The following is a 57,067-nucleotide window of genomic DNA, read 5'->3' as shown; positions in this document are numbered from 1 at the left end:
AGGAAAAAAAAAATTGTATTACTTAAAGCTATTGAACTCATTTTATTCATCATAAAATTCATACATCTCCTTTTCACCATCAAAATTCCCATCCATTAGCTCATCCTTATCTGTGTTTGATGACAAATCAGTGTCTCTGGAGAGTCTCTGACTGCTCTCCTGTCTGCACTCTGCTCTGAGGTTGACCAGAAGCACTCCCTGGGCAAGTCTGGTGCATGGATGCATGCTTGGTCCATTCCCTTTCATGAACCTGAAGCAGCAGTCATGTCCTCCTTTGAAATCAGAGCTTCTTTTCATTAGCAATTCTTCTGGCCTCCTGCTAAACAATCTTTGTGGACACAAGAATTCCCACTTGCCCTTTGCTCTTCAATCTATCTCATCAATCTCCTCTCTAACTCAGGTCATTTTGAGGCCTTGCCTCTCATGGCCTTCTTCTGCCATGGTGTTTTCAGTAGGTATTATTCTTCCTGTAGTCAGTGTTGGATTGTTTTCTCAGTTGGAGGACCAGGAGCATGATTTCCATTCACTTTTGTAGACTGGATCACTTTGAACTTGAATTCAGCACTAGAAAATCTTTTCTGAGCCATTTCTGGGCAGAACTTGGCAAAATGGTACCTAACATACCTGTAACAAATGAGAAACAATGAGGAGTACCAAGACAATAAGCGAAAAAAAACAGAAAATGCAAGTAAAAAAAAGTCTATAACCACTAAAGACGCTTCCAGTTTTTAGACCCCAAATTTTTTGAAAAAGCGTGAGTCTTATACATGGGGAAATACGGTGTATATGAAAATTTTACAGAAAGGGACTTTTACAAATTTTTCCTTAAATTAAATTTTTCTTATCTTCTAATAAAGCAATAGGTATCTATATTAAATGGATTTCAAAGGTGTAGGCAAAACCAGGAGTAATCCCTAATTATCAAAGTTTCACCTTCCCTTGGCCAAAGCAAGGAGGCTGTTTTCTAAGCCCCAGAAATATACCTAATTACATTATACTTGTTATAACAAAATTTTATCAGACCTTTAAAATTTTACTCTATGTACATATATATTTATTTATCTTCAGCTATATCACTAGAAATAGTCCTACAGATAGTTCATTTGAATTGCACTGACTAATTTGCTATTTATCTTCCATCTTGACTTATAAATATATCCTTAGATGAAACAAGCTTGGCAATTATAATTACACAATTACACCCCCATTTTGTGCAAGGATTTCTGCCAGAATTCTACCACACTGATACTCTTGCAACACGATTAGATTTCTATTACAGTACCCATGGAAAAACACTCAAAAAAATTTCAATAAGTCAGAAAGCAGAGATAAGGTAATTAAGAGAAAGTAGAGGAGGGGCAATAGCTCAACAACTTAATCCTTTTAATCTAGGGCAGGAATCCATGTTTTGTTGATAGGGCTTGCCTTGTGCCTGGGGTCAGTCCTTGACCCAGAGGGGTAAGTACTTTACTAAAAGTTCATAGAGCCTCCTCTTAATACTCTGAAAAAAAATGGAATGGGTAGGGAGATAGTTTGCCTTGAGCAATACAAGATTCATGGTCAGTGCAAATTAATTATAAAACATATATCTCTGTCCAAAATTTCCTCTACTACATCTCCAATAATTCAGTTAGCAATTTCACAATTTTCTTAATAGCCAAATAACCTTATATCAAATTCCTTTCAATAATAGACTTTAGAGAGCTACAGCACATGGTTAATACATTCTTTTTTTAAATTATCAAATCAATTAGCTTAAATTTTAAGCATATCCAGACTTCCTTAGAGAAAAATTGTCTCAAAAACATTGGATTTCCTAATTAAAAAACTATATAAAGAAGGAATTACATTTAATTAAAGGAATAATAAAAAATATAATTTGCCTTATAACAAGCAAGTGTTACAGTATATAATTTAGTGACCTTCACAACCCAAGGAGATGGTTCTCCGTATTTCCTTTTTCAAATCACAGAATTCAGCTAAAAAAATCACTCAACAAATTTCTTAAAACTAAATTTCACTTAAAATGAGATTAAAACAAATTATACCTATTTTCTCAGTACTGATTATTTATTATTATTTTTACACAAGAGGCATTTGAGTGACTATATAGCAAGAGGAAGTTTGAACACTTGGCCACCTCCATTTTGATGCTTTAAAATGTTAAGATCCTTTCTCCATGTGGTGACCTCCATTACTTTAACTTCCCTCATTTGCATTTTTCCCAATATTTTTAAACCATAAAATATTCAGAAATATCTTTTAAATTTTACAGTCATAATTTTAAAATTTCATATAATATGGGAAGAACTCCACAAACCTTTAGAGGCATTGTTTTACTAAATCCCTAATTTTTTCAAATCCAAGAGGATTTTCCTCTCAAAGAATTCCAGATCTTTCATTCTTCCATTTTCAGTAACTATAAAAAATTCTAGGAGAAATACAGTGGCCTATGCTACTTTTGAAAGCAAGATAAGTTAGACCAGACTCTGAGTCCATCCATCACTCATTAGTTATGTATCCTTGAACAAATTAACCACCCCAGAATCTCAGTTTCTTTATTTGTAAAGAGAAAGAGCTGGCTATAGGTGAATTCTAAGATTCTTTACAATTCTGCTGAAAGGTGAGGGCGGGGGGGGGGGGGGGGGGGGGGGGGGGGGGGGGGGAATGGATTTGCAATGAGTTATCACACCTGGTTCCACTTGAGAGATGCTAGGAGTTGGAATGAAATCTTTGAGCTGGGAGCTGGGCAAATTGACCCACTTGGGAATGGAGCTCTCATCCTTGGTTTGTTGACACTGCACTCAAATCCATTTAGCTAATAGCCGAAGAAGCCACAGAGACCATGAAAGGCTCTGTAGACCCTTCCACGTCACTGAAATTGCTACATGGTCCTATGTATCTCCTGCCTCAGCATCATGGAAAGTGTGTGGGGAATTGAAACCCTAACCCAAAATGACTACTCAGAGTCCTTTCCAAGTGGCAGCAAAGAGTTAAAATTTAATTCGGTTCTTGCAAGAAGTGGGGCAGTCCCTAACTCTATGTGAGAGAGAGATCAGGAAAAGCCAAATTACAGAAGCTGATGCAGGGTTAAAAAAAAAAACAAAAACCACAACCCACTCCCCCTCTTCTTTTCTTCTGACCTTTACAATTGGTCAAACTTGATGGTCCGAGGAGAAGGGAGGTGTACCTAAGCTTTCCCAGGAAAGTTAGTCTTTGTTTACATCTTATAAGGTTAGGGTGACACAATTTTTCTAGCAGGAGATCAGGGTTCTCACGCTCGCCTGATTCTTGAGAAATAGAAACTGAGGCCTATCCTACTAATTTAGCACTATATTTCTGAAAAGTCAGCACTTTTGCCCCTCACAAAAGGAAGGGAGGGTCAAGGGATCTTCTTTCTGTTGGATGTGTGGGCAGCTAGATGTCATATTGGGTGCCCTAGAGGTGGGAGGACCTGAGTTCAAATTTGACCTCAGACACTTGACACTTACTAGCTGTATGACCTTGGGCAAGTCATTTAACCCAGGGCCAGCTCTAATCTGATCCATTTCTGGTCACTAGAACCAGATGGCACTGGAGGAGAAAGTGAGGCTTGGGACTTATCAAAGCTCCCCCCTCAACTCAAATTTAATTCACTTGCATGTCTTGGCATCACTTCTCTTATGTTGTGGTCTTCTTTGAGAACAAAGGACAAACATCATCATCATCATCATCAGTTGTGTATCCTTGAATAAGTCACTTAAATTTCCCTCTGGGAGCTGGAAAACACTTAATAAAAGAGCACATTAAGTTCCCCTCTTGTCTTTTTTTTTTTATAGGATTATAGGTTTAGAGCTGAAAGGAACTTAGAATTTAAGTCTAACCCTGTCATTTCTTCATTCATTCATTTATTTATGGAGGCAATCCATGGAGATTAAATGACTTGCCTAGGGTCACACAGCTAGTAAATGTCTGGGGTTGGGTTTGAATTCAGATCCTCCTGACACCAGTGCTGGTGTGTTATCTACTGAATGACCTAACTGCCCCTCTTTGATTTTTACAAATGAGCAAGCAGGATCACAGGGAAATTCACAAAAACTAATTTTTAAGACAATTTAAACTCAGAGTTTAAACTTCCTGATTCTAAGTCCAATGTCCTAGCTATTACATCATACTGCCTCTGTACACTGATGCCACATCATGGAAGGTAACTGAAAGTTCTTGAAGCTATTCCAGAAAAGAGCCAACTCTGGCAGGATCTACCAAGTATTCAAAGGGTTTTTTTTATGGGACTGGTGACATCCTATGTTCTAGAGGTTTCTAGAAAGAGACATGCAGATAGAAGAATGGCCACCAAAAGGATACTCACCAGGTGATCAGGTTTTTTGGGTCACATAACTTGTGAGCACCCAGTGTTCTTTTAAATTATCCAATTTCCAATATGACCTTCCAATCCAGAAGTGGCCAGAGGGGGTTTTTTGTGTAGGATACACTGGAGGTTGTGTTCTGTAAGGGAACATGCATATATTGTCTCCTGGATATCATTTGCCTGCTTTTGGCCATTGGGTTTCTCCAGTGACTCGCTGAACAGCTGTTGGTCTGGTACTGTCCTGGGTTGGGTATGATTTCCTATTCCTGCATTTTATATGTTGGTGACAATTCCCATGGATGGTTCACCAATAGAAGGGAGGTCCTTGATCTTTCTTCACAGATCTGGTTGCTTCCAGGGCTTAGGCTAAGACTCTCAGGTCCAGTAACTATGGCTGAGTAGAGTCCAAAGATATCTTTTCCCAGTACAACAGTACTTCACAGTGGTTAAAGGAAGGACTGACCTAGGTAAGGAGTCAAAGTTTATTTTCCACACCTCCTTTCTCCCTAACTTTCAACAATATTCTTCATCCAGATCCTCTAACCCTGCTGTCCAGGCACTCTGTGTCCTCCTGCTGGACTCTGTGTCCTTTACCCATAACCATTTTCTCTTACTGAGCCCCACTTTACATATTTTCCAACTTATTCCCTTAAGAAAGACTTAACCCTTTTGGATTCTATTTCTTAACCATCTGAGGCTTATAAAAAGAAAAATATTCTTACCTCTTTGCTGACCTTTCTGGTTCTCAGTTCCCCTTTATTATGTCTCCTTCTTCCTTTGCTTCTCTTTGCTTCCAGATCTTACTTTTATTACCAAGGCTTTGAGCTGTCCAAGGAAGCCTCAATTTCTAATTCTGGCAATGAAAACCCTTTTATAATCTGACTCCAATTTATCTTTCCAGACTCATATCATATTCTGTACTCCAGCCAAACTAGACTACCTTCTGTTCCCCATTTTCATCCTCCCTTCTTCTATCTCTGTGGCTTTGTTCGCACTCTCATCCTAGAATGAATTCTTCTCCATCTCTCCTTCCTTTATCCCCATTCCCTGTTCTAGTCTATTGAAATACCTTGTTTCCTTCAACTTAGGTGCCTTTTCCTCTATAAAGCCTTCCCTGATCCTTCCTACTAAAAGGGATTTGTTCCTCCTCAACCTTCCCATAACACAATACCTGAGCCTCAATTTTGTACTTATTTCATTCTCTTTTAAGTTAAGTGCCTCCTCCCAAAATTACCTTGTGTTTATTTCCTATATATCCTGTATCGACATATTTCACATGTATAACTTGTATGTATACACTTTAATTGTTTCTATTACTTATGCATGTAGAACATCGATATGTATATTTTATATATATTTACACACACATATATGTGAATAGAAATATATATGCCCATGTCTCTAGTAATAGAATATAAGTTCCTTGAGGGCAGGGCTGTTTCTATTTTGGTCTTGTATCCCAGTGCTGAGGACACCACTAATAAAGGCTTGTTAATTGAAGAATGTAGCATAATTTCTATTATCTTCATTTTATTGATGAAGAAGCTGAAGTTGAAAGAAACAAGATTAGATCTCTGTTGACTTGGGGATCAGAAATAAGACTCTGTGTCTCCAGCTGAAAATGGTCTTTCCCTCCTCAGTTTCCCACATTCCCACAAGAAGTCTTGTTTCTTTCTTGTGTCCTACCAATTTGAGTTGTTGTCTCCCCCCCAACTTCTGCCCCATTTGATTATAAGCTCCATGAGGTCAAAGGCTTGTTTTTCATCTCTGTGTCCCTAACCCCTTGCATATCATTTGGTTTGTGGAACTGTGGACTATGAGGGTTTCATCATTTAAAATTCTCTAGGTGCCACTAACCAAGCCAGACCTTCTAACCCCCAGCTATATTTGCTCAGTAATCTGAGACATGGCCCTAATTGAAGACCACCAAAAAAAAAAAACCCACAAAAAAATGGGTGAGACCCGGTTGCCTGTGACTCAGTGTGGTCTCAGCTGAGAAGCATAGGATTGAAACTCAGCTTATCTTCACAGCTGGTTCATTCTCAGGGCTTTATCAGGTAAGGGCAGAAAGGCATCAAAGTTTAGGGAATAGGGTTGGAGGTAACCTACCTTGGGACTGAGAGCAGGTGCAAGGGGTGGAGCCAACACAGTTAACCTCCCTGGAAGTCTTCCCTGGCTTGGGTTTAAAAGCTTTGGGCTCTTTCTCTCTACCTCAGACTGAGTTTCCTGAGCAGCTTCACCATGAAGGGGTTGCTGGTACTAAGTGCTGTGTTGTTGTCTGTCTTTGCCAAGGAGGACTTTTCAGGGTAGGTGGCTCAATTGGGGGACAGAAAGGTCATTCCTTCCAGATTTTAGGAGAAGGAAGAGGCTTTCGCTTCCTGCTTAAAGCCTTGAGACTGATGGACCAAAGAAGGGAAGAAGCAGTAGGGAGAGGACCAGTGTACTCTGGAGATACAAAGACCAAAGAGACTGCTGGGCAGGGATAGTCATTTTCTTGAGAACTTTCTCTTTGGGCCTAGAGAAGATATACAGATTGAGGAGGAATCAACAGGAGAGGATTGAGCCGCATTGGGAGGCAGATGTTAGAGACCCAGATTTGGGAAAGTGGACAGGTGTATTCTCAAGACTCAAATAGGAAGAAAAAAGGCTTGGGATCAGAGGGTCCATGCTACCAAGGATCTCTGGAAGCAATGGGAATAGTGGATAGATAGTTGACTGGATTTGGGTTTAGGAAGCCTTGAGTTCAAACCCAACCTCAAATGTTAGTAGTGTGATTTACCTTTCTGTGTCTCAGTTTCCTCTCTAGCACACTAAGGAGATTGGAATTGATGGTCTCTTGAAATCTTTTAGTTTTGAAACTCTAATGTTATCTTAGATACTGAGACTGCCTTTATTCTTTGATGCCTTTGTTTTTACCTTCTCTGACCCCTAATTCTTTACACAGTCTCTCTCTCTCCACACACACACACACAATTTCCTTCTACTTCTGAATCATGAATCACCTCATCTCCCTTTTCTTTTTTATTTGGTTGTTTCAGTCACATCTGTCTCTTGATGATTTCATTTGAAGTTTTCTTGGCAAAGTGTAGTGGCTTGTCATTTCCTTCTCCAGTTCATTTTACAGATGAAGAAACAGAAGCAAACAGCGTTAAGTGCCTGCCCAGGGTCACAAAGCTAGAAAGTGTCTGAGGCCTGATTGGAGTTAGATAGGATGTCCAGATCTGAACTTCCTGCCTCTAGGGTTGGCACACTATCCACTGTGCCACCTAAATGCCTTTCCCTTTCTTTATCTAAAGGGAAATTTAACACCACCATGGGAAGTCTTACTAGTACCAATTTCAACTAATCACCAACTAAGCATAGAGTGGGTGGTAAGAGCCTAAAACCCAGTTGGGAAACTTATTAGACAGGAAGGAGATCCAGGTGATGCCACTCAGTCATCTACTCTGCCCCTGCAGGCACCAAGTGCTCCGAATCACAGCAGCTAATGAAGCTCAGGTAGAGAAGGTGAGGGAGCTGGAAGACCTGGAACATCTTCAGGTAAGAGGGCTGTGGTCCTAGAGTCTCCTTTCTGGGAGAAAAACACTTTCTCCAAGACCTAGTATGACTGAGACAGGACTTGACTCCATCCTTGCTGCCTTCAAAACCTCTGCCCCATCCAGACTCCCATGCCCAACTCCATCAACTTCTTGTTCCTATCTTAGGATTCAGGCTACCCTAAGAAACATTCTGCCTCTTTGGAGATTCTGGGTCTTTAGTGCTGAGTGGTATTGGTGGAATTATTGTTAACTCTCCAGATCAGAAAAATATGGACTGATCCCTCTCAGAAAAATGAACTCTGGAGCCAGTGGGGGGAAGAAGGGCAGTGAAAGGAGCCCTACATAGAGGTCAGGAGTCTTGGTTCTTTCCTCATTAGCTGTGTGTCTTTGGCGAAGTACCTTGATCATTCTGGATTGAAGTTTCCTCTTCCTCAAGAATCAGGGAATTAATTTATGATCTATACGATCCTATTCTGCTCTAACATCCCATCCCTGTGCTTTCTCTTTGTCAACCAGTTAAATTGTTAGGTTTCTTTTCACAAAGCTCTGAAATGTTCTCCAATGTTTTTTTTTTCTCCTATGGGCAAGATGGTGTAGGCTAGATGACAGTAAATTTAAATAGATTCAAGACTGATTGAAAGACTGAACACAAAGAATAGTCATTAATTGATGTTCAAAACATCAGCAGGTCCCTGCCAGAGTTTCCCAGATGCTTGGCTCTGTGAATTTTAACATTTTTATCAAACATTTGGATAAAGGCATAGATATTTGAAGGTGAATTCAAGTTTATCCTTTTCTGACAAAGTCAGGATCCAAAAAGACTTCTACAAACTAGAATAATAAACCAAACCTAATGAGATGAAATTTAATAGAAATAAATATAAATTATAGTTGATTTTGAAAAGTCAACTTTATACATACAAGTTGGGGGCGGGGTTAGCTAGACAGCAATTTGTTTGAAAAAGATCCAAGGATCTTTATAGATCACAAGTTTAATATAGCAATCATGACATAGCCCTAAGAGTCAAGGCAACTTTAGGGTGCATTAAAAGAGGTATATTTTCTTTCTCTCTCTCTCTCTCTCTCTCTCTCTCTTTTTCTTTAGAGGCATTTTCAAGACCTAGGAAGTTGATAGTTCCCAGTGAGACCATGCAAGGTGTATTGTCTATAGTTTTGAAAGTTACATTTTAGGAATCTTGCACCCTGAAGAAGGGTAACCAGAATAGTGAAGAACCATAATAAAGAGCAGTTGAGGAATTAGGGATGTCTCAAGAAGCCAAAGGAGAGCCATGAGAAATATCTTCACATAATTCAAGGGCTGTTATTTGACTATGGAATAAGATTTTTTTTTGTTTGTCCTGGAAGGCTGAACTGGGACCAGTAGGTGGAAGTTGCAGTGAATCCAATCAAGTCAATGGGCTTGGTGCCTTTTAGGAGTCAGACACTGTTAAGTACTAGGGACACAAAAAATGGCAAAGAGTTCAGGCTAATGGGAGACACAATGGGCTTACAACTATACACAAACAAGCCAGATATAGGATAAGTTAGGGATAATCTTGGAAGGCACCAAAGTTGGGGGGAGAGGAGTTCTTGTTGAAGGTGGAATTTTAGCTGGGACTTGAAAGAAGCTAGGAGGTGGAAATGAGGCAGAAGAGAATTCCAGGTGTGGGGGACAGCCAACAAAAAAGCTCTACAGATTTAATCTTGTTGTAATGAAAACCTTCCTAAGCATCAAAGCTACCCCAAATTAGAATGGCTGCTTTCCCCATCACTAGGGATCTTCCTGCACAGTCTGGATGGTCACAGTCAGGGATGCTTCAGAGGAATGGGTTTTTGTTCAGACACATGTTTGACTCAGTAGTTGACCTCTATGATACCTTCTATCTTTCTTACTGAAATTTTATTTCATTTCTCCAATTACAAGCAAAGATAGTTTGTCAACATTCATCCATTTGCAAGTTTATGAGTTCCATATTTTTCTACTACCCTCTCTTCTCTCTCCCCTCCTCATGTTAGCAAACAATTTGGCAAAAGTTGTATATATCTACTTCTATTTTAAAAATGTCTCACTCTTCTGTTCCTTGGCCTTTTTAGTTTTCTTTACAAGGGTCCCAGATACTTGACTCTTTTCTTCAACCCACCATATGCCACCTTCTTCCCACTCTTCTATCCCATTTTCTGGTTTACTCATTCTGTTCTGTAGAACAGGTCACTACTTCACCCATAGATTTTCTTCTGTCTTATCACCTGTGTTTAGACACAATTGTGTTCTAAACCCCAATAAAAGAAATTTTAATATACACCTTCTTCCTCCCCCCTGGCTATTCTCCCTCTCTTGGTTCTGGTGTTCTAGGCAGTACACCTTGAACCCCCTCCCCATGACATATTTGTCCTCTACAGCTGGACTTCTGGCGCGGTCCCTCCCAATTCTCCAACCCCATCGATGTCCGTGTGCCTTTCCCTAGTGTCCAAGCTGTCAAAGTGTTCCTGGAGTCCCATGGCATCAACTATTCCATCATGATTGAAGATGTGCAGGTAACTAAAGAATTAGGTGCCTGTGGGTTGTGGAAGGCAGAGGGGGAATCATCATGGCACTGAAAGACTGAGGACTCTGGTCTCTTTATTAGAAGAGATCTCACTTCCCAATTCCCAATCCCTGAACCCCAAGCAAATGGGTAAAAATAAAAGGAAAATTTTTTATCTTTGGGGTATCTTTTGTCCTTCAAATACCCTCAGTCACTCACTCCCAAATACTCTGTTGTCCTATCCCTGGGCATGCCTTTTTGGTATCCATTGACTTCCTACTCTCAAGCCTACTTTTCTAACAAGTTAATCTGATCAACTAACCCTTACCAAGCAAAAGATCCCTCCCTTTTTCCCCCAAGTCAGATATGGACCATTAAACAAAGGCCTTCTAGAAATACTTGAATTTATTCACCTATATATGACTCCAGGGCTGGGAATGTTTAACAAATCATATTGGATGGAAAGGTGGTACCATGGCAGGCCAGAGGGGATATTTGCATGGCTAGTGGGCATCAAATTCTAGCATTTAGGTGACCAGCAGCTTCACTTATGTGTTGGGTCAATTCAGTTCTTTTGTTTAGCCAGAATTATGTAGTCCTTGCTTTTAGCATCTGTTTCCAAGTAGATAAAAAGGAATGGTGGGGAGAAGGGGAGTAGATTCTTTCTTAACAATTATCCTCTCCCTCAACTTTCTAGATGCTGCTGGACGAGGAACAGGAACAGATGCTTGCCTTCCAGTCAAGGGCTCGATCCACAGAAACCTTCAATTATGCTGTTTACCACACCCTGGAAGAGGTAAGAGCCTCTGAGAGACCACCCCAACCTCTGAGTTTGTGCCACAGATCCCTTGAACACAATAGTACCCTTCAACCATTGCATAAGGCCCCAAGAGTAGCTCTCAGATGACATACTAAACCTGAGAAATGAGACTTCTAACACAGAAGAGAGAATACTAGATTTTATTATCAGAAAAACTTAGGTTTCAAATCCTGTCTTTTACACTTATAAGTGTGCAACCTTGTACAATTAAGGTAATCTTGAACTTTACTTTCCCCATTGGTAAAATGGGGATAACAACACTTGTCTCTGAGGGTTAGAGTAAGGATTCAGTGAGATAGTATGTATGTATGAGCCTGAACATTGCCACTGTTTTTCTCTTTCTGAGAGGGCTGTGTGATTGTGTCTGTGTATATACATGCTTTTACATACATATTCCTCATAGCAAAGACTCAATTCAGAAGGAGGTAAATTAACTCTGTGGAATGCGGTTCATTAATCAAGTCTCTCAAACAGCAAAAATCTAAATTACTAGAATTCAAAATTATAAAACTGTTAAAAGATTTCCAACAAAGATGTTTCCCAAGGATTGAGGTAAAGTTAAGTATCATATGACCCAATTAATCCATGTATACACATGTACATGTAAACATGTATACATATCTGTATATGGCTAGATACATATATGTGTTTGTGTCTGTAATTTAGGGGATCTCTGAATGTTGAGTTTTATGGCTCCCAGAGGATTTGGGAATGATATAACTCTCATCCTTTTTTGGACTCATCTCCTTAACCTCATCCTTTTTTGGACTCATCTCCTTAACACCTAGAACAAAGGGAAGATCCTAAGATGAATAGCATGAAGGAAATGTGTCCTTGGGAACTATGTTGGCTCTCTTTGGACTCTAGTGAAAAGAACATTAGACAGCATAGAAGACTCTAAAACCCCTCACTGCCTGTGGGATCTTGAGTTTCTTTCTGAGCCTCTACTTCCTTTTCAGTAAAATGAGGATAATAATCCAATGTGTACTCTCAACCTCATGTCTGTGCTGGGAGGATCTTGTGAGATAATGTGGCTAAAGTGTCTCAAATCTCAAAAGGGGGATCACTCTCTTTTTTTTTTCTGTTTTTGTTTACAGATTTATGAATTTATGGATCTGCTGGTGGCTGAGAACCCAAATCTTGTCAGCAAAATTCAAATTGGCAACAGCTTTGAGGGGCGCCCCATCAATGTTCTGAAGGTACCAGAAGCCTGGACATGCATGAATCCTTCCTTCTCCTCCCTTTCCCCAGCCCCCACTTCAGCATAGCCACAATCACATGCATGCTCAAGAACATTTATATATTTGTTGTCATATAGACATGCATATGTGTATATATAGCCACACAAATGGACACAGTAGCATGGATGAGGTTGATAGTTTTCTATAGAATATCAGGTTCAAATGAAATATTTTTTCCATACTTCACATGAGATTTAGAAATTACTCAGAGCAATAACAAGAACAGGGCAACCAGAATTTTCTTAGGACACAAAAGTTCAGAGGGTACCAAACAAATGATTTTTAAAGATAGCATTTTGAACATTTCAAGTTGTGGGGGGGGGGGGGGGGGACAGTCAGTACAAAGTCACAAAGTGGAGAAAGAAAATAGAATAGAGGAAACCAGTTTGGCAGAATCTCAGGTTGTAGGAGGAAGAGTAATGTCTTATGAGATGAGAAATATAGTTTGGAGCCAGGTTACATAGGGATTTTTTTTTTTTAAGTTTTTGCAAGGTAATGGGGTTAAGTGGCTTGCCCAAGGCCACACGGCTAGGTAATTAGTAGGTGTCTGAGGTCAGATTTGAACTCGGGTACTCCTGACTCCAAGGCCAGTGCTCTATCCATTGTACCACCTAGCCGCCCGATTACATAGGGATTTAAAAGTGAAAGAATAGAGGTTATCTTTCAGCCTAGAGACAATAAAAAGTCAGTGGATTTGGTTGAGTTTAGAATGTACAAAAACAAACTCACATGGTGAAATTTGCTCTTATTACTTTGGCAGCAATGTATAGAATATATTGGAATGGGGTAGGACTCAAGGCAGAGAAAGCAGTTAGGTTGTTCTGATAATCTAGGGGAAAGCTGTTGATCTGGGACTGATTTTAAAGTTGTAGCTGTGTGAGTGGACAGAAAGTGTCAGATTTGAGAAATTTTGTGAAGTTAGAAATAACACAGGGAGGTCCAAGGTTTTAGTCTGAAACAGCTCCTCCTGAGAAAGGAGCTCTGAATTGGAGAGGAGAGCCCATCTCTTTGGGGGTTGTCTGCACCGGGGATGCTTCCCTTCACCCTCACTGGTATCTAAAGAAAAACCTTCAGAGCTCCTTATCTCCTGGCTTTATTGTTTCATAAGTGATTCTGAGAAAAGGGTCAGATGTCATTTCAAGACTTCTTGCTGGAGACCACTTGGTCCATGAGGCAATAATCATCCTTGCTGGAGACCACTTGGTCCATGAGGCAATAATCATCCTTCCACTACATGAAGATGAAAGGCCTGCAGATTGTGTTAGCAGTGAAGAGATAAGGTGTGATAGCTGACTTCAAGTATTTGGAGGGGCAGCCTGAGGAACAGAGAACTGAGAATTATTTTGTTTGGCTCCAGAAGGCAGAACTAAGAGCCTGTAGAAATGGCAAAGACATAGATTTAGGCTTGTGGTATGGAAAGCCTTACAAACAATCTGAATGGTCCAGGTGAAAGAGGGGCTGCCTGGGTGGAGGTTGGAAAATAACACCATATAGAGGGCTGGGTTGGTCTAGGTTGATGCCTGAGGGTATCTCTAACTTTGAGATTCTGGGACTGTTATCATCAGACTTGGTGCCAAGTGCTAGCTCTTCCTTCAGAATGCCAGGATATATCAAAGAGGAGAGGGTGATTGGCATGGGCTCTGCAAGCAGTTTACTCTGTTGCAAATTTAAGAGAATAGGGCAGGGGAGAGAGAGCAGACTGTGATGAAGTTTCTAGTGTCAGACTTTTCCCCATAGAAAACATAGGTCTTGGAGCTCAGAACACAGACCTACAGAGGAAGGCAATCAATTGGGAGATTGCATTGAATTTTATCCCTCTCCTCTCCAGTTCAGTACTGGGGGAACTAATCGTCCTGCCATCTGGATCGATACTGGTATCCATTCCCGAGAATGGGTCACCCAGGCCAGTGGAGTTTGGTTTGCTAAAAAGGTAAGTTCTAGGGATTGAATTAAGGGGATTGGGGAATTCATTCACCATCTGAACTAGGAGGAAAGAATATGGTCTTGGGGTATCTTGAAAACTTCATGCTTCGAGAGAGCACCTTCAAGACCTTCCTCTGCTCACCCAAGATTCCATTCCTGCTGGGGATATTACTTCTCATGTCTTCCAAGGGGTTGGCAAAATTGGGCGCTATGGGATTCAAAAACCTGGGACTAAGTTACAGGCCAAGGAGTGAAGCTGACTCCTCTGTTTCCCATTTCTCCCTTTATTTGGAGAGGAAAGTTGGGGGAAGCTAACTTTTCTTCCTAGGACACCATTCTCTTTGTGCTCTTCCAACCATGAAACTTATTTTGTTCCTTTTTCCCATAGATCACTGAAGACTATGGTCAAGATGAGAAACTCACTGCCATCCTGAATTCTATGGACATCTTCCTAGAGATTGTCACCAACCCTGATGGTTTTGCCTTTACCCACTCCACGGTATAGTGAATGTTCTTACCTTGCTTCAGGTTACTAGGTCTCTCCTACCAAGCTTTCATGATCCTTGGAGGGGGATAAAAAGAGCCTCAGGAGCCAACAAACTGACTTGTCTACCTAGAGTCCCCCAATCCATGGAGACAAAGGGTGGAATGATGCGTCCTTGACTTCTTTGGACATCTCCTACAGTGGCTAGTCCAATCACAAAAAGCCTAACCCTGAACTCTCTTCATTTTCTGCCCATCAGAAGTTGGCTTGTTCCCTACTACAATCCTATCTCTCAATTAGTGAATATAGATTAACCCATTCCTTTCAACCCTTCTTCCTGCTGTACTAAGTGAGTATTCTCATTTCCCTGATAGAACTCATATTAAAAGTCTCTTTATACTTTCATATCCTACCCAATCTGCTCTTCTTCTTTTCAGAAGTACCAATGCATTAATTTATAGTCTCACATGACTGAAATCTAAATTGTACTTTTGCATTTAATAAATTGTATTTATTTCAGGCAATGGGGTTAAGTGACTTGCCCAAGGTTCCACAATTAGGTCATTATTAAGTGTGAGGTCAGATTTGAACTCTGGTCCTCCTGGCTCCAGGGTCAGTGCTCTAATCACTGCACCACTTAGTTGCCCCACTAAATTATACTCTAATGGTATGACCTATGTTAATTCTGTCTCCCTAGTTAGGTATAAACTCATCAAGATTGAGAATCATTTCTTTTTGTTTTATGCAGCCCAGAATTGGGCACCTTAAGTATGTATATCTTTGGTTAATTTTTTTCTTTCCTTGTTCCAGAATCGCATGTGGCGTAAGACCAGATCCATTACACCTGGATCCAGTTGTATTGGTGTGGACCCCAACAGGAACTGGGATGCTGGCTTTGGAGGTAGATCCAAGAATAAGGCTCCCAGGGTGGGAATCAAAGAATTGATCTATCAATCTACAAGAATTTATTAAGTGCCTACTATGGGCCAGAATGGCATTAGTACTAGTGATACAAATACAAAGAAAATGAAATTATCCCTACTCAGAGAGGACTTAAATTCTAATGGGAGCAACAATAAGGATAAAGTTAATAAAAACATTTGTTGCTATTCAATCATGTCCAACTCTTTGAGACCCCTTTTGGGGGGTTTTCTTGGCAAAGTAGTTTGACATTTTCTTCTCTAGTTCATTTTGTAGTTGAGGAAACCATCTGGGTTAAGTGAACTGCCCATGGGCACTAAGCTAAATAACCGAGTCTGGATTTGAATTCAGGTTTTCCTGACTCCAGGCCTAAAGCTCCATCCATTCACCACCTAGCTTTCCTATACAAATACATTCAAAATACTTTAATACAAGGTAATTTAGGAAGGAGGGGATTGGATGATGGGGAATCTGGAAAGGTTTCAATTAGACGATAGTACTTGAGCCATAATCTTAATGGCAAAGAGAGCCACTTATGAGGCAAGGATAAAGAGCACAGATTTAGGGCTGGAGAAGGCCTTAAAAGCCCCATTCTTGATTTAGTGCTTACTATGTGTTAAACCTGGAGATCCAAATACAAGAAACAATAGGGTCCCTGCCCTCAAGGAGTTTCTATTCTTTTTTTTTTTTTTTTTTTGCAAGGCAATGGGGATAAGTGGCTTGCCCAAGGCCACACAGCTAGGTAACTATTAAGTGTCTGAGACCGGATTTGAACTCAGGTATTCCTGACTCCAGGGCTGGTGCTTTATCTACTGTACCACCTAACCACCCAGGAGTTTCTATTCTAAAGGCAATACATAAAGGGGAAGGAGGGGGGCCTATCCAGTAGTATGGTGAGGAAATGATTGAGGGGGCAGGTTCTGGGCAAGATAAAGCAGAGGCTTACCTATTTGAGTCCAAGGTTCTAGAGAGTGTTCTTAACTTTTGTGTGTGTGTGTGTGTGTGTGTGTGTGTGTGTGTGTGTGTGTGTGACATGAATCCCTTTGGCTACTAGGGGAAGCCTATGGGACTCATGATAATGTTTGTAAATATAAAACATGCAAGATAGTAAAGGACACATATTATATTGAAATACATTTATCAGGGTGGCTAGGTGGCATAAATGGATAAAGCACCGGCCTTGGAATCAGGAGTACCTGGGTTCAAATCCTGTCTCAGACACTTAATAGTTACCTAGCTGTGTGGCCTTGGGCAAGCCACTTAACCTCGTTTGCCTTGCAAAAAAACCTAAAAAAAAATACATTTATCAAGATTTTTTTTTTTTTTTTAAAAGTTGATGGAGAGCTTGTGAGGTGGCGAAATAGAGCACTGATCCTGGAGTCAGGAGGACCTGAGTTCAAATGTGACCTCAGATAGTTGCTAGCTATGTGACCCCAGGCAAGTCATTTAACCCCATAACTTAAAAAAAAAAAAATCATTGATCCCAGGTTAAGAAACCCTGTTCTGGTCCCATCTTTGTTTTTCAAAAGAGGAAGCTGAGGCTCAGTTAAGTAATTTGCCCAAAGTCATAGTGAGTGACAGAGGAAGAACTAGAAACTCTTGACTCCAAATCCATTGCTGACCAAGCCTTCTGCATTGGAATCAGGAGTCTGTTCTTAATGGGGAGGGGGATGGAATGTCCAGCGGACATCCTGAAGTCTGGGATTACTCTTCAATGAGGGCTGTAACTACTTAAGCTGCCTCTCAGTCTGAACAAGGTGAACCAAAGAAATGGAGTGATGATGAGGATGGAATTAGGGCTATTCTAGTTTAGTCCTCAATAAATCCCCTATCCATCTAGAGCATTTATAGGGCACCATCCATGGGCCAAGCATTGTGCTAAAGCTTTACAAATATTGTTTATTACTAATAATATGTACTATTATTATCCTCATTACAGATGAGGAAACTGAGGCAAATAGAAGTTAAAAAATTTGCCTAAACTAGTAAGATCTGAGGGCAGATCTGAATTCAAGTCTTTCTGAAAAAAAAAAAATATATATATATATATATATATATATATATATATATAATAAAACTGTTCTCTCTTCCCTCTCCCTCTCTCTCTTATGTGTGTGTGTATATATATACATATATATATGTGTGTGTGTGTGTATAGAATAGTAAAATTATTTATGTTCCTCCCTTCTTATTTTATGAATTCAAAAAGTTTTATTGATGCTTTTTTTTTTCCAATATCTATCACTGTCCCCTAACCCACTCCCATAACTTCCCAACCTAGCATCATTATTTAGAGAAGATTCATCAATAATCTCCAGGGTCCCTTTCCAGCTTAGATTGTACAGGACCTAGAATTTAAGCATTACAATTTCTACCCTCCTAAAGATTCACATCTGCCACTATGAACCCTCCCTATCTCTTTGGGGTGGTTCCCCATCTCTCTCTTTTCTATTTTGTCCCAGCCCCCCCCCCCCCACTAAGTGAAGAAGCTACTACTCACTGGTTCTGAAGATGCTCAACCTTGTCCTGTTTCCTCCAGAGGCTGGAGCCAGCAACAACCCCTGTTCAGAAACTTACCACGGCAAGTTTGCCAACTCTGAGGTGGAGGTGAAGTCCATCGTCGACTTTGTGAAGAGCCATGGGAACATCAAGGCTTTCATTTCCATCCATAGCTACTCCCAACTTCTTCTCTATCCTTATGGATACACCACTGCCCGGGCTGCCCACCAGGCAGAGCTGGTATGTTTAGCCCTCTGCCTAATTCCCTACACCAGTTCTCACTATCCTATGAAAAGGAATAATTAATTGCCTTCTATATAATCTTGATTTTTACATACCATATATGTCAAAAATAAGGCACATGCATGTGGTACCTTTCCCTCCTATTAATCCATCATTCTTTGCCAGCCTGGTGTAGTATCTCATTTTCTGTTTAGGGATTGAAAGAAGTGGGGTAACTTGGGTTATAAAGCAAGGGGTCAAGGTGGCCCTCACTCAGGGTGAGATAGCTCAACCAGCCTGATGATGGGGAGGAAGGGGCCCAGTTAGTGGAATGTTAAGTGTCTTCTAAAAGATTCTGGTGGGTCTGCCTACAAGAGAACCTGAGCCAAAGGAAACAGATCTGGGAAACCCAAGGGAACTCTGCCTCTGGAGTAGACTGGGGGTCTGGTTCATTCAGATACTTGGTCTTAGTGAGGCTACCCCCCAGCCTAGTCCTACTTTCCTCACTCAATGACACGAGATAATTCTACAGTCATTCTCCTTCTTCCCTGTCTTCAAACCCATAGACCCCATGTGTTTTCAGACTTCTTCCTGCCACGATATGTGTGTGTATGTGTATGTGTGTGTGTGTGTGTTGTGTGTGTGTTGTGTGTATGTGTGTGTATGTAAAAAAAAAAAAAAATCTCTTTTTCCCTCAAGGATGCGCTGGCCAAGGCTGCAGTGGGCAACCTGGCTTCTCTGTATGGGACCAAGTACAAGTATGGCAGTATCATCACTACTATCTGTAAGTGAACCCAATGGCTCCCACCTAGAGAAAGACCAGAGAGGGGAGGTCTTTATCCCAGGCTCTCCCTGCCCTCAGAGTATGTCAGGGGGAAGAAATGATCCATGGAATCAATTGGGCCTGACTACTGGCCACTGGAAAATGGAGAAATGACAAGGGGACTGATCAGATTGACACAGCTACTATAACACGAAGATCAATGGTTATTCCTCATTACTCAAATCATAAACTGATCATTTCAAACTTGAGTCCTAAATCTATAGTCCATAGACTTAAATCCATAACAATTTTAATATTGGCTTCCTTCATAATCCTATTTTACTTTATTAATTTAAAAACATTACTCAGACTCACTATAAGCTTTGCCAGAGCTCCCAAAAGGACCATACCAAAAAGTTAAAATCCTGTTTTAGAAGCATCTAGTCACTGAATTGTCCCTTTGTCACAAGATTATTCCACAGTCACTGTTTTTTCCCCATCTCTGACCCTTCTATCTTTAGATTTCTCCTCTTATGAAGACCATGACCAAGATTTAGAGCTAAGGCTTAAAGATCTTAGTTCAACCCTCCATAGTTAAAGATGAGAGCAACTGAGGCTCAGAGAGGGATTGAAATTTGTCCAAGATCATTCAGATTCTTTGAATTCAGATCTAATGCTGCTTTCATGCATCAGAAGGCTTGTGTCTAGGGTTGGTGAGAGATGTAGTAGATAGTGTGCTGGGCCTAGAGTCAAGAAAATGCATCTTTCTAAGTTCAAAGCTGACCTCAGATACTTTCTAGTTGTATGGCCTTGGGTAAAGTCCTTAACCCTGGTTGCCTCCGTTTCCTCATCTATGGATAAGGAAATGGCAAACCACTCCAGTCTCTTTGCCAATTAAAAACTTCAAATGGGGTTCATGAAGAATCAGAAATGATCAAATAACAAGAAGTCTTGTGAATAAGTAGACTAAGCAGGAGTCTGGGAAACATCAGAAAGTGTTCCTGAAATGTTTTCTCTGGTCTAGAAGATGCTTGAAATTTCACCATAAGAAATTCATTTCACTGAGATAATTCTCCTATTCCAAGAAGAGCAGTACATTGTGATTAACATCTTAGTGCAAATGAGGCTATAGAAGAATCTTTGAGGGAGTGGGAGGCCAAGAAATGAGTGAAAAGTGACAAAAGGAGAGATGGGGGAAGTGAGGTAACAAACTTCACTCCCTTCAGAAAGCAGCAGTCCAACCCTGTTCAATCCATCAACAAACATTTATTAAAAGTGCCTCCTCCAAGGGCCACTTAGAAGAGGCAGAGACTTGGAGTCATGAAAACTGGAATTTAAATCCGGCTTCAAGTCAGTTGTAAGACCCCAAACTAGTCATTTAACCTCTCTTGCCCTCAGTTTCCTCCTCTATAAAATTGAGGACAATAATAGCATCAACCTTGCTGGGTTAATGTGAGGATTAAATGTAATGATATATGTAATGAATTTTGCTAATTGCTAAATGCTAATTGATGCTACCAATGCTCTTGCTACTGCCTGCCAAGCACAGAGGTAAAAGCTGGGATATAAAGACAAAAGTGAAACAGCCCCTGCCCTCAGGATACTTGCATTTTTATAGTGGAAACAATATAAGCCCATGTTAGAGATGTTCATGTTTGAATCATAAGTTAGTCCATTTACCTCCCTGAATCTCAGTTTCCTTATCTGTAAAATGAAGTTGAACCAGCTAATTTCTGAGGATGTTTAGTTTGAACTTTCTTTGTGTTTTCCAAAATCTTTCTGAGTTGGGTTTTGACTTACTGGATCTTACAGTGAAGTTCTAGCAGCCTCCTCTCTCACCTTGTAAAATTCTGAAAAGAGCATTGTTATCCTTTGCTTATTGTGGAATCAGAAGGTCCCTACAGGGACAACTTGGGCAACTTTGAAAGAGATAGGGGCAGCTAGGTAGCACAATGAATAAAGCACCAGCCCTGAAGTCAGGGGGACCTGAGTTCAAATTTGGCCTCAGACACTTAATTGCCTAGCTGTGCTGCCTTGCGCAAGTTGTTTAACCCTATCACCTTAAATAAAATTTAAAAGAAGAATCCTTTCAAATCTTTTTTTTATTTATTTTTTTTTGCAAGGCAAACAGGGTTAAGTGGCTTGCCCAAGGCCACACAGCTAGGTAAATTATTAAGTGTCCAGATGGGATTTGAACCCAGGAACTCCTGACTCCAGGGCTGGTGCTCTATCCACTACGCCACCTAGCTGCCCCTCAAATCATATAAAAAAAAAAAAAAGACAGAATGATGGAGAGATACAGAGAGAGGGTAACTGGTTTGTCTCTAATTGGTTTTTCACAACCTTCTGGCTTTGTCCCATGCTTACCAGAACCCTGTGGGGAATAAGTCTTGGTTCATGCTCATCAAGGAGGAATTCCTTTAAATTTAATAGTCCTAAGTAAAATGGATATGATACAAATACAATATTTAAGCTAATTTTAAAGGTGTTTGAAATTCTCTCAGTATCCCTTAAATAGTAACAGAACCAGTATTTGTTAGTTTTTTGAGAATTCCCTTAGGTTCAGGATCCAATATTTTGAATGGGTTGTTTGGGCAGTCATATTTCTCTTGACTGGTTAAGTCTTTTTTTGAAGTCCTCCCCCCCCCCCATTATCTCTCATTTCCTCTCTCAATGTATATGTAGCAGCAGCAAAAATAACTATCTATCTATATCTATATCTATATATTTGTACATATAAACACCTATATCTTGTATATCTAGGTACTTATGCATTAGGTAGTGCAAGCAGATCTCTAGATTTTCGGCATTGAAAAAACCTGATTTCAAATCCTGCCCGAGACATTTACCAGTTGTGTGATCCTGGGCAAGTTTCTTAACCTTTACTTGACTCAGTTTCCTTATCTGTGAAATAGGGATGATAATAAAAACTCTGAAAGCATATATTAAACAAACCTCACAGTCCTACACAAATGCTAGTTATTATTTATAGGTTGTTTCTATCTGTGGCTAAACATTTGAATGAAACCTGTAGTTAACCTGTGGTTGACTTCTAAGCTGACTTTTTGTTCTCATCCCAGACCAAGCTAGCGGTGGCACCATTGACTGGACCTACAACTCGGGCATCAAGTACTCTTATACCTTTGAGCTCCGAGACACTGGACTCTATGGTTTCCTGCTGCCTGCCAAACAGATAATCCCCACAGCACAGGAGACCTGGCTGGCTCTTATGACCATTATGGATTATACCCGGAACCATCTCTACTGAATCAATCTTTGCACCTCATCTGGGCTTAAGATCTTCTCCACTGTGGACCCTTCCACCAAAGTCAAATAAAGCAACTCAGAATTGAAAGCAAGAGGGATGTGTATATCTGTGGTGTTTTGTTCGGCTACCACTTTCAGAATTGAGAAAAATCAGTTTGTTCCTATAGGTTTCATGGAGAACTTGTAGGAGGCAGGACACAGAAACAGAATTCTCTTCTGAAGTTAAGTATCTGGAAGGGTGGTCTATCTCCTATAACAGCATAGATTAGATTTAGGTCTTGAAGGAACTCTTAGAAACTTGTGATTACACCAACAATCTGAATCTTTCAATGTTTCCGTCTCTTCTGATTCCTAAGAAACCATATTGAGTTGTAGTGTCCAACTTGGAGTCAGGAAGTTATCATTCAGTTGTTTCAGTTTTGTCTGACCTTGTGACCCAATTTGGGGTTTTCTTGGCAAAGATACTAAAATGGTTGGAAATTTCCTTCAGTTTATTTCACAGATGAGGAAGTTTAGGCAAATGGGGTGAAGTGACTTGCCCAGGATCACATAGCCAGCATTTTATCACCTGGCTGGAGGCAGCAGTGCAAATCTCCAGACTAGCTGTATGAGTTTAGGCAGATAATACAATCTCTGTGACTCTCTCTGGCTATGGAGGAAAATAAGATACAAAGGACCAACACTTTGTAGAAAAGATGCATTCCATCCAAACTGATTTTGAAGCAAATTTACACAATTAAATTTCATTCCCCCCTCCAAACTTAATCCACTTTAAAATAGACATTTTCATCAGGAGGTGGGAAATAAACTCACAAATAGGGGAAAAATGTGGTGATAAAGTTAAGAATTTGGGATCAGCCCTGTGGAATGTAGGGAAATGAGTGTTTCAGAAAGATCATGACTTTTAAGCATTATAATTCACTTGCCCTTTGTAGGGAGATCTCATGGCATTGCTCAGGCCACCATATTGCTGATGGCAATCTTTCTAACTTTTTGATTCATAAGACCTAAAGCTGGAAGGGACCTTAAAGGCTATTGCCTGGCAAAAAATAAGCACTTAATGAATTTCTGTTGACTTGAACCTCATTTTAAGAGGAGCAAATGAATATAATCCATGGCAGAGGACATAAGAATGGAGATATGAAGACTTGCTGCTAGAAGAACCACTGTCTTTTGAACCTTCCAGAGTGAGAAGAGATAGAATAATTCTTTGAGAATAATATTCTAAAAACACACATGTAAAAATACATAGTGCTAAAATTTATTCTTTTCAAAACTGTTCTATACTCAAAGGAGCAGCAGCAGGTTAAGGGAAGGTTCGTATTGTCTCACTTGGGTTAGCAATGTCTTGAGGAATGAGAATTTATTTTTACTTTCACATCAGAATAGCTCCATTTTTATATATTATAAACCTTTAATTTGAAATTTAAGGGTTTTTGTTCTTTTAAAAAATTTTTTTAATTTATTCATTTTGAGGTGAGCCAATATCTCCTGGAGCCTGTGGCAGGTGAAAAATTCTGTTACTAAAAAGGGGGATATTAAGAATCTTGTGATACAGAATGGCAAGGAATAGTAATAAAGCTTCATAGTCAATACAAAGCCCAGGGTCCTAGAGAATTCTTCCTATCATACTTTCAGTATCCTTCCCTTCTTCCTTCCCTCAATCCCTTTTTGACAGTTGGCCTCAATCTAACCTTTTTTGACCAATCTGATTCACCCTAATTCTTGTCCTGATGCCAGATCTTGTAATCCTGGAAAATCTCTTTATCCAACCCATTCCCCTAACCCCAAAGAATGATGAAATTTATCTACAATAGCAATTAAACAATTAAAATTTGGGTTGCTGGGTGGTGAAGGGGATAGAGCACCCAACCTAGTCTCAAAAAAATGAGTTCAAGTGTGGCTTCAGATACTTACTAGCTGTATGACCCTGAGTATATCACTTAACCCAGTTGTAAATTTGTAAAATGAGCTGAAGGAAATGGCAATCCATTCTAGTATCTTAGCCAAGGAAACCCCAAAAGGGGTCATGAAGAGTCATGTGACAGAGAACAAGAAATCTTGTATAGAAGCAGACTTATTGGTTTGCTCTCATTCTTTTTAATAGGTCCCTTTTGTGAATTATCTTTCCCCCATTAGTATGTAAGTTCCTTGAAGGCAGGGGCTGTCTCTTTGCTTGTATTCCCAGCACTTAGAACAGTGTCTTAATGATCACTGCTTTGCATTATTTCTTCTTAAACACATTAATAAAAATTTTAAAGAGTTCCTATTTAATTGAATTCATTTGAAGGCAGAAATTTGGGATGGGGAAAGTTTTTCTTTTAATTTTTTCCATATTTTGGATTGTGGAGAATATAATCACTAGGTGGCACTGTGGGAGTGCCTACTGGTCCTTAGAAGCCGTTAGAAAGACTTGGGAGTATACTGTCAATCACTCATTGACTCTCCTTCTTAGGGTACATTCTCTGAGCTCTTGCATAATCTAGAGGAATATATCTCAATCAGTTTCTTGGCTCATGTTCCATCCCACTACCTTGTCCTTCCTTCATGGTGCGTTGTCAATCAAAAACCTCTAAGCAAAGGTCATTATGTTTTAGTAAGCGATTTAACCAGATTAAATAAGAGGGTAGTAAAAACTTGTTCTCATGGAACAAGACTATGGAACATAACATTCCATTTGGTCCCCAGACTCAGCCCCTTCCAAAGGAATAAAACCTTTTTGGCTTTGGTCCATCTTTCTCTTCTCCCAATCTGAAGCCAAGAACTAACCTGGAGAGGAAGTTCAGTGTCTTGTTTTCAATTTGCTAATTTCTAGAACAGGATACAGATCAAATGTTCCCAGAAACTGATGCCCCCCCCCCCCCCCATCCATTTATTGCCAACAGGGTGGTGCAGGGATGGTTGGCCCAGTTGAAACTGCATCCTTACAACTTCCTTGTTCTTTTCTAAAGACTGACAAGCAAGGATGTGTATTCTGTATTACCTTTGCTTCACAGGTCCATCAGCTTTGGCTAACCATCCTGAGGGCATGCAGCCATACTCCTGGCTCCAAGGAGTATTTACAGTCAATAAGACAGACATTTGACTATATGGACTCTGAGTTCCTTCAGTTCTTAGAGTCTGTGACAATGAGAACTGAAAGTGGGCCAGTCATTGTGGATATGGTCATGTTTTCAATTTGGAGATTATAGTTTCTGCTGTCATCCCGTCTCCTCCAATTGCAGCTGCTTTTCACATGAATCTTTTTATAGATCTGATTGCTGAGTTCACTTTAGGTATTCCATGTGCTAATGTTCAGTCTCTGTCTTCCAATCATTTCTTAGCCTCTTATAATGGTTGGGGAAACAGCCTGTAAATGTAAATGATTGGCTACAAGATCTCACCTTTCCCACAGTGGCTATGCAAAAAGAATAATGCAATAAGTTAGTGTTCTTTTTTTTTTAAAGGTTTTCAAAAGGCAATGGGGTTAAGTGGCTCGCCCAAGGTCACACAGCTAGGTTAATTATTAAGTGTCTGAGACCAGATTTGGACCCAGGTACTCCTGACTCCAGGGCTGGTGCTGTATCCACGTTGCTACCTAGTGGCCCCCACTAGTGTTGTTCTTGAAAGTCAAGCTGTCTGGATTCAAAAGCCCATCTCTCTAATTACAAGATTTTTTTACACAATTACTCTAATTACAATATTTACACAACACACACATATACATGAGTACATACATGTGCACACATTTATATGCACATGTACATCATAAATTGTTGTCTCCTCTCCAGAATGTGATCTGCTTGAGGGTAGGATATTTTTACCTTTGTATCTTAGCACTTAATACCTAAATGTTTGCTTACTACTCCAATACTAATTAGCAGAGAGATTGCAGACAAGTTAGTTTCCCTCTCCTGGTCTGAGTTTTCTCATCTCTATAAAAGGATTATTAATAGTTACCTACCTCACAGGATGCTATGAGGAAAGCTCTTAGTAATGTGCAAGAGATAGGAATCATCTTGAAACTACAAGGGCAGGGTAGCTAGGTGGTGTAGTGGATAAAGCACCGGCCTTGGAGTCAGGAGTACCTGGGTCCAAATCCGGTCTCAGACACTTAATACCTAGCTGTGTGGCCTTGGGCGAGCCACTTAACCCCATTTGTCTTGCAAAAAAAAAAAACCTAAAAAAAATTAAACTGAATATAGAAAGATGAAACTACAATGGGATTGCCTTTCCTATCTCCAGAACATCTTTCAATATGGTTGCAGATGGCATAGTTTTCTTTGTAGCATTTGATGAGGACTGTTCTCAAAGAGTGGTTTGCAGACCACACCATGAGCCATTAGGGTCCTCCAGGTGATACACAGACTGGTCTTTTTAGGTAGAAATGTTTTACTGTGTCAATACTTTTGTCTCTGGCAACAATCTATAACATAAGCCTGAAGAAGGGAATGGCCAACTACTTCAGAAGCTCTGCCAAGAAAGAGTTGGATACAACTGAAAAACAAACAACAAAGCAGACAAGACAGCAATGGCCTCTCAACCAAAGCATGTCTTTCCCCTAATTTCTAGGGATCTTTGTACGTATGATATTAAGTGGGGGAGCATGTGGAGTTGTGTCTGTAAGCTCCATGGATTGAAGAAGTTTGATTTTTTTTCCAAGGCAATAGAGTTGTGACTTGTCCGAGGTCACAGAGCTAAGTATTAAGTGTCTGAGGATGGATTTGAACTCAGGTCCTCCTGACTCCAAGGCTGGGGCTCTATCCACTGTGCAACCTAGCTGCCCCTTAAAAAATTTTTTTTTTGGGGGGGATTGAAGAAGTTTGAGAACCATCATTTTGTAAATGGCTAAATGCCAATAAACCTTTGGAATTTAACACTAAAGTTGGCAAAGTACTTTACATGTAACTTCATTTGACTTTCATGACCCTGCATTGCCATTGCTACCCCCATTTTACAAGGGAAGTCTGAAGTCAGGAAAAGGTCATGGCTAATGAACTGGGGTCTTCCTGACCCCAAGCCCAGCTGTGTCCATTGCACCACCAAAGCTCTTAGGGGGCCAAGGAACCCCCAACAGGGCAGGCAATAGGTCCTTCTTCAGAGGGATTTCAAGGGATTATCAATTTGGCAGCTTGTACTGTAGGCTTTGCCTAGATCCATCTCCTCAGGGAAAGAGCCTCCAATTGCAAGCAAATTGAGGGGAGACAAAGTCTTCTGCTTATCACCCATGCTACATCAAATCATGCTCTTGTGGATCATTAATGTTTTTACATGGATACCACTCACAGCAATTTATTTGCCTCTGGCTATCTTCACAGAAACTAAGACCAGCAACTATTTTGTACCCCGAAGGTAAGGACTTAAGGCTACAACACTGATCTTAGAAAAGAGCAAACACAGATGGAGTTGTGAAGGTTTATTGCAGTTTGTCCTATTAAAAAGAATAATATTAATAATTACCTAGTTGTGTGGCCTTAGGCAAGCCGCTTAACCCCATTGCCTTGCAAAAAAAAAAAAACCAAAAAAAAGAACAATTTAATTTTCTTTCCTATTATCTAGTTAAAAGATGGCAATTTTTCATTTTTTAAATTCTCTTTTATTAGGTGAACAACATAACTCTCGTTACTTGGGGCACCTTGTCCTCCGAGACCCTGGTCATCATATACAGTGGGAAAGGGATTTTCTATTATACAAACATTTTGAGATGACATCTGCCTTTCTGTTAAGCCAACAGATGGGCTGGGATTGAGGCCGCTGAGAAGATTGGAGACAAAAGCATGGGGTTGAGGTTTGAAGGCAGGTACCTTCATCAACAATGTGACCAGCTCCATCAAGGGAGGATGAGGTCTCTCTTACCTGGGGATCTTAAAGAAAACCACTTTCTTTCTGGGATGTTTACAGTCTGTGAGGCTCAGAGGAAAACAAAGGGAAACCAGTGACATGGCAGAAGCATGGAAAGAACCACCACATGGAGAACATGATCTTTATCCTAAGTCCAATTGTGTTCACTTGGTCAGTTGTTCAGTCATATATGACTCTTCAAGACCTCATCCTACCAGTACTTTCCTTGGGGTTTTCTTGGCAAAGATACTAGAGTAGTTTGCCATTTTCTTTTCCAGTGAATTAAGGCAAACAGAGGTGAAGCGACTTGTCCGGAGTCACAGAGCTAGTTAAGTATGAGGATGGATTTGAACTTGGGTCTTTCTGACTCAAGTCTGGCATATCCACTGAGCTCCTAGCTGCCTAGATTAGCATTTTTTTAAGTGCGAATGTTTTAAGCAGTAGACTACCACCTGGGGTGGATGGTGGGGCCAAGGAGAGGTATAAAGATAAAGCCTTGTTCAAAATGCTTATGCTCTTAATCCCAAGAGGAAAAAGATGGCTGATTTGACATTATGTTGCTATAAAGTCATAATCATGCCAGTACTATGCAAATTCACATTTGGCATTACAAGCTAAATCAGAGGCAGCTAAGATTTTGCCATCACACATTCATCAGCATGACCAACATACCCTTTTAAGGGCACCACAGTATTTTTCTTGATATTTACTATAACTCCAAGACAGTGTTACAATTCAGATTCATTTCAGTTGATATTTCTGAAGCATAGTGTTATTCTATTGCTTTCATATTAAAAATATATCCATTAAATAAAAGATTAATTGAATTCCATACTACAAGCACTCAAACTGTCCACAAACCTGTTGGTTTGTTAGAATTCACGTTTCTGATGTTTTTTAAAAAAGCAATTAGAGGGGCGGCTAGGTGGTGCAGTGGATAGAGCACCGGCCCTGGAGTCAGGAGTACCTGGGTTCAAATCCGGCCTCAGACACTTAATAATTACCTAGCTGTGTGGCCTTGGGCAAGCCACTTAACCCCATTGCCTTACAAAAAAAAAAGCAATTAGAGCACTTATATCTTTGACAGCATTATGAAGAAAGCAAACACATGTAAACTCTTAGGAACATTTCATTAGGTGAAAAGTCTGTTCTAAACAATTTGAGTTCACAAAATAGGGCAGAGCTTGAAATGGATTTTTTTTTTTTAGGTTTTTGCAAGGCAAATGGGGTTAAGTGGCTTGCCCAAGGCCACACAGCTAGGTAATTATTAAGTGTCTGAGGCCGGATTTGAACCCAGGTACTCCTGACTCCAGGGCCGGTGCTCTATCCACTGCACCACCTAGCCACCCCATGCAATGGATTTTAATCTAGATGAAGAGAGAAGAACCACTCTAAAGAGGTCAAACAATAAAAAGCCACACCTGCCACCCGAAGTGGAAATTATCAGGAGGCAGTAAGAGAAAACCCACCTACATAATTGTTCCTAGTCAAGGGTTGAATGAATTTCCAGTCTGTAAAGAGATGTTCCTCTCAGAGAAATGAAAGGGTAGGGGAAATTTTGAAGTTTTTCCTTCTGGTACCCTAAAAAGACTCAAGAATCTTAGTTTGGTCTAAACTAGCACCATGGAAGCAAACTCTGAGCACGTAATGAATGAAAATATTTGTTCTCTTTTAATTCTGATTTACTCCTCCTTTGATTGTGGCTAATTAGATTTGACATTTTTGTTTTAAAAAAAACTTCAGGTCTAATTTTTGTTAAAAAAACAAAACACAAGGAACAAAACAAAATACAAGCAAAGTACTTTTTTTTGTTTTTGCTTTTTAACCAACTATCTCTAAAATTATTTAACCAGATGGTTGAAACTCTGGCTTTCACTTTTGCTCAGATGGAAATATATTCATGTTAAGTTTATATTGATAAAATACCTTCCATTCATTAAGTTTCAAGCACCCTGCAATGCTAGCTATTAACCATATGGCATATTGAAATACTAAGACAAGTAATAAATTAGTTTAAGGTTGCTTTCATGGAGTGAGTGAGTGAATAAGTGAAGGAGCATATTAAAGAGCCCCAAGTTCAGCTTAGTAGTTGGGGACTTACACTAGGTTAGAATTGATTACATCATTTCATCAGGTTGGATGAGGGAAGCTGGTACATTACAAGAGTTACAAGATATAGCAACATCAAACAACAAATGAAGGACTGTACATTTACTTTAATCTTCAAACAATCAATCACACAGAGTATCACTGATCAATTGAACAATAATACACCACTCCAATAAGCTAATGAGGAAACTATTAAAGGGAAAATGTTAAAAACTGATGGAACATAAAACAAAAACTTATCCAGAATGTCTGACAGTAACATGTAAGGTGCAAAATCAGCACAGATTTTTTGAGGCCCAGTTAATTTAAAAGCCCTACCAAGAGGACCGGAGAACTATTACACCTATGCAAAAATATTTATAAAATACATTCAACTCTGAAAATATCTCTGAAATTTAAAACATGCAGCAAAACTAAGATTCAGTAAACATACTATAAAAATATATACAGATAATAAAGTTTCTAATAATCTAGTGTCATGTGGTCATGGGAGCAAATGGGAACAAAAGGCAAAACTGTGATGGGAGGACACTGATTAATTTTCAAAATGGGGGCAGGAAGGTAAGTAGAAGTCCTGGCTGACCATTCCCAAATGACAGAGAGGGTTTTGTTCTGCAATAAAATTATGTTTTTTCCTTAAAGATTACATCAAATGGCTGAAAATCTTGTCAATGTTGAGATAAGTTGATTTTCTCAAGAGTACATAGGGCTGAAAAAAATGCCTTTTTCTATCTGTGCCTTAAGGAAGAAATAAACACTGTAGAATTTTGGCATCAGCTGGAAGGCTGACCGAAGGTCTCAGGCAACAAGTTTCTAGCAAAAAAATTGGCTGAATTTTAATAAGAAAATTCTTGAACATTTTTTCAAGCAAGACTTGTCCCCCCCTTCTTCGCAATGTCTTGGATTTGTAGCAAAATATTGGCTGAATTTTAATAAAAAAATTCTTGAGCATTTTTTTCAAACATGACTTATTCTCCCTTCTTCACAATGTCTTGGATTTGTCTGATTCCTAAACCCAGGAAAATGCTACATTTAAGAAATTAAAACAAAAGGTTACATTTTAGCATACCCTAATTCAGATAAGCTGTATTCTCACAGGCCTCTCTGAAATACTGTCTAACTTCATTTGATCCTCTTACCCTCGAGTGCTGTGTCCCTGGGGAACTTGACTGTGAAGAGAAAAACAACAGTGGTCAAGGCAAAGCAAGGCAAGGCAGAGAATTTTTTCATTTGGATTTTGAAAGATCATACTGTCATACTGTATCAAAACTATAAATGACAGGCCATAAGCATTTCAGAATACCTTACCTTTACCCACAGTCTTCTTGACAGGTTAAGCAGAATTGATTAGTCAGCTCAATTTGGTTAATATTGAAATTAGAAATACCAGCCTAAGCCACAGCCAATACTCTCATAATTACATTGTCAGAATTCAAGACAGGAATGAGAAATAAGAAAGGAGTTGGACAGATTACACCATTCAACTAATACTGTATATTTGGGGCAGGAAATAGGCTGCAGGGGTACACAGGAGGTAAGCAAGGACCAACAGGAGCTGAGGACTGGACAAAGATTTAAATACAACCTGCCCCTCTTCAGTCAGAAGCTCCAGGACAAGAAAAAGTGGTGATGACTTCAAGTAGCCCTCTTTTCTACTGTACTACCAATAAATAAATCAGGAAGATGATTGCCCTTTAGACCCAATAAACCATTTGGGTTCTCATGCAGTAACAGAACTTCTGAGCTATGATGAGTGAACACTATCACCAATATTTGGTTCAGAAAAATGTAATCAAGAGACAAGTCTTAGGAAGTTCTAGGGGATTATTCTACTACATCCTGAAATGATTGGGCAGATCAATACCCATAGCCACCAGCCCTCAGATTCATGGCAGGACTTGAAACCTTGGTTGGGAAGGTAGCTTGTAAGGAAGTGGGTCAATATCTGTGTGGAGATGGTCGGTAGGATAGACTCAGGATAGACTCTAAGAATCTCCTGGGACAACTCCTAAAGAAGTCATCTTGAAAGCTTGGTTGATAATTCCTTCATAAAATCAAGAGTAGTAAATGGCAAGACGATATTGTTGGGAAACACCAACCAGTGGAACATGAATGAAGTATTTACAACACAAGGGGGAAAACAGGGATACCGATAAACAGACTAGCGCACACTAAGAACAAAAGACACTAAAGATATTTCTTTTCCTATTTGAGTTGATGACTTCAAAACTCTGTAAACAGCAAGGAACAGACTAGAGCCTGTCATACATCTCTATTTTCTGTGAAGGTCATCTGTTAATAATCCTCCCCAAGGAGGTCTCCATTACACATGTCACTGTCTTCTGAAGTTTCTGAAAATTACCAACTTGGGAAGTGCTTAGGGGTTCCCATAAATGGGAAATAACTTATTTGACAAGGTCATCACTTCCAGGGTTTGCTCTGAAGGTAGCCGCCGCTAAGTGAGCGGGGGTTCAGGACGCTGACGGTGTTCCCAGTAGGCAAACTCTGACTGCCACGGACACTTGTAACCTTGGCATCCCTTCCAGAGGAACTGCCACCCGTGACCTTGAGATCCCTCACAGAGGAGTTGCCACGGCTCAGTCGGCCTGGAAAGGAGAAGGAAGAGGCACAGCTGAAAGCTTGATTCTGTGTCCAATGTCCTACAGACACTGTGAGGTCCCACCTGAGGGACCAGTGCTCCTCAGTCATCTTTCACACCCTACTCCTGAAGCAAAGGAGAAAACAGACCAAGAGAAGATGAGACAGGAAACGATTTGTGGAGAGGGCTCCAATGAGGAAGATGAATGGAGTTAAACCCTCCAAAAAAAAAGGGATCATTAGAAGGTCATCATGTCTCTTTTTACCCCCACTCCAGCCCTGCCTGGAGGATATAGGTCAAATGGAGCAGTTGAACTGAATGCCTTCTAGGCCCCTCCCAAAGCTAGGTCATGGACCTAGGAGATACTCTGTCTTGAGGGACACCTGTTATCCCCTTGTCTTTCCTCCTGTGTTTCCTGTCACTGCTCTTTCTGAACCCCACCTCATTCCCACCCCCAGATATTGTAAAAACCTACAGGCTCTGTGAGAGACCTGGCTTTTTCAGTATGAAGTTATAATCAAATATGAAGTACTGTACAGAGCAAAATGAGCAGAATCCTGGTTACTTCTAAAGATCAAGCTGAAAATTAAGGTGATGAATATGATTTGGATTTTTCTTAAAATCATTCCATATCTGTGTGTGTGTGTGTGTGTGTGTGTGTGTGTGTGTGTGTGTTTGTGTGTGTGTGTGTACATGCACATATATTTCTTACCAGGGGTTTCCAGGGGAACTTGTTCTTCTTCCAGATAATATTCTATCTTCTTTAAATCTTCTGGGGTAAATCTCCACTTATTCTCAGCATACAGAGTCTGCGCTTTGGGGCTGGATCGCTTTCGTGCTGACCCAGGAGGTGGTGCTTGCTGGCAGTTCAATGGCAATGACCCAGTAATCAATCCCTCGGGAAATTTCTGGGCTAGGACTTTCAGACCTGAGAAGAGATCATTTAATGGGGCACTATATCAATCCCTAGAAGAACCTTTATGTGTATTACAGAGATGAGGCTGATGTGTTTAGAACTGCAATCTTTCTCAACTGTTTTAGTATCAAATCAAATACCATCAGACAATATGAATTCTTTTTGGCAGTATGAGGAATTCTAATCTCCCCTCCCAGGGCCCCACTTCTTTTGTTTACTGGATTTCAGTAATAAAATGCAATTCTCAGAGTTAGAGACAAAGGGAATATGGAAGGTTTTCAAGGAGGTGTGTACAAAGATTGCTTTTAGGACCTAATAAGAAACAAAACAAAATTAAAAAAAAAACCAATTGGCTCACCTCCAGAGAGCATGAAAAGGTTCTCAAATCCTCGTTCACACATGGTGGTGGCTGCTTGGCTGGCCATCCTCTCATCATCATCATAGAGGATGATAATCTTGCCATGGGCATTTTTCTAAGAGTCAGATTAGTTAAGATTCTTACAGCCTTTAGTGAGTACTTTATAATTTTAAGTGGAAATCAACTGAACTGACCTTCCCAAAACCAGAGAAAACCAGAGGAAATGGTTAACATTTGGACAATGTAAATAATAGGAGATAGCCAGGAGTACCTAGAAAACCTTTATAAGAACCTATTCAGAAAAAAATCTTTCCTTTGAAGGCACATTTGCTGTAGCTATATGATCTACTGAGGCATGGCAATCATTCGGGGGAAGGAGACAAGTTAAAGACCTTGGCTGGTGCTCTGGATCTGCTGTCTACAGTCCAGAGGGCATGATGCAGCCTGAGCAAGTACTGGCCTGGGAACAGAGGGCTCAATCCTTTTCCTGACATGCTTCCTAGTTATTTCTCAAATGAATTAAGTTCACTACCTTAGCACTTAATGATTCTGGGCAGATCAGAGATCTGAGTTTTATAATTCTTTTCTTACCAACTAATCAATCAATAATTATTTATTAAACATCTGTTATAAGATAGGCACTGTTCTAGGCTATGGCAATCTAAGTACATAGAATGAAACAATCCCTCCTCATAAAGGACTAACATTCTAATGGAAGAATATATATCTATGAAATAAGAAAAAAAATGTTTCTGAAGAAAACAACAGGTTGTGAAAGCCAGTCTCTGTCAACACAGCAGTTGGTTTCACCCTTCAAAACATTTGTCTCTGCCTATTGAGGGAAACTGTTGAGAAATGCATTAGGGTTGGCTGCCAATGAAGCAGACATTTCCACCTGATTTTACCCTGAACCCAATCTACAGCGGGGGAAAAATAATTCTGTCTGGTACAGTATAAAATGAAAGTATTTTGGAAATACTTGGTAATCTTGCAGCAGTTGAGACCTGAAATTCTTATGTCAATACCCATCGCAGCCCCTCCAGGCTCCCACAGCAAGTGCTGGGTGTTGATAACATCTGATGTACCACCTGGATCCTCAAGATATTCTGAAGGATACATACTCAAGAATATCATTTGAATAAGGGTTCATGGTTCTAGATAAAGTGGCAATTGGATAACTGTAAGCTGGAATAAAAAGAAGAAAAGATTTAGGAAGTTAGTATTTCTCTGAGCACAGCTTGGACCCAGCTGCCATCCTAGTCAGTTTAAAACTAAAATGAGAAATAGAAAAAAATGCCTGCTCCAAATTAGCAAGTAATGAACCCAAAACACTTCAGGCAAAGGGAAATTATAAGCAAATATTCAAACTTCCTCGGCTGTGCCCTAATCTTTAAAAAGAAAAGAAAAGGCTTCCTGGCCATGAGGCTCCTTTTTAGACCCTATGGAGAAATGAATCATAAATATCCTTATGAACTATTTCCCCCATGTGGTTTTCTCAACTTCTGAGTGAGGGGCATTTGCAGGCTCAACATTAACAAACAGATTGGTCCCTTGGCCCATGTCACTGTGACTTTCTCTTTCCTACCTCCAACAATATGGCACTGATTGTAAGAATCTCTATCTCGGACATCTAGCAGCAGGAAGGGACAATCTGGATAAGGTTTATCTTTAGAGTTGGGCTCTGTTTTCTTCAGTGACTCTTTGTCTAGGTCCAGTTCTCCAACACCACTGATGACGCTGAGAAGAGAAAAAAACAGGCCAGTGACCACCAGGGAGTCATCAGCTCTTTAGCAAGGAGAGAAGCAAATGCTAAATGGCAGCCCATCCTCTCACTACTGCTGGCCTCAATAACACCACAAAGAAGAATGGGCATCTATGTGGCAGCACTTACCTTCAAAGAATGTATGTTATGCACTGAAGGGCACATGCTACCACCAGCAACAAGGGCAGCATTCAGAGAAAGAAAGGGGAACAGTTAATCCAAGGGAACTCTGAAGAGGCAGGAAAAGGGGCAAACAGCAGGGGACTTGAGAGGGCAGGAGTTTTTGTTTTTATGCAATATGATACTGTCTTCTACTAAGGCCTTGCTATGATGCCTCATCTGGTTCTGGAAGGTTTGCCTGTGTGCTCTGGAGGCTCCTGCAAAGCTGGATGACTGCTGGGCAATGGACAAGGCTCTGGGTTTGGTATTCTTATGAGAAGAGCAGCTTCAATTTTGCTTTCATGGAAGGTGGGTCATTGGAAGCAACAGGTGAAATCTCCCTTATAAAGTGGGAGGAATACCTAGCTTCATAAACCCCATATTAAAAACAACAACAAATTATACTAGCTTGATTACATACTTGTGTGGTGGAATCTATATTATTTATGTGTGTCATACTTAAGCACTCAATATCTGTCAAACTAAGTACTCAATATGTGTCAAAAGTATTTCTATTTAAGAGGCAGCTAAGGTGGTGCAGAGGATAGAGCACCAGCCCTGGAGTCAGGAGGACCTGAGTTCAAATCCGGCCTCTGACTCTTAATAAAATTGCCTAGCTGTGTGACCTTAGGCAAGTCACATAATCCCATTGCCTTAAATAAAAATTTAAAAAAAAGTATTTTTACTTAAGAGGCAGCAAGGTGTGACAGTGGATAAAATCCTAGGCCTAGAGTCGAGGAGACCTGAGTTCCAATCCTGCCCTGGGACACTAGTTGTGTGTCCCTGGGTAAGTCACTTAATTGTCAACTTCAATTTGCCCAATTATAAAATGGCAATCCTAAAACTGTAAACTGTGTCTACATCGTAGGGTTGTTGTGAGATATTGTTTGCAAACTACTCTGAGCACAGTTCCTAGCACATGGTACATGTTTAATAAATGGTTACTTTCTTCCTATTTCTTTTCCCGATATAAGAAATAATATCTAGCATTTACATAGTATATTAAGATTTTTTTTAAGGTTTTTGCAAAGGCAAATGGGGTTAAGTGGCTTGCCCAAGGCTACACAGTTAGGTAATTATTAAGTGTCTGAGACCGGATTTGAACCCAGGTACTCCTGACTCCAGGGCCGGTGCTTTATCCACTGCACCATCTAGCTGCCCCCATAGTATATTAAGATTAAAGAATCATTTTGCAAATATTGCAAATATTATCTCATTTAAATTAAAGAATCCCAGAAGAGGTGGAATGAGAATTCAGATATCACCATTTGGTTTTAGGATAAATCACGAAGTCATTATGTCATGGGAAGAAATCTCCTTGAATGGTCTTAAAATCAATCCTGCAGGTAACGTGAATCAATGTTGAAATCAACATTAAACTCCTTGGTAGTCTCTAATTAGATATCCAAGGAAAGGTTAAGTATTGATACACTTCTTTTGAAACAAAAGATAAGGATTATCATTTCTTTAGCAAGGTGGTGGGATGTAGTAGTTAGGGGGGCTGGACTCAGAATCAGGAAGACTTAGATTCAAATTCTATGGGAGAAATCGCTTTACCTCTGTTTGCCTCAGAGTTCTTTCATCTGTAAAATGTTGGGATGTTCTGGACATTAGAGGTACTTTTCAAATTCTAAATCTATTATTCTATGATCCTTGGTAAACTAGTAAGATCAATGTACCCAACTACAGAAATGTCACTATTATCTATATTTCTCTTCTCGTCCTTCTGAACCAAAATTCCCACTAAAACCTAATAAACTGAAAAGATTATAAAGTAGTTATGCCTTTTGTTGAGCCATAAAGGATTAAAAATTCACAGAAAATGAATATTGCCCCTAGAAGTCTGAGGGCTTGTGAATTCTTCAAGACAAAGTCAGTATTTGTAAAGACAGCAGCAGCACCACCAAAAACAGTAACACTAGCTCTCCTCAGCCTAACATTAATCTTTATGGACCTTTCACATATTAAAACAGTGATTTTTGCAATTTGTGAGACACAGATGGGGCAGGAAGTTTTGATCCAAATTTTTCAGAAGAAGAAACTCAAATTTGCAAAAGTTCAAGGTCACACAGCTAGGATATGTTGGAGACAGGATTAGAATGGACGTCTTTGGGCTCTTTCCTACCATAGCACAATATCTCAGATGAAATGAGGACAAGATTATAAGATGACACAAGGAATCCACTCTCATCAGGACTTGAATTTTTGTTGTTTATCTAAAAATAAGGGTGAATTTGCAGACAGGTAGCTATATTCCAATATAAAATGGAGATTCTAAAATTGGATCTATCTCATAGGGTTGTTGTGAGGAACAAATGAGATATTATTTGTAACCAACATCAAACATATTGTGACCTTCATGACACAGATGGCCAGATTTAAGGTTGTTGTGTTATAGGAAGGAAAGAAGGAAGGACATAGGCTTGTATTAAATACTACTATGTGCTGGGCCCTATTCACTTTGCAGCTGAGAAAAATGAGGCAGACAGAGGTCAAATGACTTGCCAGGGTCACCCAGACAGTATCTGAGGCTGGACTGGAACTCGGGTCTTCCTGACCCCAGATTCTGGCATGCCTTAAGGAGCTGCTAGCCTGAATGGAGAATAGGCCAACACAAGATGCCAGCTCTGGAGGATTTTGAGGCTGAAAGCTGCAGGCTGCCTTGATCCATGCTCTGAGCAGGCACCTGGGTGGGGGGGGGGGGAGAAGGGGAAACAGCCAGAGCTGGGGCCCAGCCTGGACAGTGCCTACCATGAGCCATAGGAGGCAGAAGGGCTGGGGGAAAGCTCTGGCCAAGCCAGTGTAGCAGGGGAGCAGGTGGGGATTGGGAAGAGGAAGAGGAGGTTACCTCTGTAGTGTTGACCGGCCAGATTCCCCGGCTCCTGTATTGCTGATGAACTGAATGGGGCTGGGTGGCTTCTCAGTGGGACTGCCTTTCCCATTGGTCTTGTCTTCAGTATTAGGAATAGCAAGGGCAGAATTATGATCTATGGAGAAAGGATGAAGGTGAGTCAATCCACCCCAGGCACCCAAACTGTCCCTTTCACAGGTACACAAAGGACAAGATGAAATGGCACTTCCTGGATTTAGTATTTTTGAAACACTAAACAGTCACACATCATGGTGTCCTAAGACTTCCTAACTGACTGTTCTTACAGACACCTTTATTTCCTAAAAGGAAACAGAGAGTCTCTGATGTTTTTATGCTTTAATTTCAATGCTAAATTGTAGAACCAGACTTGGGATTGCTTACATAGTCCAAGTTAAAATTGGGGATAGACAATATGAGGAGAATCCATCAGTACCTACCTACCTTGTCTATAAAACAGTCTTTATTCCTTTGGAATGACTGAGACCCACCTGCCCAAGATAAATCCTGTCCTTTTAAAAGTCTCTTTAGCCTTTCCCAGGGAAATTACAGTTGCACAAACCTGATGTTTTCAATCAAGCTCCCCAAGAAAGGTGTCTTGCAATCCATTTTCAACTTAAACACTCTCTCCCAATTAAAAACAAACAATCCCTCAAACACTCATTTTATTGAAGGCTACTCCAGGACACAAAGTAGAGGTTTTAATTCTGAGGCCATTTTTATAAGGGCACAACTGATGGATTTTATTCTTTACTTGTCATTTGAGAGAAAATATCTAAAATACATCTAAATATTCTAAGGTTAAAAATCTCAAAAAAGTACAAAGTTATAGAGATTTTAAAAAAGGCATTTAGAAAGAACTGTTAAGTTACCATTCATCACTCTTCTAAGGGTAGGAGAAGATGCTGTTATAAATAAACTTATCCAGTCTCAGAATCCCTATTGGTATTTTTCAACAGGGGATCAGCAAATAATTGTTTTTCATCAAATGTTGCCCTAACAGTTAGTGCCACTGTTTTTACCTTCTAGCCTTTGAATCTCTTCTGCTGTCACTTCTAGTGTTTGATCAGACAAGGAAGCAACTTGGATGACCTAATAGAAGAAGAAGAATAAAACTTTTTAAGTCCATCTGTTTAGACAACTTAAATTTACTTTTTTGGAGCAGGTGGAGAAAAGCTCTGATATTAAAGCCCCTTCCTTAGTTAAAAAAAACTTCTCAGGCTGAAACCAAACTCTAAAGTCCCCAACATAGTGTTTGTGACTCTCTTACAAGGTCCTAGGGATGGTTATTATTTTTCCAATACTTATCCTAGAGTGAATCCACAGGCACAGATCTGACTGTGCCATTTTCCTGATCAATAAGCTCCCATAATCTATTGTTTAACAGGTTCAAATACAGACCACCCACCCACACACACCCACCTTACATCTATCACCTCCAAGTCTTTTCCCAGGATCCTCTGCCATCCTCACCTTGGGACTGATATGCATTTCCTCCCTCATCTTCACCCCTTAAGCTAAGCTATCCTGACTCTACTTCTTAGGCTCAGCTTAAGTGCCACCTCCTACATGAATTATGTCTGATTTCATTCAATATGATCTTGTATTTAGTCAGTATATAGTTAGTATATACTCATATATTTACATGCTATATATAAGCTCCTTATAGGTAGGTATGGTTTTATTAATGCCTTTTTTATCTCCAGGACCCAACACAATGCCTGGCATTGGTATAATTCTTCAAACATTTTAACAATAAACTTGAGAGACGAAGGGAAGGGATTTCATAGAAGCATCACATAAGCAATTTTGAAACTTTGCATTTTGACCCTAACACATTTGCAATGGCATGACAGGACTGCATAGTGTAAAAATAATTTTTCCAATATTATTTATTCTCACATTTAACTTTCATTCAAAGATCACAGATCTGTGCCTGAGGGTTCAATTTTCAGGCCTTAGCTCAATGGAGCTGATAATCCATAAATATGACTCCTGTTTTCTGACTCAGAAGACTCAATTTTGCAGGTACAAAGAGGGTGCCTTTTTAAAATGGCAAAACTTACTCATGGGAGAAGTAAGGACAAAAGGAAAAACGGACACAAAATCAAGTACAACAAAGGAAAGGGCCTTCAGAGATCACCTGACCTATCTCAAGACAAATGTCTCAAACCATAGGTGTTAAAAATGCCAAGCATGACCCAAACCAGGTTAAAATGTAATTGGGAATTTTCATAAAAAATAAATATACAATAAAATATAGATAACATCACATTTTAAAAACTAACTCAATATGCAGTTCACAGGGATCCGTATGTGTAGATTAATGATCCTTGTTCCTATGAATTTGACATCACTGTTTTACATCATCCAGGGCAGATCTAGAGACATGGATTTTAACTAGTAACTCTAATGTACAACAAAAATGAAAACATCAAACTCTAAATAAGGCTACTTTCAAAGTAGAAAGCATGAGATTGTACTTTATAAGATACCGAATGGAAAGATGAAATGACAAATATGAAAAAATGAGCCAGGGAATAAATGCAAGAAACCAGCCATCAAGCATTAGAATCCAAGTCTGAAAATTCATTTCATGACAGTGTACAAAGCAGTGGTTTTAAAATATGACAAAAGGCAACTAAACTCACCAACTGGGCAAAAGTTGTAACTTTCAGCCTCTTGAAAAGCTCATCTTTTTTGTATCTATAATCTGAAAAACAAGAATGAACAAGTATTCTTTTCTGTGTTATTTTGTCCTTTTCTGTTACAGTCAATTCTTTGTAGCTATCAAAGTATACAGAATATTGTTTCTCAATCTTTATTAAATAAAGACAAGCTTATGAAGAGATAATTTAAATTAAATAGCTAAGCTCTTCAGAGTGCAAACTCTGCCCATGAGACAGGGTATTACTTATAAATGGGCACTATTTATAAAGCAGCAATTGGTGCTTTGCCAATATTAGTTTTTCTTTTCTCTAATCCCATTTAAGAACCACAAATGAGGTAGGCATCAATACAAATTTAGAAGTCTCTTGATAGTTTTGAGTTCAGCAAGTCATAACTCAAAGGCTTATGTGTTTGTAGTTTCTTCAAATCAATGGCATCTTTTACAACTGAATTTAAAGGTCCCAAACTCAATCACAGGAACTCTAGTTTACTCCACATGGGTTTAGGTTGGCAGGTGCAAAGCAAATGCCTTCAGGCCTTCTCTGATGATCATGGCCATCCTTACAAGTTTTACATGTTAAACTCTCCCCCTTTTCTTGAATTTTTGCATTTGTCATTATGACCCCTTAGATAAGATTAGAGAATAACTCAAGGTCAATTGAATAATTGCTATTTTTGACTAATTCACAAATGGTACATCAATTCAAGGCATATAGTGATAAAGCAGGATTAAACCTATTACTAATGCTTTCCAGGGATGGTCTGAAAACCTAGCACAGATGTGGCTACTATTTTGTTGGAAGTTAGTTTTGATTTAACAATATGCATAACAGAATATCTAATTAGGACAGAAAGGTATAAGATCAATAGTCAGGAAATGATATTAACAATCAGATTTCTACTAAAATCTCAAAGCTATATTTTCCTGGAAACTAGGATTTCCTGGCTCTCAAACATCCTAAAGGAGCAATTGCTCCTGCAATTTAGTTTCCCATAATAGGCTAAAAAAAATTAAGATATGGGCCCTTCTTGATGCAACAACCAGAATAAAAACAAACTCCTAATTTTTGCCAGAATATAAATTCAAAAGGTTGGGTCTCTTAAAAGAAAGGTCTAAACACTCAGCATCCTACTAATCCATCCTGACTGACTCTTCAAAATCATTGAGGTTAAATGTTGGTATTGAAATCAACCTATAGAGAAAATCAAAGTCACCAGAGCTTTACATCATGTTGCACTGTGACAATAGCAATGGCTCCTTTGGAATGGTCACATAGTGTTGAAATGCTTCCTCCATCATCCTTCACATTCTAAATCCAAAGAACAAAAAACTGAAATTTCCTTTTAAGTGAAATGGTGATTGCTGTCATCAAGAAAACAAATTCTGTCATCCACCCCTCAAATGTTTGGCATAAACCTCAGAAAAAGAGAGAATTAAAACAAACTAGATTTGCACTCTTCTAGTCAAAAGTACTGGAAAAAAAATCATACTAGCGTATTGCATGAACATACCTGGTTCTGGTTTAGAAGGACACCCACCATTTGGACTTTCTGACATTATTATTAAGATATAAGATCGAGCTTAAATATTAACAGTAAATTTAAAAACTAAAAAAATTTATAACTTGGAAAGCCCCAACAGTACGTCCTTCCAAGAGCGAACACAGCTTTAAAAATGGACCAGCTACTAATGTGGCTTCTCTCAAAAACTCTGGGTTGAAGACAGATAATCCCACTTTCAGATAACATATCAAGTTTTGATTTTCCAATAAGTTTGCCTTCTAAGTCTGTTACTCTCAAGTTACTGGAAGCACAGGGAAGGAATTGTCTGAGGTGTTTTAAGCCATATCTAACCCAGTGTCATCTATCCGTGAGAAATCAAGGAGAATCTTTATAAAAAGCCAATAGAAACAGAGTCCTTATTTACCCAGGTACAGTTGAAAGTTTATTCAATGACAAAGTGTTTTCTGTGCTTAAGAGTGTTCAATGTGAGTTGGCTATTAGGAAAGGGAAATTAGACTCAGTGGAAAGTTGAAATCAAAGGAAGTAATAGAACAAGGTTTGTGGTCGAGATAGCAACAGAAAGACACGGCATTTTCAAGTAATCAGAGTCAAAACAGGGTAATATTCTCCTCCCTTTCTACTCAAAAGAAAACCTTCAACTCTAAATGGGGAAAGCGAAGGAAACATCTTCCTGGACTTAGTTCCTAAACCAGATTTTAAAGTAATTCTAGTCAGGTAATCAGGCAGAAGTGGAGTGGAGCAAAGTGATATTTACCTCCTGTCTTGCTAAAAGGAAACCCCATAACTCCAAAGAGGGAAAGTGAAGGAAGTATCTTCATGTACTCAGTTCCAAAGGTATTTCTTTGAGGATATAATTTCCATTTAAAATTTTGTTACTAACGAAACAATGCTGTAACAACACTGACAACTGAAATTTGATTTTTTACAGGGACTTGAGCAATATAGAAAGAAGTAAAAATTTCTATGAAGATAAGATTTTGAAATGGACTTGACTATCTTCTTCACAAAGTCTACAGTGAAGCCCTTCTAATGGAGAATAAGAGACTACCCAGCCAACATAGACACTGCTCAACCTGCTTTAAATGCCATCACTGACTCAGGCACCACCCAAAGGAAATAAGGGTGAGTAAGAGAGCTTTTGAAAGTTTTAATCATTCAAGATGTTCTTATTAAGGCCATTTTTTTAAATGTTCATCTTAACAATAGTCCCTTAAAAAAAAAGTTGACTGTGAATAAAAATGACTGCCCTCTAGGTAGCAAAATAAAAAAATAAAAGCAATCAATATTAAGAAAATACTGAAAAAAAATGGGAAGGGAGAAAAGCAGTGATGACAAAAAATTCTGTACTAAACCCAATAAATTTCAGTGAAGGTACTGGTAAAAAAAATTTTGTGACTATAAGTATGTGTATAAGTATATATATATATATATATATATATATATATATATATATATATATACATACACATATCTTTATATGTGTGTGTGTGTGTGTGTGTGTGTGTGAGAGAGAGAGAGAGACAGAGAGAGAGAACAAGGGGAGATTTTGCCATAAAACCAAAGCGGTTTGTCCTTATTGTTAGTTCTCCTAAGAGTGTATCTACATAGAAGATGGAGCTAGAGCAAGAGGGAACCTCAGAGGTCACAGAGTCCAAGCCCTTCTTTTTACAGAGGAGGACACTGAGGTCCAGAGGAATTCCTTGGGTTAATCTTCAGCAGCAGAGCTTGGATTCTAGTTCTGGTCCTCTGGGGACCCCCCCCCCCCCCAAAGTATACAAACAGAACAGGACTTTTAAATCCAGAGGTTTTTGTCAAGAGAAAAGTATGTCCTGACTGGACAAGTTTCTTTGGAAACAATTCTTTGTTTCTAGTCAGAATGGTCAGGCCCAGGTCTGGGGCTTTTCTTTCAAGGCATCTCTCTGCTTTGTTTTGAGCACTATTCTATGTTATAAATGCTTCAATGTTCCCACCTGGGAATGACTAACCCCATGTTAGGAAGCAACACTACCTCCTGCCCCAGCTTCCATGTTACGTGTGATTGTGGCCTGTCAGGTTTTATAAGAGCTTTATAGCTAGAATGAGAAATTACAATTCGATTCAATAGACAGTATCTTGCTCTTGCCCCAAAATAATAAAAACAGGAAGTGGCCATGTTCTCTGGGGAGAACTAAAAGCAGATAATTATACCTAAAAGGAGTTCAAAGCACTTCAGTCATATTTTATGGTTTGCCATATTAAAAAAAAAAAAAAAAACCTTGGGGGCAGCTAGGTGGCACAGTGGATAGAACACTGCCCTGGAGTCAGGAGGACCTGAGTTCAAATTTGACCTCAGATACTTAATAATTACCTAGCTATGTGACCTTGGGCAAGTCACTTAATCTCACTGCCTTAAATAAAAAAATAAATCTCATAAAGTAAGATTATTCTTCTCTAAAATATGGAAAAACATAGAGTTCAGGAATTTGCTCCAAACTGCTAAGGGAGCCTTTCGCAGGCAGTCCTGTCATCAGCATGCTGTCCTTATGATTCTAGTGCTCAACCATCAGCCCATAACCTACTTTTCAACATTAATTTCCCCTCAAGAATGAAATAAAAAAGGCCAGTGGGCCTTGAGATGGCAAGTCTCAATTTTATAGCCTGACATTTTACTCAAGATAATCAGAGAGGTGTGGCTTGCTCATGGAGCAGTGACTGTGACAGAGGCAGAAGATCAAGTCTCCAAGCTGCCCTTGATCAGACTGATTCCCAGGCTTTGCCTCTTCTCTCTCTCCCTTTTTCTAATCTTCTCTTCTTTCTCCCTCCTTTTCTCTTTTTCACTCTTTCTGTCTGATACCCACCCACCACCAACACCCCCTCTCTCTCTTTCTGTGTGTCTGTCTCACTCTCTCTGTCAGACATCCACCTACCCACCCATCACCACCATCACCCCCATCACCCCTCACCCTCCCCAGTATCTCTATTTGTCTCTCTTTCTCTGTCTCTCTCAGAAATTCACCTACCACCACCATTACCCACAGTACTAAGGATTAAAAAGTAAATGGCATGTATACAACTTCAATTTCTTTAAATCTTCAGTGTTACTTACTTTTTTTAATCTCTTCTAGTTTCTCAGTGTATTTGGTCATACTGCTACCTACAAAAAAAAAAATAAAGGTTTTAAATGTTTTTCTTTTTTTTAGGTTTTGCAAGGCAAACGGGGTTAAGTGGCTTGCCCAAGGCCACATGGCTAGGTAATTATTAAGTGTCTGAGACCGGATTTGAACCCAGGTACTCCTGACTCCAGGGCCGGTACTTTATCCACTATGCCACCTAGCCGCCCCTTAAATGTTTTTTTTTAATGAAAGAAGATGAGATGGAATAGGGGAGCGAGGAACAAAACTATCAACTATCACTAGGATTCTGGACAATGGCTAGGTAAATATTTTTTTTTGTGGACTATTCCATTCATCAAAAGGCAGGGGAATGCTTTGGAGAAATACAGCTTAGGCCACAGGTAACCAGTGAATATTCAGAGCCACAGCACATTAAAGACACTACCTGGTTAACTTTCACCTCTTTTTTTTCCTCGTTTAAAGTTATTTTTTCCCTTTTATCCTACCATGAATAGAGAGCAGGTTTTAAGGTCAGGAAGATCAGGTATCACTGACCCATCCTGGCTATGTGATAGCCCCTTCCCAGGCAAAGTCATTTAAAAGCCTTTTAGTTGCTAAGATTCCAGTTTGAAAAGAAGTTGCAAGCTGCTCAGGCAGAGGAATTTCCTCACCTGAGAGGACTCACACATTAAAGCCCCAGGTCAGTGTTGCCTACTCCACCATAATCATTCTATGTCAAGAAGGGAGTCATTAACTCCCTTGGATGGCCCAGGTTTTGGGTATGTGTCATCCAACCAGCAGTCCCTAAAGCATCCTTTGGGCCTGCATATTCTCTCCTTTTCTCTAGAAGCCAGGCTGGTGTGGTGAGCTGAACCACACACAACCTGGTCAAACCCAGGGAGGACTGGATTTTCTAGGAAATAAGGTTAGCACTATGGTGGATCACATTCAGTTCCCTATAAAGGGTCTTGGGTCTATAATAGGAGAATTCTATCCCAAGTGGTTTGGGAAGTTTTCAAATATTAAAAGCTAGGCCAGTCATGATCACTCAAAAAATGGATGGATCTTTGCTCTCAATCAGATTTTTTTTTTAACTGGGTCTGCTTCAAGTCAATTCAGCAAGTATTTATTGGGCCACTCAGAAAGGAAAAAAAAAACTTTTGATTTTTTTCTTTTATAAAGTTTACCTGTACTCTCATCTTTGGGAGACCAACCAGGTCAAATTTAGAAAAAACAAATATCTTTAAGATGGTAGTAACTAGACTGATGAAGAATTCCTCTAAATTATTTTTCAGGTTTGAGTCAAAGACTGAAATTCAGGACATTCATTAAACACATACATAAAATAATCTACTATTTCAGTTATCATTTACACTTCATATTGTTATTTCCAAAATCCAACCTAAAATCAAGTTTTACTACATGTGTTAACTACATCATATATCCCCTTCCTGGTCCTAGTGCTCAGGCAGGTTTAGTCTATTCCAGGTACATTATAGGGGAGGGATTGGTTGTAGTTGGGAGCAACCTTGGAATATCTGGCCTAGATTCAAATCATTTCTACCCTGAAGGTTCTTTCACAGACCATTAGTTTTCTGAAATGTCCATCCAAGAAGTCTTTTAGTCTTCCCTGGGTTTTTTCACACTAGAAATGTCCTTAAAAATACTCTAGGGGCAGCTAGGTGGCATAGTGGATAAAGCACCAGCCTTGGAGTCAGGAGTACCTGGGTTCAAATCCGGTCTCAGACACTTAATAATTACCTAGCTGTGTGGCCTTGGGCAACCCCATTGCCTTGCAAAAAAAAAACAAACCTAACAAAAATACTCTAAAGGAATTCAGAAGTTGTCCCCAGACAACCTTTTCTCAGCCCCATTCCAAAGGCAAAGGTGAGTGAGATTTACTCCTACAATGGGGGGAAGATAATATATTCCTTATAGGATCATAGATTTTCGGACCTCAGAGATCCAGTTTACCAACCCTCTCACTTTATAAATGAACTGAGGCCCAAAAAGAATAAATGAATTTCCCAGAGTCACAAAAGCTGGCAGTTTAAGAGGCAGGGCCAGGTTTTGAAATCAAGTCTTCTGACTTTACATCTAAGGCTGTCTGCACAGCACCACACACATAGTGATTTTTAGCAATTTGTAATTATAAATCCAGTGTTATTCTGCTGTGAGGTGAAATGTTAGTTTTATGCTTCTTTTATTGAGGAAATAATCATCAATGGGGAAACTGAGGCACCAGAAGGGGAAGGCTTGTTGAGGATCATAAGATGAGGAGCAGTAGGGCTAGGATCAGAACTCAGAGCCTCTGAGTTTCTAATCTGACTCACTAAATTCTCTCCCTAATTGGAAAACACCTTTGAATGAGAGTTCAATGTCATACATACACAATTTTGAAAACATGAACAGTCAGTTTGTGAGGTAGCTTGGACAAATGGAAATCACCTCAGCATCAGTGGGTGAGGGTCAATAGAAAATACAATAGAAAAAAAAAACAACAGTGAATATTGATCACAAAGTTTTTATTATTGAAAATGCTTTCCATGATATGACTTATAAAGTATTTTCTACTTACGAAGTGTTTTACATCCATGGCTATATCGTCTTAAGTTTATTAATTATTTTATTTTAGTCATTGTTAAACAATTATACAGATCATTTATACAGTATTTCAAATTCTACAAAACAGTTTTACAATTGTCTGTAGCAATGTCACAACAACCCTGTGAGTTAGGTTAGTGTGGTCATAGAAGTGGAGTCATTCAAAGTCAATAAAAACCACTGACAAAGCCAAAAGCCAAATCTAGGACAAATGATCAAAACCTGTTTAGTATTACCCTAAGGATTCAGAATCTAATAAAGAGTACTATAGTGAGACACAAAAAGGGAAGATGGTGCATATATGTATTGTTTCAATTGTAGAACTAAGGAAGGAATCTGGTTTTATCCTATTTTATAAGAGAAATAATAGTAATAGCTGATGTTTACATTGCTAAAAGGTTTACAAAATGCCCTATCAAATTTTATCTCTGAGGTATTATATTACTTAATAAGGAAATTAAGGCTCAGTTAAATGCTTTCACTAACATCAACTAAAAGTATAACTCTGGTCTTCCTGAAAAGAAATGAGATGGCATCCTTCTAGCCTCTAGTTCTGCTGATAGCTCTCTATCATACTGTCTCACAGTTCATTCAAGAGTTTGGTGGTCAGTACATTCTATTAATGAAACTGATAGTAGGATCTATTTGATTAAAAAAAAATTATTTTTGCAAGGCAATGGGGATAAGTGACTTGCCCAACATCACACAGTTAAATATGTATTAAGTGTCTGAGGCCAAATTTGAACTCAGGTACTCCTGACTCCAAGGCTGGTGCTCTATCCATTGCGCCACCTAGCTGCCCCTTTACCCTGTACTTTCTTATGAATTTTCTCATAGCTTTACATATCATATCTTTGTTATTAGACTTTAAGCTCTGTGACAATGTCTTATCTAATTCTTGTAGAGTGACCTTTGTGAAATAAGCATTTAACTGAATATCTGTTCATATAATGAGTGTCTGTTCAAAGAATGAAATTTACTACAGAGAGAGACTATATTATAATTCAAAGAGCCCTGAACATGGAGCCAGGAGAAGTAGATCTCAACTAGCTGTGCGGCTGTGGGCAAAATCAATCTCTAAGAGCCAGTTTCCTCATCAGTAAAATGGAGATGGATAAGAATACTTTCACTATCCCACAGGATGTTTATCATTAAAGTACTTTATAAATATAAATTGTTATTGTTAAAGTAAGCCAATAATTCCCTTTGTAATACAAGAAAACAAAAAATAAAAATTCCATACCATAATTTTCAAGGAATTTAAGTTTGAATTTCTCTATATTGGTGATTTTTAAAAGTTGTGTACATATATTAAATTCTGTACTGGGCTTTAAAGTAGCCTAGGAATATATAAAAAAGATTCAGATAATCATAGAATTTTAGAGCTAAGTGGGACCTTAGAAGCCATTTAGTCAACTCTTGCTCAGTCAGAAAGTGAGTTACTGCCAAGGTCAAGACTAATAGGTATCCTGATACTCAGTCCAATGGCCTTTTTGGTGCCCATCATTTAAGAAATCTACAATCTAAGGAGACAATAAGGCAAATATCAAAATTTTAAAATTAAAAGCAATAGAAAAATCTTAACATTGACTCAGCCAAGTGTAGTTTTCATTTATTAGATATATCTAATAGGATTTTTCTATTATTTCCTATAACATGAATTTCATTTGCATTTTGCTAATAAGATAAGGAAATGTTCTAGACAGTGATGTCTAGACTGAGACATAGCTATATTCCCCTACTTCCCTTCTCTGAAAAGAAGTGCTCTTGATTTGGAGGGATAGAAATCATGAAAGGGAGAGCTATTTCTCTTTATCAACATCAGTTAGCAGATATTTAGACAAAGAGAATGTGGAGATAAAAAGTAGAGCAGAATAAGGAAAATAATGGAAAGCAGAAGATTCAAGAGATTGGATATTTTGAAAAGTCAAGAAAATTCTAAATTAGAAAAAGATAAAGGTGGTGACCAAAGATTATATGAGTGAGTGAATAATGAGATTGCAGCTCTGGTCAGAGGAGGAACCATGAAAAATAATTAAGAGAAAACATGAGAACATTGGAAAGGTAATTGAATAATACACAAGAAATCTCACTGGGGACTGAGTCCAATTAATAATGCTCTGAAAACACCCTGTAAAGTCAGTGATATGCTCTTAGACTTATGAAGTACATAGAGAAAAAAAAAAAGAAAAAAATGGAGGTTCAAAATAAATCTGAGATTTCTGGCCTTGTTTACAAATCAGTATTGAAGTTCCAGTGAATTGCAGATTCAGCAATACAGAGAAAAAAATGAATCTTTACCCAGGAGGAAGACTGAGGTCTTTGAAGATTTCAGGAGTAGATTAATTTTGTTGAAGACAGGAAATGATATCACGGAATTCATAACCTCTTGAGTTTAACTCTGAATCGCCCACTGTTTGTAAGAAAAAAATTGAAGATCCATCTATTTAGCCTGGGATTTCCAAATATTCATTAAGCCTTGTGCTTATTTCTACTGCTCTGACTGCAGAGTCCTTTGAAACTAGCAATGAACCTTTTTTTATACTTGGAGGGCCAAATCACTTGGGTGTACTCCAAGCCCACATTTCAGTGGGTCACAAAATTCACAGAGCAATAAAAGAATTCGAAGTAAAGTAAAAAGATTCCAATTTATTTGACTTAAAAAAATCACTAAAAAACAAACCAAACTTGAGCTTTCAACAAATAATTCTATCTGCTTCCCCCAAATCATAATCAAGTCAATTAAAAGGTAGCTTATCAGAAAGATCATCATGTGGAGGGATACAAGGGTCTGAAGTGTGCTGCAAAATTTAACTGTAATCATCTCCTTTATAAAAAATTTAAGAATTGTACAAACATTGTTACAGGGTTAAACTTTTGCCCTGATTTCAGAGGGAGAAAAGGAAATATCCTCCAGGAGAAATCAAAATTATGAGATTTTTTTTCAGAAAAAAGAAAAACTTTGAAATTATATGAACTTGAAATGTAAATGAAAAAGTATCTATTTGAAATTAATCTCAATGTTTAAAATTTTAGGTGCACAGAATTCCATTAAGTTGGCATATCCCAGAGTAAATGAAGTATTCTTTTTTGTTAGATTTTTCAAGGCAGTAGGTTTTTTTTTTTGGTAAGGCAATGGGGTTAAGTGACTTGCCCAAGGCCACACAGCTAGGTAATTATTAAGTGTTCTGAGGCCGGATTTGAACTCAGGTCCTCCTGACTCCAGGGCCGGTGCTCTATCCACTGCGCCACCTAGCTGTCCCCAAATGAAGTATTCTTAATTTGGGTGCATACCTCACAGAAAAGTTTGTTCCAGCTCAATCATATTTCATTCATAGGGAGACAGGTGAAGATGAATAGTTGACAGTATTGGAATACAGAAGTCGTATGGATAAGGAGAAAAACAGCAGAGAAAGCCAAGCTTAGTGGCTAGTATACTGAACCCCAGGATTCTTGGAGAGCTAGGATTCCTCTGTCATCAAATTCTTGTCCCTTTCCTAAGACTCTCAAGGGACTTCAGGAGTCTCTCTGATCCTCAATTTTTCCAGTTCTTTTCAGATATACTGTTCATCTCTCATTCTGGGACTTTGTAAGAAGGAATATTTATAAAATATTGAATTCCTTGTTTAAAGATAGAAGCTGTATGTTTTGGCACTATGTCTATTTAAAACAATTAAGTCTGTTTGAACGATGTACATAATTGAGCACTATGAGGAAGAGGCAAACTAGACAAAGTGCTTCATGAGATTGTTCTTCTTAAGTCACAGCAGAAGACAGCTACTGGGAGATAATCAGTCTGAACTGTGACTATGAGCTGTCCATGGTATGCTTAATATATTAATACCATGGAATACTTTCAAGCAGCAAACTCTCAAATGATTGAAAAGTAAATACATATATAATACAGTGTTTCCAATTTAAGGGAAGAAATATGTTAAATACATGGCAGAAAAGTTGATGATATTTTGTTTTAGCTTTTCAACTTAATAAGCATGATATGAAACTTCTTGGTGCCTTAGTTTCTCCATCCCTCAAACACCAATATAGGTGCTATTCCTATTTCCACTTTTGTAAATGAGGAAATTTCATCCTACAAAAACATCAAGCATATAGCCTGGGTCAGACTTCAGAAAGGTTAGGTTAAAAAGGTTTTAACTGGGATTCATGCCAGTTGTAATTGGCTAATTCCTGCCAAGATAACTCTGTCATTAAACAAATTTACTAATTTGATCATGACTTTTCCAAAGTTCTAATCCCTACTCACCAGTGTCAAGTCTAGTCTTGACATGCTGATACTTTGGGTTCTGTGGAATCCTTTTGGTCAGAAACTGGAAGAAAAGAAAAGCCACATTAATTGGGCTAATTGAAAAATAAGGAAAGGGGAGGGTGAAAATGTTTAGGAAACAGCAGCTAAGATTTTAGGTAGGCCAGTCATGTAAGGCAGAGGGCACCGAAGAGAATGACCACAAGATAGCTTTAGAGGCCAACAAATAAATGATAGGTTCATATGAAAGCCATACACTTCACTTAAGATGCAATGCTTCTTTTCTCCTAACCTATTACTGCATATGTCCAGACCTGTAATTTTCTTAGAACAGGGAAATTCTGGGGAGGAAACTCCCTCTACCAATGCAGATAACCAAGTGCTCTCTAACCTAAAAGTTATATAGAGCAGGGATTCTTAACCTAAGATTTGTAAAGTTGTTTTTAAGTTGATAACTGTTATTTGAATATAAAGTTTCATTGCAATACCATGTGTTTTATTGATCTAAAAAAGGTACTCTAAGGAGGAGTCCAAAAGATTCCCCAAACAGTCCAAGGAGCTCAAGACATAAAAAAAGATCATTAACACCTGTCTTAGAGTGGTCTGATATACCAATAAGTGAAGTGACTTACTTGTCCTGGGCCAGACAGCTAATATGAGTCAAGGGCAGGACTTTACAATTCTGGTCTTCTCTGAACCTAGGGATAGATCTTTTAGGCTCTTTACCATATAGCCTCTCTTAAGCCACAGTAATCAGTTTAACTTCTTGACTTTGACAACCAAATCTAATCACTACTTGTGTTCTATTGCTAAGGATCCATAAATTTATCAGTTCACTTTTTATAATTTTCTCCAATGAAAGCTTGCCTCTATTCAAGAAATGATTTTCTCTTAATCATATAGAGGTCCCTTGAAATTGGAAGTTAGGAAGGCTAAGAAAAGTACATTCCAAGGTAGATCAGTTATTTTGACTATTAACTGAGGGTCCAAAATACAAGGGGCCTCTCAGAGGACACAAAGTTGTATAAAGTCATGGCCCTTGGCTTCTTCAATTTAACAGTAAAGATAAAACAGTCATCCTTGCATATATCTAAGTGTCTTCTAATTGCTTAGCTCAAATACTACTTCCATGATCATACATAACCAAAATTCTTTCTTTGAAATTCAGAATTCTGCCAGAATAATTTTTCTTGTTTTGTTTTTTTTTTCCCCCAAGGCAATGGCGTTAAGCTGAATAATTTTTCTTATGTACAGATATATGGTCATGTTATTCCTCTGATGAAACTCCTTTAGCAGTCTCAAAAATCTTTAGCCTCTTTTAAATTCAAGGTCTACAACCACCTGATGTTATCGCTTAAGGTAGCCATCTGTTTTCATATTAATCCCCTCCACACATTCTATAATAAAGCTGTTGTTCAACAATTCTCTGTCCCTAAAATACTTTGCCATCTCTGCAATTTTTTATTTACCTGGCTCCCTCTTCCTGGAATACTTCTTCTCACCTTAGATTTCTTCTACTGAATTTCTATCCATCCTTTAGTCTAACTCAATTACTACCTTGTCCTCTCCTTCATGAAACTTTCCCTCTTCACCTCCCTGGTTATTAATAACCTATTACCCTTGAGACTTCAAATAGTAATTTGCTTTACACCTTCCCTCTCTTAATATACTTAATCATAAGATTCAGAGGCAATAGAGATCATTTTTAGCTGGGATGATCAAGTAGACTTCATAAAGGTGGATGGCATCAGTGTTGAATTTTATAGGTTGGAATTTCATTTGGGAGAAAGGAGTGAGAGAAATATCATATTTCAATATAAGTGAACAGGTTAGAGCAGGGAAAATTTTGCAATTTTTGCAAGCTTAAGACAGTTTGACTGAAATCAAAAGTTGGTATGGGAGAAAATAACTGAAAAATGGGCAAAGCTGTGGAGGGTTTTAAATGTCATACTAAGGGGGTTGAATTTCATTTTGTTGGAATCAGTTGGAGATTTTTGAATCAGGGAGTCAAGTAGTAAAATTAGTGTCTTAAGGGATTCCTACTGGACTCCAGTCGTGGTCTGGTAACAAGTTATTGTTCTACGGCTGTCCTTCATCCTCAAAGACGACCATGGCAGATAGCAGGAATTGCACATTATATTTATTACAGTAAGGAGAATGTGCAAAGACAACCTTCTCACTGTCTTTTCTACAACTGTTTCATCCCACGAACCGATTTACTCCAAATCCTGCCAGCGGCCTTTCCACTGTAACACATTTCCTCTCAGTCAGTGAGTGACTGAGTGACAGTGACAGAAAGATGGTCTACAAGTTACATGGAGAAAAATTTAGAAAAAATGAGTCAAATGTAAGAGGACAGGATTTGAAAAACTCAGAACAGGACCCAAAGTGTTTTTGTTCATTTTTAAATCATCTGCAACTAGTGAAGCAGATTTATATTTCCACCAGTTTAAACTACCTCCTCTTCATTGGACATGTTTTCCACCTAGTCTTCCCACATATTAGGACTAAATCCATGAATGGAAATGACTTTTGAATCAATTTAAACTTGGACCCGTATAAAGCTACTTTATGTTAAAAAGTTATTTCAAGGCAGCCTGTCTAAAACACACACAAGGCAGGCTGCCCTAAATTCTGCAACAAGAAGGCGGCAGGGGGCCCGGGCGGGCCGGTTATCCTTTCCGGCCCTGCTCCGCTCGGAAGGCCCCGAACAGAAAAGCTTTCCGCGCCCAGCCCTCGTCGCCGGCCTCCGGGAGCTCCTTTCTCTCCTTTGTTCCCCCCTTGTTCAGGTTTTTGCAAGGCAGCGGGGTGACGTGGCTTGCCGCAGCCACACAGCGAGGGAATTACGAGGCTCCGGCCGGGCTCCCCTCCAGCACGCCGGCCGCCCCGCCGCCCCCCACGCCACGGCCCCGAGCGGCCTCCGGGCCCGGCCCTCCCCAGGGTCTCCGTCACTTCGGCCCCCCGCCCACCCGGCGGCGGAGGTCCCCGGGAGCCCGCGTGGGGCCTGCTCCCGGCCCGAGGGGCGCAGGCCTTTCTCCCCGCCGCTCCGGGCCTCCCCCTACCTCAGGATCTCCAATGTGTCCTCGGGAAGACATCTTCCTTCAACCGACAGCTCCCGACTCCTCCCCCTCGGCCGCCTCGGCTTTCCTCTTCCTGCCTCTCAGCCAGCCTCCCAATGACCTCTCCTCCGATTGGCCCGTCCGCTCCCGCCAACCAATAGAGACGCCGCGTACTACCGCTCACGCCTTCCGTCCGCTCGGCCGGAGACGCCGCCCGACGGTCGCCAGGGGCAACGCGAGACGCCGCCCCGCAGGGCCGGCCGGCTGACCGCGGCTTTCCGAGCCGGGCGCGGGGAGGGACCCGCGCTGCAACGGCCGGGCCCGGCGGCGCGGGAAGGAATGCGGCTGAGCCCCGGAGCCTGCGGCGGGTTCGGACCGGTGTCGGGGAGAGGCGGGACAGCCCGGCCCGGGCCCCGGGGAGATGGGCTCGTGCCCGGCCAGCGCCGTCCTCGCTACCAGCCTGGCCCGTGGGTCCGCGGGCACGAGTGGCCCTGCCTGCGGGGCAGCAGCTCCGGACCCGGGCGCTTCTGTGGACCACTCGAGAATAAAATCTTGTATTTATTTATCCATTTCCGTGTATGCCTGTGCCCATAAACACACTGTCACACTTCTATGCATTGTACACGTGTGGATAGAATGTCAACTCTTTGGAAGCTCTTCTAATTTTTTTTATCTTTGCAGCATTTGCACATATTTGTTGATTTTTTTTT

General features: G+C 39.6%; 2 protein-coding genes across 2 annotated transcripts; one reads left to right on the top strand and one right to left on the bottom strand.

Moving 5' to 3' along the window:
* The first annotated feature begins 6,589 nt into the window (after positions 1–6,589).
* Positions 6,590–22,622, top strand: CPA1 (carboxypeptidase A1). The gene is made up of 11 exons (XM_074195276.1): positions 6,590–6,654; positions 7,807–7,888; positions 10,288–10,422; positions 11,110–11,208; positions 12,330–12,431; positions 14,302–14,403; positions 14,785–14,895; positions 15,691–15,781; positions 18,341–18,540; positions 19,222–19,306; positions 22,366–22,622. The coding sequence occupies exons 1-11, from the start codon at positions 6,590–6,592 to the stop codon at positions 22,551–22,553; spliced, it is 1,260 nt and encodes a 419-aa protein (XP_074051377.1). The 3' UTR covers positions 22,554–22,622.
* Positions 22,623–30,573: 7,951 nt separating this feature from the next.
* CEP41 (centrosomal protein 41) lies at positions 30,574–56,648 on the bottom strand. The gene is given in 13 exon segments (XM_074193690.1): positions 30,574–33,087; positions 33,793–34,008; positions 34,355–34,469; positions 35,472–35,539; positions 35,940–36,091; positions 39,124–39,262; positions 40,167–40,236; positions 41,796–41,857; positions 46,424–46,471; positions 51,336–51,378; positions 51,380–51,447; positions 53,299–53,362; positions 56,361–56,648. Coding segments are annotated over 13 exon segments (1,263 nt in total). The 5' UTR covers positions 56,394–56,648; the 3' UTR covers positions 30,574–32,902.
* Between the last annotated feature and the right edge of the window lie 419 nt (positions 56,649–57,067).

The sequence above is a fragment of the Macrotis lagotis genome, chromosome 7 (assembly GCF_037893015.1).
Source record: "Macrotis lagotis isolate mMagLag1 chromosome 7, bilby.v1.9.chrom.fasta, whole genome shotgun sequence".
NCBI classification, from domain to species: Eukaryota; Metazoa; Chordata; class Mammalia; order Peramelemorphia; family Peramelidae; genus Macrotis; species Macrotis lagotis.
Note: the sequence above shows the minus strand (reverse complement) of the source record. Positions and strands in the feature narration are given on the sequence as shown.

Bases quoted from the DNA above. Each gene is read 5' to 3' on its own strand.
- CPA1 (XM_074195276.1), top strand. From the start codon at position 6,590: ATGAAGGGGTTGCTGGTACTAAGTGCTGTGTTGTTGTCTGTCTTTGCC. The intron at 14,404-14,784 runs GTAAGTTCTAGG...TTTTTCCCATAG, and splicing joins GAGTTTGGTTTGCTAAAAAG to ATCACTGAAGACTATGGTCA. The intron at 14,896-15,690 runs GTATAGTGAATG...TCCTTGTTCCAG, and splicing joins TTGCCTTTACCCACTCCACG to AATCGCATGTGGCGTAAGAC.